Here is a 72089-nt window from a genome sequence, read left to right on the forward strand (position 1 = left end):
CTGCCTTGGTAATGGTTGATGATTCTATCCACGAGTGCTGTGACGTGGGCATTCCCACAGGCCGTCACCGTGTTCTATGGGATATCCATTGTTTAAAGGCTCCCATTATCCTCTTATGAGGCACCAGTCTGTTGTTATCATACATCTTATAGCTCTTTCAACTTCCTGTGTATTTAGATGGTAACTTAGATAACAGTTGCCGAACTGTGTACGGAATTCTCAGCTGTTAGCCTGTGGATGTGGGATGCCACCGACGGCGTCTTTAACATCTCCTTCTGTCCAGGGATGATAAAGCCTAACCATCCTTGGTTCCCCAATTCCCTCTCGGGGATTTGGCATTTCGATAAGGGGAAATGTCTCAGTATTATTTATATCGAATTGGGTTAGTATCAGAGAGGAAAAAGGATTGTATGACTTACCGCTGCAAGTTATTCTTTTCAGGGTCTCGTCAGATTGGTACTGCCCTGGAGGAGCTGTGGGCTGTAGGCTGAGATGTGGTGGTTCGGAGGAGGTTGGAGGAACTGGAGCATAGAGCATTGGATGAGGAGTGAGGACAGGAGGTTCAGGATAGGGTGGAGGTTCGGGTCGGGGACCCAGAGGAACGTACTAATCATTATCCTCTCTCCTTTGTTTGTCCCGGCCGGAATAAAGAACAGGGTGAAGGTTATTAATTACCTCTGACTTTTCTTGTTCCTGTCTTTCTTTCCCTCCTGCTGCCTTTCTCTTTCTCTCCCTTTCTCTTTCTTCCACTAGTTTTCTGTCTTTCTCTTCTTGTTCTGTCTTACGATCTCTCTCTTCCCTTTTCCTTTGTTTCTGCTGTCCCTTGCGTCTTGCCTCTGCTTTGGCTAACCACACTTTCACTTACCCCTTCCTCTCTCTTTTCTTTCTACTTCTCTTTGCTCTTTTTCCTTTTTCTTTTACCAAGCTCTTACATTCTCCTACTTCTAACTTTCCTTTGATATCATAGTTCTTCCTCCACTTTTCCAAATATTTTACGTTTTTTCCTTTTCTTTGCATTTGCTTTGCATCTCCTTCATATTTTATTTCTTCTTTCTCCCTTTTACACCAACATGAACAGTTGTTGCCCATTTTTAAAGTCCTGGACTTTGCTTTCTTTCTTATAAGTAATAATTGTTTTACCTTGAGGCGTTTTCTACTTGTCTCGTTTGCTCCGTAGTCCTGGCCCTATCACTGCTCCGCTCTCCAGTGGAGCCTGGCCTCTGTTGCTCAAAACGGTCCGCAGCTGAGGTCTTTCTCTAGTCCCAGACCCTTGCAAGGTTTCAGGTCCAACGCTCTGGAGAGCAGATGCAGATATTGGGGCCCCACATTGGGCACCAATTTAATGTTAAAACTATTCATTTATAAACTTTGTTCGTGGACTGACTAATCATTACAGAGGAGATCGGAGACCAATACTTCAGGTTAATAAAGTATTTAATCTTGTAAAAGAGGAGCAATCTTGTACAAGAGGAGCAGTTACAAAGCAACAACACAACCTGATGTTAGCAAGGAAATGCTCAGTTCTCTCTAGAGAGCTGAGCCTATTTATTCACTCTGGGCACTGGGCACTCTGTTGCGTCATCGGCCGTTGGAGCACGCGCCAAAAGCCGTTGGAGCGCTTCTCGTTGGAACATGATGATTAAACAGTTCTTTGTGAGCCATATGTTCTTTTGTGACTAGTTCCGTACACGTTGTTCTTTTTCTTCATACGTAGTCATGCTTGCTTATGCACGTTCTTATTAGGACATAATGTCAACTGAGACTTCATAAGTTCAATTGAGGACACACAGAAATACAAAATTCTTATAACAGTAGGGTATTATAAGTTTCACCAAACATAGGTAAACCTTCGTGGTAGCTACCTTGGAAACCAGACCCAAACACCCCAAACATTGTGTTAGGGCGGTACACTTTATTAATCCCATTGGGAAATTAGTTCACTGAATTTACCCATCCTAGTATCAGATATATCTGGGAGCAGTGGGCTGCGGTGGACTTTTGTACCAAAACCAAAGGGCATTTTGGGCCGTACTGACAGTATGTGCACTTGGATATGGAACACCGGGATGTTGGGTTTTTGAGACGGTCGGCTCATCTTTTCACTACTGTAACCATTTAACACTCTGAAATGTGATCCTGCAATTTGAGTTACATTTTTTATTTTCTTATTTTTTTGTTTAATAGATTCTGATACCAATCTAGCCACTGGGGGTGCACAAGCCAGTACATCATCAGTGCTGGTCCCAAGCCCAGATGAATAGAGAGGGATGCGTCAGAAAGGGCATCTGGCGTAAAAACCATGCCAAATCAAACATGCGGATAACAAATCTGATTTCCATACCAGATTGGTCGAGGCCCAGGTTAAGAACGATTACCACTGGTGACGTTAGCCAACAAGGTTCCAGTGGAAATTGTGCTACTGTTGGCCGAAGAAGAAAAAGAAGAAGAAGAAGAAGAAGAAGAAGAAGAAGAAGAAGAAGAAGAGGGGGAAGGCGTGTCTGGAGTCAGCAGGAGCGGAAGAAGGGTAGGAGAGTAGAGTTGAGAGTAGGAACTTTGAATGTTGGCACTATGAAAGGTAAAGAGAGAGAGCTGGCTGACATGATGGAGAGAAGGAAGGTAGATGTACTATGTGTACAAGAGACCAGGTGGAAGGGGAGTAAGGCCAGGAGTATCGGAGCCAGGTACAAACTGTTCTACCATGGAGTGGATGGCAGGAGAAATGGGGTAGGGATTGTCTTGAAGGAAGAATATGTCAAGAGTGTTTTGGAGGTGACGAGAGTTTCGGACAGAGTGATGAGCATGAAGCTGGAAATTGGTGGGGTGATAATGAATGTGGTAAATGCGTATGCTCCCCAAGTTGGGTGTGAGAAGGAAGAGAAAGAAGAATTCTTTAGTGAGTTGGATGTAGTGGTGGAGAGCGTGCCCAAGGGAGAGAGAGTGGTCATTGGAGCAGATCTCAATGGGCATGTTGGTGAAGGGATCAGAGACATAGGTGACGAGAAGGTGATGGGTAGGTATGGTGTCAAGGAGAGGAATGTGGAAGGCCAGATGGTGGTGGATTTCATCAAAAGGATGGAATTGGCTGTTGTGAATACCTATTTCAAGAAGAGGGAGGAACACAGGGTGACATACAAGAGTGGAGGAAGGTGCACACAGGTGGACTACATCTTATGCAGGAGGTGCAATCTGAAAGAGATTAGTGACTGCAAAGTGGTGGTAGGGGAGTGTGTTGCTAGGCAGCATCGGATGGTGGTCTGTAGGATGACTCTGGAGGCCAGGAAAAGGAAGAGAGTGAAAGAAGAGCCAAAGATAAAATGGTGGAAGTTGAAAAAGGAGGAGTATTGCATGCAATTTAGAGAAGAGGTAAGGCAGGCAATAGGTGGGAATGAACAACTGCAGAAGTGGTGAGGGAGACAGCCAAGAAGGTACTCGGTGTATCATGCGGAAAGAGAAAGGAAGACAAGGACTCTTGGTGGTGGAATGAGGAAGTACATGAGAGCATAGATCAGAAAAGGTTAGCAAAGAAGAAATGGGATCGTCAGAGAGATGAAGAAAGTAGACAGGAGTACAAGTTGATGCGGCGCAAGGCGAAGAGAGAAGTGCAAAGGAAGGCATACGACGAGTTGTATGAGAAGTTGAACATTGAGGAAGGAGAAATGGACTTGTACCAATGGCCAGACAAAGGGACCAAGCTGGGAAGGAGGTACAGCAGGTTAGGGTGATGAAGGATAATGATGGGAATGTGCTGACTAGTGAGGAGAGTGTGTTGAGAAGGTAGAAGGAGTACTTTGAGGAGTTGATGAATGAAGAAAATGAGAGGGAGAGAAGAGTGGATGATGTGCGGATAGTGGATCAAGAAGTGCAGCAAATTAGCAAGGATGAGGTGAGAACGACATTAAAGAAGATAAAGAGTGGAAAGGCAGTTGGCCCAGATGACATACCTGGGGAAGCATGGAGATGTTTCGGTGAAATGGCAGTGGTGTTCCTAACGAGACTGTTTAACACCATCCTGGAAAGGGAGAGGATGCTGGAGTGGTGGAGAAGAAGTGTACTGGTACCCATATTCAAGAATGAGGGAGACATACAGAGCTGTAGTAACTACAGGGGAATAAAGTTGATCAGCCACAGCATGAAGCTATGGGAAAGGGTAGTGGAGGCTAGGTTAAGAGGAGAGGTGGGGATCAGCAATCAGCAGTATGGTTTCATGCCAGGAAAGAGTACTGCAAATGCAATGTTTGCTTCAAGAATGCTGATGGAAAAGTACAGGGAAGGCCAGAGGGAGTTGCACTGCGTCTTTGTGGATTTAGAGAAAGCATATGATAGGGTGCCGAGAGAGGTAGTGTGGTATTGCATGAGGAAGTCGGGGGTGGCAGAGAAGTACGTAAGAGTGGTACAGGATATGTATGAGGGCAGTCAGACAGTAGCAAGGTGTCTAGAAGCGTGATGAAGGCATTCAAAGTGGAGGTGGGATTCCATCAAGGATCAGCTCTGAGCCCTTTCTTGTTTGCAATGGTGATGGACAGGTTAACAGATTAAATCAGGCAAGAGTCTCTGTGGACTATGATGTTCGAGGATGACATTATGATCTGTAGCGAGAGTAGGGAGTAGGTTGAGGAGAGTGTGGAGAAGTGGAGGCATGCATTACAGAGAAGAGGAATGAAAGTCAGCAGGAGTAAGACAGAATTCATGTGCCTGAATGAGAGGGAGAGCGGTGAAAAGCTGAGAATGCAAGGAGTGGAGGTGGAGAAGGTGGATGAGTTCAAGTACTTGGGGTCGACCATCCAAAGCAGCGGAGAGTGCGGGAGAGAGATGAAGAAGAGAGTACAGGCAGGGTGGAGTGGGTGGAGAAGAGTGTCTGGAGTGATCTGTGACAGAAGGTTTCCAGCAAGAGTGAAGGGGAAGGTCTACAGGACGGTAGTGAGACCAGCTATGTTGTACGGTATAGAGGCGGTGGCAATAACAAAAAGGCGGGTGGCGGAACTGGAGGTGGCAGAGTTGAGGAAGTTGAGATTTTCAAAGTGAGAGAGGCCATATTGAGATGGTTTGGACATGTGTGTAGGAGAAATAAGAGTTACATTGGGAGAAGGATGCTGAGGATAGAGCTGCCAGGCAAGAGGAAAAGAAGAAGGCCAAAGAGAAGGTTTATGGATGTGGTGAGGGAGGACATGCAGGCGGTTGGTGTAAGGGAGGAAGATGCGCAGAACAGAAGGTATTGGAGGCAGATGATCCACTGTGGCGACCCCTAACGGGAGCAGCAGATAAAATAGAAGAATAGATTCTGATGCCGAAATGAGTTTAGGTTAAAAAATACTGGAATATTCCTTTGACTGCATTCCAAAATGCAATTTGACATTTGAAAGCCCTTATTTCCTTCCTTCCTTGTTGTGGAGGATTCCATGCACACAGCAAGACAGTAGTTGGCTTAGTCTTAATAAATTCATTGGAAAGGGATAACAGAGTCGACATAAATATTTTTCATACAATATTACCCAGCAATTTAACTAATGAACCTGGGCTGTGAAGCTGAAGGCAAGTAAAATAAAAGCCATTTTGCCACTTTCACAAAAGCATGGTTTACTCTTATGCTTACAGTATGTGTGACTAATAGAATGAGTTTAAGATTATGAATATTATCAATTTATTTGCCGAGATGCATTGATCCTCATCGAGAATTTGGGTGTCACCCTTGTTTTGATTAGTTTTATAACACTACTGCGTATATCTTTAGTGATCAGACCATAGATTATAGGGTTCATGACTGGTGGAACAATTATAAACAGTATGCTGAATAACTTCTTGAGATTATGAGATGTTGAGGGGAACCTCTGGCTCACAATTATAATTGCACTACCAATTTCAAAGAGAACATAAACAACAAGATGTGTTGTGCAGGTCTGAAAGGCTTTGCCGGACACGCTGCTGTCCCTCCCACCATTTTTTATGCAGGCTTGCAGGATTTTGATGTAGGAGAAGGCAATGACCAGGAAGGTGGCTGTACTCAAGGACCAGGTCATGCACAAACCTAAAAAGAAAGTAATTTAGAGAGAATTAGCCCGTGCAAAAATAATGCACAGTACTGGCACAGCCATTATTTAAGCCCCCTAACTCCTATCTAATACTATTTTCAGACCAAAATTAACAAGTTGAACCGAGTTTTTTAAACCCAGGTCAACCTGCTAAAAATAGGCAATAATAGGTTGCACCTTTCTCATTGGCAGGAGAAATGCAGTTTTTTTCTGGGGTGTCACATTCAACATCACAAACACGCCGGAAAAGGGGCATGTCATGGTTTCAGTGTGATTGGGAACAATACAGTCGAGGAGACAGCAACTTAAACAGACAACATAAAACTGCAAAACTTGAAAAAACATATTTTGAGCTGTTCAAAAGAATCGGATCGTTCATAACCCAACACTACAGTAGAAACAGCATGGAGCACCCGCACACTTATACTCTATGCTGCTGGTGCATACACTGGTCCTTCAGCGACCGGGAGCAGAGCTCAGTGGGGAGCGTGGGGTTTTCCACTGTGGTACCCACAGTGCGATCCCCACAGCCACAACATTTTACGGTCCCTCATGTGGAAAAAACTCAATAACTTATGATTTGGGATTTTAAATGGGATATGAAATGATGGAATGATACACAGATATTCCTGTCTATTTATGCTCCAATATTCTGAATTTCAACACATGTCGCATCGTGCAGGTAAAGGGGCCAAAATTAGCAGGTCGACCCGGGTGTCCTGTTCACATCAGAGCCGATCGGAGGTGGAGCAGATTAAAACCATGGTCTATTGCCGGGTCATTTGACCCGAGACTGAGACCTGGGTTTTTTCTGTCCCACAGTGGGAAAAGAGTATAACATGTTTTAACCAATACAAAATATGGCAAAATTAAAACGTTTTGACAAATATATGTTACCATAATTAATTTACTCCACCATTTGGTTAGAATTTTCCAAAACCCCAAAATTGACAAACTGTTAGACGTCATTTTTTTAAAATATAATTAATTATATTTCTTATAATTCATGTGATTCGTGCAATGTTCTGAACATCCCCAGTGATAGTCATATGAAAACAGGCCTTCTCTCTACATCTGCCTATTCTCATAATTTCATCAAATCACTCTAGGAACTGACCGTAGATGTTATTCATCGGAGTGGGACCACACGCCAGGTGCATGATGGAGCGGTTGCTGCAGTAGACGTGTTTGATGGTGTTGCCACACAGTGGCGTTCCCACGTTGAGAGCAAAGAGAACACCAATACAGAGCAGAGCAACCAACCAGGTCAGGGCACAGGAGAATAGCAGCCTAGATGGAGTCATAATGGCATGATACCTCAGTGGTTCACACACAGCGAGATACCTGCAAATAAAAAGAGTGAGGAGGAGTGGTGGTAACATTTAATATACCAGTTTACCAGTTATATAAGTCTTATTTCAATAGACTAGAATCATTAAAAAGCGTATATGGCTTTCATGGTTAGAAAAGCAATATATCTGTGCCATAATATCCAAGCATAACACATGCAAACCCATATACGGTAGTATAATTGAATATTATAAAATGTATATTTAATTGTGTGTGTATATATATATATATATAATATTAATGAATAAATATATATATATATATTATATATACTTTTAATATACTACATGCATGTAAAATAGCTATAATAATGCTAACACAAGACCTACAATTGTGTTCCCAATAGAGAGCCATACTATTTCACACCTGTCATAGGCCATTGCAGAAAGAATTGTCTGTGCTGCAGCCCCGTAAGTGTGCACAGAGAAGGCCTGGGCCATGGCAGCGATGTACGGGATCTTCTTCTGCCCCGTGGAGAACTGGAGCATGAGACGCACCAGCACGGCCGTACCTCCCAGCAGGTCGCATGCGGCTAGGTTGCAAATCATCACAAACATGGGTCTGTGCAGGGTCTTGTTGGCTACGATGACGCTCACCACCAAGCCATTGCCCAACAGCACCATCATGAAGTTCAGCAGAGCCAAGAAGAACAGCAGAGAGCCCTGGCCTGGTTGCACGTGGAAGCCCTCCAGCTCAAACACTATGGGTTGCTTCACTGGAGTTAACATGGTGACGTTGTCCATCCGGATCCTGTACCCTGTAAAACTCACAGTGCGGATGATGTCCGTTAGATACTTGCGGTCACCTCTTTTCCATCTCCTTAGCTGTTGGTTCAATAACAATGACTCTGAAAATGGATTCCACTAACAGTAATATTGAATTCTTTGTTTGTTCTTTAACCACAGACAATACCAGAAGCATTAATTGTATCCATGCATCATTACAATATAGGAATATACAGTATATACTGAGTAATGGGGTTATCAGGTGTGTGAGGGTTACCTGCAGAGCTGTGAATGTCTTCCCTCAGTGGCAACTGATCGGCGTTTTATAAGCGTTGTGCCCACCCACCCCTTCCACACCTCCATTCAAATCAGACTTTTGTATGGATAGAAGTAGGTATGTCACCATGATCGTGAACAAATATTGTTTTTTTACAGATCTAAGCACGAAAAGTGTCATGTGAATTCAAATAAGTTATTAATGACTGACACCAAATGTTACCAAGGCTTACCATTCTATGAGTCATTGGTTTGTACAATATGTTAATAAGTTGAAGCATAAATAAGTTCATAAAAAAACAACGTTACTACTTATTTTAATACTGTACTAGTTATTCCATAATAATGAAATCAGTAAAAATGCTATTACTCTGATAAAACTATTCAACCATAGATTTATTTTGTTATTTTAATGTTTTTTTTTTAATTGTTCCGTCTTATTACTGTAAACTGCTTGCTCTTTGGGGAGCACTTTTGTCTTGAGATACTTCTATATCAGCTCTACTGTTTAGAGTTTGCTGAAGTTCACTCCCAAAGCATGTTACTTTCGTACAGGGGCCAAACAAAGGTGTTGAATTTACGATTGTTGTGTACATTGACTGGTGTTACCCTCCTGTCTGAGGGACTATGCCTAACGACTGACTTTTGTCTTCACTCAGATCAGCTTAAAGAGCTCTACCTTCATACCCATCCTCAAAATGCCCCGCATCTCGGGACTAAATGACTTCAGGCCTGTTGCCCTGACCTCCCTTGAAAGACTAGTGCTGGCCCACCTGAAAGACAGCACAGACCTATTGCTGAACCTCCTGGCAGTTTGCCTACCGAGCAGATCGGCAGAGGACACAGTCAAGATGGAACAGGAAGAGCCCCCCAGAGCCCCTCCCCCCAATCATACTGGAAAACTCTGGGATGGCTGTGGAGACCTTCAAATTCCTAGGAACGACAATCTACCAAGACCCAAACTGGGAAACAAACAAAGAATGGTTTAGGCATCTGCCACAGGCTTCCCTACAGCAGGTGCTTCACAGCCACCAGCACATTAATTCATCCAATGCATATTGTGGCACTTTCTCCTACCCAGGTGTCATGTTCACCTCTGAGACACAGAAGACCTGGGGGTTGTAAACACCAGTTTATTGTAGAGAGTTGGCATTAGCCCAGGAGCAGATAGACATGTCATGACAGGGTTCCTATCCTGAGTGTGTGTGGGGATGTTTTTTTTTGACCTGCTGCTTGTTAGACCAACCAACGAGTAACAGGTATGCAGCCACGTGGCTGCTCCAACCACATACCAGACACATTCAAGAGCTGAATTACATTTTACCAGACGTTTTTATCCAAAGCGACTTACAACTATTCAAACACCGTCGGACACAGCCATCAGGAGCAATTAACGGTTAGGTGTCTTGCTCAAGGACACTACAGCATGCTAGCAGGAGGAGCCTGGGATCAAAGAAGCAACCTTTAGATTACTAGACGACCAGCTCTACCTCCTGAGCTACCATCCCCATATACTGTTTATTTTACCACTACCTTTCCAAATTCTATCCCCTTGCATATGCTCCTTGCCCATTGCCCATTCCAAAAAAACACATTATTTTTATTTTTATGTATCAAGAATTCTACTATATTACACTTTGTGTAAATATGATGACAGTTTGTTTCAGGTTATTAATTAGTGAGTGAACAGCCTCGCTGCACACACACACACACACACACACACACACACACACACACAGTCCAGTTTCCGTTTTTTTACCTTAATCACTAAACTGATCCATTGAAACACAAGCATGAAATATAATATTTTGTACACTATTTCATCACAACTGCTTTGATACTGACAATTAATGCATTTCAGATTGGTTGAACCCATTGGGTTCATGAATTCAAATGAAAAAATATGTTTATTTTTATTTATTTTATTGTATTTTATTTTATATGAATGTATTTTTTATTTAACATAATCAAAGCTCTACGTGGTGTGGGGGTGTTGTGGTTTGAGCAGCCACACCTGTCTTGGGTCTGGGTAATTGGGCCCAGGATCAGTGTGGCTGTACACCTGTTGCTCATTAATTAGTTGACAGGTAAAACCCTCATCCCCCCTACACACAGGAGAGGAGCCCTTGTCAGCTGCTCCTAGGCTGATGCCACCTAGCCTACTCTCTACAATAAACTGGTGTATTTTCAACTCCATTGTCTATATCTCTCTGTTGGAGGGCCCTGAAAACGCCACTCGCAATGTCTTTGTGACATGGATATATATATAAACTATATTTACTGAATATATATAAATATATATATCTATATATACCGATCAGCTACAACATTAAAACCACCACCAATAACAACTAATATTGTGTAGGTCCTCCGTGATGCCAAAACAACTGTGACCGGTGGAGGCATGGACTCCACAAGACCTCTGAAGGTGTCCTGTGGTATCTGGCACCAAGATGTTAGCAGCAGATCCTTTAAGTCCTGGAAGTTGCGAGGTGGGGCCCCCATGGGTCGGGCTTGTTGTTCCAGCACATCCCACGGATGCTCCATCGGATCGGACCCTAACCCCGCCCATCCACATAATGTAGAAGAAAATGCCGACGTGCCCATTGTAGGCACTTTCAGCGGTTGACAGGGGTCAGCATGGGCACTCTGACCGGTCTGCAGCTATGCAGCCCCATACACAGCAAGCTGCGATACATTGTGTGTTCTGACACCTTTCCATCATAGCAGCATTAACTTTTTTCAGCATTTTGTTCTACAGTAGCTCTTCTGTGGGATCGGACCAGACAGGCTAGACTTCGCTCCCCATGCGCATCATTGAGCCTTGGGCGCCCATGACCCTGTCTCTGGTTCACTGGTTGTCCTTCCTTGGACCACTTTTAGTAGGTACTAACCACTGCATACTGGGAACACCCCACAAGACCTGTCGTTTTGGAGATGCTCTGACCCAGTCGTCTAGCCATCACAAAAAACAAAACCAAATTAAGGGTGGAAAATATGAATAATCCACAAAATGGCTGTGGTCAGGTAAGGTCAAGTCAGTCTTCTTCTCAACGTGGTTTTGTTTGCTGTTGGCTGTAGAATCAGTTTTTTACTTTTGATTTTTACTGTTTTTTTCATTGGCTATCTTTAAGTTTTTGTCCTCCGATGTTAAGGTTAAAGATAAGGTTCAACATTTGAACTGTGCTCAGTTTTATAGTTATATTAACCTAAGTGTGTGTGTGTGTGTGTGTGTGTGTGTGTGTGTGTGTGTGTGTGTGTGTGCACGTGCACTTGCATGCTTCTGTGCAAAACAGTATGTCCTCCACGGTGTGTCATCGTGTTGCATTTAACCAAATGGCCTTCCACTGACAAGTGGTGAATGAGGTACTCCTTTTAGATATTTTAGTGAGGAAAAAGTACAAATACCCTGACAAAAAAAGTATATAACTACTTGCACTTATGTTTATCCAGTGCCTGATTTGTTCTTTTGCTTGGCTTGCTTTTGATAAATGTATTTATTTTAATAAAGTAGTGGAGAAAATTTTCAATTAAGTGCTACAGTAACTTGAAAAAAGTACGTGTACTTGGCTACTTTCTGTCACTCCCAGTGACAAACAGTTAATAGAATTAGCTGCATGGTCTCTGAGGAGGGACAACCTCTTTCCTTTTTTCCATCCCTCCCAAATCCCAAAACCCCTGTTGGTCTACCTCTCCTCTCACTGGGCCCGAATAACTGATTTGGACTTTAGAAGTCTTGTCTTAGGTGTGTGTGACCTTTTTAGACATTTTGACCAGGGGTTTTGGAAACAGAACCCGGGTGTCAACTCCGCAAGAATTCAACTTCACACTTGGGCATTCAACACTTGGAGGACAGATGGCAGTAAGGGAGGGAGAGAAGGATGTAATCGTGTGTGTGTTTGTATGTGTGTGTGTGTGTGTGTGTGTGTGTGTGTGTGTGTGTGTGTGTGTGTGTACATATTCTTTCTGTTGCAAGCAATTGTTTAGCCAAGGGTTGGCTTGTGCTTAGCCTGACAGGCACCAACAGGTCATAAGAAATCCATGCAAATCATAGTCGTCATCATCATCATCATCATCATCATCATCATCATCATCATCATCATCATCATTATCATCATCCTCAGCATCATCCTCACCATGATCATCATCGTCCTCATCAAAGTCTTGCTGATGAAGTTCCCTCATCCTCACACACACTCAGGAGAGGAGCCCTGTCATGACCTGTGTCCGTCTGCTCTGGGGCTTGTTCTATCAAGCTTGTGTGTTTTCTACCCCATCGTCTGTGTCTCTGTGACGGAGGTCCCTGAATACGCCACTTGGGTGGCGTGTGGCAGGCGAAACTGCCACAGGGTATTTTTTAAAACATAGAAAGAACCTCAAGATAGAAAATGAATCGCTTGACAATGCGATACTTATATATACTTATATAATACATTCTGCAAGAAAATAGCATTCAGTATCAACTTTCTTAGTTGTTGTTATTTTTTCTAAATATAAAAGTAATGATTTGTTTATCTATATAGAGACATTGTGATGCTGAAACAAACGTGCTGTCTCGATATCCCAGGAGCTTTCATATTGTTTTCATCTAGTTTGAGTTATCATTTAACATTGAACATTAATTACCTGCCCGTTCCCGAGGGGTTAATTACCGTCACAGGCAGTTAGTAACTATTTTGTTTAACGGCGCTAGTAATGGACCTCATTAATGAGCACGTCTGTTTCCCCAGACGCTTGCCAGAGCTTTTGCATAAGCGCTCATTACTGGTCCTTGGGTTACCTGAAGACAACGTGTTGTTCAAGCGACAACTGATGAAACAGGAGCCGCTCGGGGGCACATTAGCCCACTGAGACTTCAAGAAAGTAACAAACAGGCTCATGGAGCTTCATGGCAGCTTGTTGCAATGACGTTGAAAAGTCAAACCAACCTTTAAAATCATGAAGTTGTTTTAAAGATTATCAAGGTTCTTTTTTTGCTTTTTGTTTTTACTTATGAGCAGCTGCAGTTAAATTAAGGAATGAAAATGTTGAATTGAGTAAGAAGATGATATGTCTCTCAAAGCGTTTTGCGGTATTCCTTGTTTGCAAAGCCGAATCACACTCCAAAGCTGGTCACAACATAGTACATCCAATTGAGTTAGGGTTAGAGTTCATTGAGATAAAATAAGATGACACTTGATTAATCCCTGCAGGGAAAATCCCAGGTGTTCACAGCAGCAGAAGTTGACGGTCAACATGTATTATATCACGTATCTAGCTGTCTTACAGCCCGTTTTTATTGTAAAACAAACCACATACCAATGTGCTTCAAATATGGTTACAAAAATTTTTGTGGGATTTTTCTCAGACTTGAGGAGATAAATCTGACTTTTATTTGATATGGTAAATAATTCACATTTTTAACTACCATGCTCAACAAAGCCTTCATTTGAAAAATCGGATATCCGGAAAATAGATTAGAGCTCATCTAGGTCTAAGTAAAGTTTTAAATGAAACCCGTCCAGAGGCAGGTTTATCTTTGGACTAATGGAAGTGGGGCATCCAGGTCAACCTTGACAACAGAGGAAATGTTTTATCTGAACTAAGACCAGCACCAAGACCAGACAGAAGGAGCTGACTAGTCCTTCATCACCTTAGTCTAGGTTTTTCTAGTCTAAAACCCATTTATCTTAAAGAGGCAATAGAAAACTTTGTTGCTTTAACTTATCAATATGAAGTTAATGTTGATTGCACAGTGTAATGTATATAGAATAATGACACCATCAACGTTTTGATTGGCTCCCTATAAGCCTCCATATCCCTATTCAACCTGGACCACCACCAGGTGCGAATTCCCCGGAAAATGAAGGATCATTTTAGGGCACAAAGGCAGTGAGTCAACCATTACAGGGGGGGTAAAGCCAGTAACTGAGGCCTCGTCCATACGTTTATGGGTATGTGGTGTGGGGATGGTGTGGTTTGAGCAGCCACGCTGTCCTGGATCAAGGTAATAGGGGATCCAGGATCAGAGTGGCTGCATACCTGTTGCTCGTGAGTTGGTCTAACGAGCAGCAGGTTAAAACCCCTCATTCTCACACACACTCAGGAGAGGAGCCCTGTCATGACCTGTGTCCATCTGCTCTGGGGCTTGTTCTATCAAGCTTGTGTGTTTTCTACCCCATCGTCTGTGTCTCTGTGCCGGAGGTCCCTGATTACGCCACTTGGGTGGCGTGTGGCAGGCGAAATTGCCACAGGGTATTTTTTAAAACATAGGATTTTCTCTGCGTTTTTGGCCTCCCATCCACACTAAAAACTCTTTGAAAAATTCCCTCCAGGGTTAAGATTCCTCAAAACTCAGTTTTCTGCGTATCCATGTGGGACGCGAATGTTACAGCCCTCGTAAATTTATAAATTCACACAACAAAAAAAGAAAAAAATGATTTGCAAATTCTTGCTATCATTATTTTTCGGAAGAGGATACAGGCAGAGGTATCTCTTTATTGTCCGTGTTCCTGTGCACTTTATATTGATGAAATATCCTACTGCACAAGCCATTTACATTGAGCTGAAAGCAGCCTGAGGTGAGGGCCCATACCTGTGTTTGCCTTAGGCCCCCAACTCACCAAGTCCACCCCTGGCTACAACTACAAGACGGATAAATTTAAAAAGATCAAAAGCAAGTGAAGAAAATGACAATAATCAGTGAGCGAGTAAATTATTATTGTTTTTTTGTTTTTTTTAATACGATCGTTAAGAAATGTCACTAAAATGTGTGTGATCTTGACAAGCCTTGACTGTTTCATTTGGTCATTAGTGCATTTGAAGACAAGAAAAGGAGATTACTGTATTGATGAACAATATACATAGAGACATTTTAATTATAACACTTTTGACATAGTAATGAGAATTTATTGTTTACTTTATTGCTCACAATATTTTGTGGGTCACAGCATGAACACGTTTTGGAACCCCTGTGCTCGGTTTGTGGGGTAGAACAAATCCAGCAGTGTGAAACAATGAGGTCGTGGGCTGGAATCCGATTTGAATCGGATTAATCTAGGATTGGTTCCAGGACATTGAAATATCGTATTTCCTCAAATATAAAGCATTAGTCAAATAAAAACTAGGCCTCTTATAAATGCCAGTGGCGTGGTCTACACTAACAAATAAAAGACGGCCTCAAATAAAGACTGGGGGTAAAACGGCGCTGTTTTGATGCGGAGCTCCACTCCTAAGCAAAGCAAATTTTAGTGCGGGTTTCTATTGTAGATGTATTTAATTGATCGCGGATTCCTTCTTGGGGCAAATGCTCCGCTCTGAGCGCTCTTGCTCTCAAGCGCTCCAAGTGGGAAGTGCTTGCGCATTGAAGGCGAAAAATGGAAATTGTGATTCCGGCGTCGGTTTCCACCACAAGTGCGACGTTTAAGGTAGCTCTATCTTTTTTTCACCATACATGTGTTCATATTGGATGGCATCAAGATGGAAGTTTGATTTAAAATTCAAACAAAAATATGGTCAAATATACCTATTAATCACAGGGAACTGTATATAAAAGCATGCCTGTAATTTAATATAACCTTCCAGCTCCAGCTCCGGCCTGGTACCCTCTGCAGTTGAGGTAAATAAAGGCCCCGGTCACTATTTGAGGAAATACAGTAGACCCTGTCAGCACGTATACGGATATTTTGGAAAAAATGCCTGCAGGTACGAACTCCCAGGAAAATGAAGGATTGATTTACGGCACACAGGAAGTGCGTCAACCGTCGCAGGTGGGGGGTGGGGGGCTCAGAGAGTAACTGAGGCCTCGTCCGCACATATACGGGTGGTGTATATGGGTAACAGCATTTTCTCTCCGTTTTGGCCTCCCCTACACATGAAAATGGCGTTTTTCATGCCTTGCAGGGTGGAGATTTTTCAAAACTCTGTTTCCATGCATTGGTGTAGATCAGGGGTGCCCACACTTTTTTGGCTTGCGAGCTACTTTTAAAATAACCAGGCCAAAATGATCTACCTGCATTAAAAAATGATAAATATATTTATTTATATATATACTGAGTATACTATACTATACTATACTATACTAGACTATACTACTATATATACAATATATGTTGCCGTACCTTGCATCACTGCATAAACCCTTACGACACAATACAATTAAATACATTCATGGTCACTACCTTACTCTGATGACTTACACTGAATGAAGTCGGCCAGGGTTGCATAGTCGGGACAGTAGCTGGCCAGCCTCAAGCGGGCTTCCAAATGATCATCAGTCATGGTGGAACGGTATTTGGACTCAATTATCTTCACATGGGGAAAGGCTGACTCACATAAATAAACAGAGCTGAATAATGCAGTCAAGGAGGTAGCACATTTCCTCATGTTTGGGTACTTGGCCGCTGGACTTCAGCTGAATGTCAGCCCGTGGTGTCAACATTTCATCCACTCCCACCATCCCTCCACTGCAGACGAGTTCAGGTGAAACAGTGTTGCAAATTTTTATGCAAGTGAATCAACCTCAATATCTTCCCCCAATGGGAAGCACATAAATGTAGAGATTGGCTCCAGTAAAGCAAAGTCTTGAAACCGTTTGTCAAAGTCTGACAGACCCAATCTGCTCTGTGTAGCGTGCATTGTCAAGTTGAGCACATGCCTTCCCTTGGGTGTCCAGCTCTAATGCAAGGTTTTGAAAGTTCCCCAAATCATGGCACTGCAGCTTTGAGGAAAAAGTTGCATTTTTCGTTTGAAAGCATTAACAGAACTGATCATGTTGGCCATGGTTTTGTCTTGTCCTTGCAGCTCTAAATTAAGCTCATTCAACATGTTGGTCAGATCGGTTAAAAATAAAAGAAAAATTTGAATGGCGCACAATCTACCCACAATACCGCCCGAATGAGACAAAAAGGAGCCCAAAAATGTCACGAGCCGCCGAAAGCTATTTTTCATCTATCCAATCAAATAAAAAGTAGCCCAATTCTGGCGATAAACTGCCCAATCTGATAACACTGCTTTTGATCGCGTGTACATGAACGCCTCGTAGTCTCCCAGGTGTTGGCAGTTGGGAGTCCACCAAGTGGGATTGGGGGGGGCAATCGTAAGATTAACTCGAGCCTGTCTTTGAAGTGTTATTGTACCGTACGGTATTGGTGGTGGTAAATAGGAATGGAGGGCTGATCGTTTCATACTGAATTTTGTCCCTTTCATTATCATGTTTGAAATTTGTATCAAACAATCTGACTCGAAGAATTTGCTAGAAACGTGGAACGATGATGAAACGCTTCCTGCTTCATAATAAAAAATAAAATAGTACTAAGCACCCTAATGACTACAGTAAGTATTGTACTACAGTGCAGTTTTTGTCCTTTGTTGCTTGAATGATTAGTGTTATATTGGTAGGTTGGTGGGGTCCCAAACGTTTTATCTCTAGCTTCTCCTCCAAATGCAAATTGCCAAACTTTGCTTTTATCAAATTGTCAACGTAATTCATGTTTTCAAAGTGATAAACTGACTGTTATACAGGTATGCTGTTAGGTTGCACAGCACATAAAAAAAAAAGATTGTGTATACTGTATGTAATTGCTGTATAGTCAGTACAGTTAGGTGGGCGGTACCAGTCGTAGGGCCAACACGATTGGGGCCCCAGGCCATCCGACATGTCCAGAGGGGCTTCTCTAATAGCCTCACTATGAGCACAACGGCCACCATAGCTGTAGTTGTGGATCAGATGCAAAACAACATCAAATTGCACTCAGCAGCATATCATTAGCGCAATATCTTCTGTAAATTGGACGCTAAATTGCGGCCGCAATAGTAGGTGCATTGGATGCGCAATTCATGGTGCTACTAACATGGCCTCAATTAATTTCTTTGTTAATTCGTTTTAATCGTTTTTTAGTATGTCTCTAGTAAAAATCTACAAAAGTGAGTTATCATCAGGAAAATATTCAGACGTAACGTAGAATGTGTGTGCCGACTAGTAAACGGGCTAAAATTAAATTGGACACCGGTAGAGTCCTTTAGCGCACATATTGAATTTCTATGTTAAGGCTTGTCGGGCCCATGCACTCATAGTTGCTTGAGTACTGGTAGGGTTCACTGGTGAAGTGTGGAATGACCATAATCAACATGGACACGCTGGTCAGCAGAGCACCTCCATCAATAAAGCGAGGCATGTGGACTCTGTTCCCAAAGAAACTCACAAACACGATTAGAGCAGTGTTTCCTACCTTGAGGAAAAGACAAGAGACCAAAAAAAAGTTCAAGCAACTGCCCCGACAAGAAGAAAGAAGAAACAGTCTTTATTCATCACGCAACACACCACACTACAACACATGCTTGCACACACACACACATGCACATGCTTTGATGGTGGCCGGTGAAATGGATTCTCTGCTTTTGACCCATCCTGGGTTGTCCTTCCTCCGGGGGCACAGCCAGGAGCAGTGGGCAGCATACGTGGACCCGCCCGGGGACCAGGTGATAAATGTCCATTGCTGGTCAGACAATGATGGGTGCATGTTTTTGGTGGGGGTCCTTACTGACGTGAGGTGGAGGAAACCCCATGTGAGCACGGGGAGAACATGCAAACTCCACACAGAAAGGCTCCTATTTGGGAGATAACCCGCCGGAGCACGGTGCCAACAGCGTCCCAGGTGGGAATCGACCCCAGGACCTTCTTGCTGTGAGGCAGCAGTGCAATGCACTGCGCCACCGTGCCACAGATGAATGGACCATTACAGAAAAAAGGATCTGAGGGACTTTGACAAGAGCTAAATTGTGATGGCTAGACGACTGGGTCAGAGCATCTACAAAACGAAAGGTCTTGTGGCGTGTTCCCGGTATGCAGTGGTTAGTAATTACCAAAAGTGGTCCAAGGAAGGACAACCGGTGAACCAGTGACAGGGTCATGGGCGCACATGGGCTCATTGATGCGTGTGGGGAGTGAAGTCTCTGGTTTGATCCCACAGAAGAGCTACTGTAGCACAAATTGCTGAAAAAAATAATGCTGCTATGATAGAAAGGTTTCAGAACACACTATGCATCGAAGCTTGCTGCGTATGAGGCTGTGTAGCTGCAGACCGGTCAGAGTGCCCATGCTGACCCCTGTCCACCCCGAAAGCGCCTACGATGGGCACGTCAGTGTTAGAACTGGACCATGGAGCAATGGAAGAAGGTGGCCTGTTCTGATGAATCACTTTTAGTTCTACATCATGTGGCAGGCCGGGGTTAGTGTCCGATCCGATGCAGCATCTGTAGGATGTGCTGGAACAACAAGCCTGATCCATGGAGGCTCCACCTCACAACTTCCAGGGCTTAAAGGATCTGCTGCTAACGTCTTGGTGCCAGATACCACAGGACACCTTCAGAGGTCTTGTGGAGTCCATGCCTCCATGAGTCAGAGCTCTTTGTTGGCACAAGGGGGGGACAATATTAGGCAGGTGGTTTTAAGGTTGTGGCTGATCTGTGTTTATTATACTAATTAATTAGAGATAATCAAAGATTTTGAAGTCAGGGCTTGTTGTGTTTGGACCCACCTCGTTGAAAGATGAAAAGAGGCCGACTTTTTTGCTGGAGAAGCCATAGCGTCGCTCGATGGTGGTGATGCTGCTCTTCAGGCATCCTGACACCAGGATCAGGCCCAGCTAAAGCAGCATATTTTTATTATGGTGCTTTTTTAAATTGGAGATGTAAAGTTTTAGATGAATTGAATGAAACAATTAAAGCTCTGTGCCTAACAGGGAGACTTCCTCACTCACTCTCTATCCCCCCAGCCCCCTTCTCAAAATGAAACTCTGCCCTGTTTACATACTCTATTTAGGAAAAGCAATATCTTTGCCGTCACCCACCCGAATAATCCAAATGCCCACCCAAAGATGACATCCTAGTAACACCATTGAAATGGAGTGACAGAAACTGTGTTTTTGCCTCCTCTTCCACAAGCCCACGCCATAGCTCAGAACCACCAGCAGAGAGAGCCAAAGTACTTGCAAGTACAATACATAGCTAGAAACCCCCCCCCCCTAAAAAAACCACAAACACTGCAGAAACACATCGAATCATATTTAAATGGCACACACCCACACACACACACACACACACACATACACACACAAAATATACTGATATATATATATATATATATATATATAAATATAATAAATACAAAAAACAAATACTAGATACTATACAAAAGACAGTTGGAACAGTACCATCTGAAGTAACATCATATAATATATACAGTATGTCATGTGGACTACTAGAAATAAACTTGCGTACTGCAGTGTTCCGAGCTATACTGAGTTTAAGTAATGGTAAGGTAAAAGTAAAATGAGGGTTTTTTGCATTTGAGATGTAACCCCTTTAAGCTGCGATGGGAAGTGTAAAAAGTTCTAAAAAACAGCTCTTAATTCCCTTGACACACAGTTTTACTTTATTCAAAACTTTTCCCTGCCATTTTACATGTAATAGTTTGGTGTGCAAGTGACGAATGAAGGTTGAACTTGATCAACTTCTTCAGTAAATACAATCTATACTGTGGTTAATACTGAGTTAATTTCAACCTATCATGAAAGACATTGAGAAAACTCACAATGATACAGACAAAAAATAAATTATATATATATATATATAATTATATAATTATATATATATATATATATATATATATATATATATATATATATATATATATATATATATATATATATATATATATATATATATATATAATATAATACATTAATAGAAATGTTTCTATATAAATATTATTTTATAGTACATTAATATTATATGAAAAATGTTTAAATTGTGGTAATGAATATTTTAACTTTGGTCATTAATGTTCAATCTATATTATATATTATACATCTTAGATGCACAACTAAATGACACATTGTTGGAAAAATATGAGGTTGTGTATGAACTGTACTAGGCAATTAATATTAATTACTAGATAATATTTGGCTCATGATATACGTTCAATATCTATGCAGATGATACTATTTTAAAACATATGGGGGCGGTTTTCACGGAACAAAATGATTCCTACATAAATCAATCCAGAATTTGAAAATGCCTTTCTGGGACATTGCTTAATTTAAGATGAATGAGTTGTAGACTAGAAAGTCCTGGACTAAGGTGATGAAGGACTAGTCAGCTCCTTCTGTCTGCTCTTGGTGCTGGTCTTAGTCCAGATGATCCATTCCCTCTGTTGTCACGGTCGACCTGGAGGCCCCACGTCCATTAATCCAAAGATAAACCTGCCTCCTGTCAGGTTTCATTTAAACCTTCATTTAGACCTAGATTCTTCGTTCTGGAAATCAGATCTGAGAGTCTGAGACTATTTTATACCATGACCGAGAAAAGCCCTTTAAATTAGTCTGGATTAAAGGAAAACTTTTTACATTCCAGCCCTGCCATTCTGTCTCGTCAGCCATGATTAGGTGATTTTATCATAGTGTGTGTGTGTAACCAGCGGGAGGGTAACAAGTGCTTCTTGTGAAGAACGACAGGACGTGATGAGCTTGACTAACAGGGTGGCCATCCAATAATGACAGTGTGCGCTCCCATACCGGATGGCACACAGGTGACACTTGTAATGTGAACATTTCAATATTTTACATTTAATATTAGGGCTCCGCGATATGATGATTTACATCGTAAGACGATAGAAAAATTGTATCGTAGAGCCCGACCGATGCCAGATTTTTGGCTCCGATGCCAATCCCGATTTTGGAGAGTCCTAGCCCACCAATTACCGAAGTTTTGACGAATATTTTGTCAAAAAGTGCAAAACAATTGAATTTCAAAAAAGTTTCTATATTTGAGAACATTTTAACTTATAACCAAACAAATAAATAAAAAAAACATCACTTCCAAAATGAGTTTTCAGAGTTTCACATGAACGCAGCATGGCATTTCAGTGATTTGTTTTAGTTAGTTTGACATGTGTTTCAGAAAACTGTTTGTTACCTGTTAGACTCTCAGGGGAAATATTTGCCCCTAATGGTCTCTTTGATGAATCTACCCCCCAGTCATACCATTAGAATAACACCGGCACTTAATGCAACTGAGGGACCAGTGGATGCTGATGAGCGTTGATGTGGTGAGCTTTCCCTAACAGTCACAAGGAAAAGGAAGTCATTAATGAGGTCCATTGTGGGCTTGTTTGAACAAAACAGTTATTAACTGTATCTGACGATAATTAACCCTGAGAGGAATGGTCACGTAACAAATGTTTAGAGTTACTGAACTAAATTATTAAACTTGAATAGAGAAGACAACAATGGAAGATATGCATTATTTTTAAATGCAGACCTAAAATTGATGATTTTGATCGCAAAAATATTCACATATCATAAATTAATTACTGTAAAGTTTTGATTGCTGTTTATTGTTGTAAAGTGTCTCCTTGACATTTTATAGTAATTGGTAATACTTTTATTTTAACTTATGCATTGTAATAAACGGAATCACTTGCCACTTAACACACACATATCAGACCATCTGTGGTGGTTTGGTTCTTGGACTTAGGGTCAACAGCTCAATAGACACACGCATATATACATACTTTATACACACAAACATACATATACAGTATATGTTACATACACATACTGAATACTGTATATGTGTGCACTGTGTTCAAACACGACTGGGGCCTTTCTGCGTTAAGTCTTCATGTTCTCCCCATGTTCATGTGGGTTTCCTCCGGGTGCTCCAGTTTCCCCACCCTAATGACATGCATGTCAGGGCACTTTCACATATTATATTATTAACATACATATATTTCACATATATGTTTAGTCCGTTGAACCCGGCTGCATTTCCCTCCCTTGGTGTGATTCCTTTGGGCAGGTGAGAACGAAGAAATCAAATTCGGTTTGGACTAAATCAACCGGTTCAAGACCACTTTGATTTGACCCAATTGCAGGAACTGAACCAAACCCGCTGTGTTTTATTGGGTGCAGGTGAGAATTTGTCCCAGGCACTGCTGGCTTGCAGAGGGAGCTTCCAATAAGTCATGATTTCTACATGGACTTTGTTTGAGGACAGGTAGTAGACAGGCACGTTCGAACTTTTACAGTAAAATTTTGTCGGCTCTGGTAGCAATCTTTCCATAACACGCCTTCTCCTCTCCACATCCTCTTTCCATGCGCAAACAGAGCTCCTACATTACCCATGATGCAATCTAATATATGCTGTTAATGGGCGATTGCAACTTTGGTTCAGCCCCTGATTCTGAACAAAACAAACAAACCACAAGTATGAGAGGGCTATGAGACACTCCTACTGAGAGCCCTGAGCAAGGCATCAGTCAAGATATGAAGTTGGTCCGTTACTTGGCAGCCCACAGCTCCTAGATATGTAAGATACTGGGATGGGTCAATTGCAGAGAACTAATCTCCCCACTAGGAGAAAAGCCCAGCTGCAGCCTGCCATCCCTCCATAGAGACCAACGTGCTCTCTGTCCGTCAGCCCCTGGAGCCAAACTGCTGCTCTAATTCTATTAGCTGTTGGTCACTGGGAAGCCATTTGGACTGATCATTACCTGCATAATGACACACATACTACAACAGACATGTTCTTTTTGTTGTCAGTATCTCTTTTGGGACCCTGACACAGATCATTTGGAATAGTGTCAGGGACACACTTTTTGCAGAGATGTTATGTACGCACACTACTTGCTACTTGATACTGGGTTGCATAATTCACAAGGACTAATAAAATACAATAGAATGTAGTATGCAGAAGAACAGGAGAGTGGATGTCGCATCAGGGTGCACCAGTTCGCCATCAATCTTCATGACTTGGTCAAAAGCTTAGTGTAGGATGTCGTTGCAAGACTGCTTGAGTGGGAAATCTCCCATGGGGCTGACTGTGGGGATCAACAAGTGAATCAACTTGTTGCCCCGGTTGTTTGTCCATCTCAGCCCCTGTTTAGGCACCACTATAATTAAGTCTCTGGTGATATGTATGTAAATGATGAGCAAAAGCTGATTTCAGCAGAAAACAGTTCCTTTTGTTGTGGTTCTTCCAATAACAGTGCGGCATAAATTCCAGCAAGTTGGCAAACCAAACTTTACCGCAGGACAAACTTTACTGCCTTTAAAATTCTGAATTTCATAGATACCTTTGAAATCCAGCATTTTAAAAGCACTAAAGTTTGTACTTCAAAAGCTTCAAAACTGATGCATCCTTCCAAGCCAAACTCTTTGCTTTTCATTTATCAGCTTAACATTCTCTTCTTCTTCTTCTTCTTCTTCTTCTCCTTCCTCATCCTTTTTTCTGGGGAATTTTCACGAGTCATTGTTTATTAGTTCATTCATCATATTCTTTCATCGTCCATTTCTTGAAATGAAAGGGGTGTTTAATGAATGATCCAAACATTGCAAGATTTAACATTTTCCAACAGCTGACTACACAACAACTCCCCAAAACATGCCAAAGGTGGTGGAAAAGATTGGTATTTGAAGCATTTGTTGTATTGGAATGTGAGGCAAAATGTCTGTTGATAGGTTGCACTGAACATTGGCTTGATCTCATGTCAATGATAAATCACGTGTTTTCTTGTCCCAAGACAATACAATTATTTATAAACATCACAATGCAGGTGGATTTCTTTATTGTCACCGGAGGCAGGCAGACAGTGCAGCCACAGCAAAGACAAGATCAAGGGTGGGAATTGGTAATTAGGTGATCACAGACAGAAAATAACCCAAAAAAAAAAAAAAAGGAATTGGAAGTCATAGGAAGCTTGCTTTCAATACTTGATTGCTGTGGATTACTTGGCGTTGTATTTCACCAAACTGTTCACTCTGGTGTGTGACTTTTTTCTGAGCCAAATGGAAAATTACACATACAACAGCCTCACACTTCAGATTGAAGGGTTACAGGTCAGAGAACAGTCTGTGTACCCTGTCTTTTTCTTTTTTTCCTTTACCTACATATTTATTATTTTTACCAATGTCGGCATTGTAGTCTTAGTGTGGATTGAAAGGAGCCTCCACCATCCTATGTATCTCCTTTTTTGCAACCTGCCCGTCAACGACATCATTGGAAACTCCATCATGGTTCCCCGGCTGCTCAGAGACATCTTGGTACCTCCTTCTGAGCGCTTAATCAGTTACTACGAGTGTGTGGTCCAGGCTTTCATCTCACACATGTTCGGCACAAGCTCTCACACGGTTCTCATGATTATGGCTTTTGACAGATATGTGGCGATCTGTAAACCCTTGCAGTACACGACCGTTATGAGTAACAAAATGGTGATCAAGCTGACTGCCTCTGCCTGGGGAGTGTCCTTTGTTCTGGTGGGTATTTTACTAGGACTTACCATACGGCTAAACAGATGTAGGACTCTGATCACACATCCTTTCTGTGACAATGCTTCATTGTTTAAGCTCTCATGTGAAAGTGTTTTCATCAACAATGTCTACGGTCTCACATTCACTGTGGTGCTTCTCACAGCCTCCATAGGCAGCGTGTTCCTCACCTACACCAAGATCGCAGCTTCCTGTCTGACCAGCAAGTCTTTGAACACTAAAGCCCTGAAAACTTGCAGCACACATTTGTTTTTATACCTTATTATGTTCATATGTGGAATGCTAAACATTGGGCTTAGTCGCTTCCCACAGTACTCAAAGTACAGGAAACTGTCTGTCATTATGTTTCATATAATACCTGGCAGCCTCAACCCCCTCATTTATGCGGTTCAGTCCGAAGAAATACGTAAACTTTTGAAAAAACGATTCCGGCCCAAAAAGGTTATGTCATTGCATTGATCTGTATATAGAGCAACCGAAAGCAACATCAGTGAAACTGCTTTTGTTAAGAGGCGTCCACAGTTTCACCGCAAATATTAAGTTCCCAAATCTAAAGCAAATGTGGTCTGAAAACTTTATGGCACCCCATTTATGCACCTGAAAAGACCCATACTCATGTAGGCTAGAGTTAAAGGAAAAGTCTGTTATTTCTTTTTACCTATGCTTGGCAGTCACCCTAAGCTATTCATTCAATGCTGGACCTAATCCTTTTGCTTTAAAGTTACAGGTGGTACTGTATATTATATATCATTGTATTAATCTCATGGTTATGGATTTTTGTGTGGGATACATTTGTTATTTTGTCTGATGAAATTCAAATTGTTGATATCATGTTGAGAAAATTTTGCATATTCATTTCATGTTTTGGGATCATACTAGGAGTAAATCATTTAGTATGTTTATGTGATTGCTGATGATGAAAGAGGAATACAATTTCAAATTTCATTCCTTTTAATTACATGTACTTAACTGATAAAGTCAATACTTTCATGAAAGGATTTTCCATTACTTTTATCAAGTCAAAATTGTGAATATAATCTATCATAACCTTGTTTATGGCTGGTTCAGAAAATAATGAGATCATAATTATTAAATGCAATCTATGGAAAATCCATTGAATAATTCTTCCTTGCAACCATTTTCTTCAGTCTTTCTGTCTGATGCTAACAACCATGGGTGCCTCCAAAGTGTTGTCCACTTGGCGTCCAATCAAACAAAGAAGGCTCTCTTAATGACAATGGAGGACAAACAGAAGAGTTTGAGTGAAGCCGAGGTCTGGAAGACCAAGAACAATTTCAGATAAACTGCACTGAAACCTGGTGAGAAATGCTCAGTGTCTGAAGTGCACAAAAAGAGCTTAGTACTCAGACTACAGGAAACTGCCTGCAATTATGTTTCACATAATTCCTGGCAGCCTCAACCCCATCATCTATGGGGTGCACTCTAAAGCGGTGCGTAAACTCTTGTTACAGCTATTGCAGGCCAGGAAGGTTTTTCCATCTTTACATAGTGGACAGTATTTGAATGAAGTAGCATTACAATTTAGAGATTATTATTTAGGAAAGTGTTGCTATCCAAGTTACTTTTAACTACATTTAAAATTTCCCTTAGCTTTTTAGTTGCTCAATATAAACTGATGGGCATGGCATGCTGGGGTTCAGCCATAGCCTAGACTGACTGTCTCTCTTTTTTATTTTTGTTGAAGGACATAAATGAATATTGTACAAAACAATGATGCACTTCAAAACACAGTCTATTAAGCCATGATGTATCCATCAAAGATTTATTTTTATTTTTTTTATTCCATGTACAGTAATACAAATTCTGTTCATTGTTAGGATATGATATTATAGTTTATGCTCACTCAGAGTGCTCCATGTAAATGATCAACACCATTTTGGAAATAAGAGACAAGACAGAAGCATGTTCACTGAAGAGGTCAATTGAAATTGTCACAATTTTAGTTTAATTAAATTTATTTTGGTTGCGCAATCATAGACATATGAACCACATTAACTGCTTTGGCCCGTTGCTGCAATCTGTCATCGCGCCGAAATATTGGAGCAGGCAATTTAGCAGCATTTCCTTATTTAATTAAAAAAAAAAGCCTTGTGTGTATCGCGTCCACAGAGCATTGATACCCTGTCCTGGCTGTGATCTTGGTGCGAAGTCACTATTTATACTTTGCCACCTGGATAATTGGGGTCAGATGCAAAACAAGGACAAATTTCACTCAGCAGAAAAAACTTTATGGACGTATTTGTGCGGTGCAGAAAGCGGGCGCAATTAATGTGTCCATTCTTTGTGAATTTGCCCCTGAATGTCCTCCACATAGGACCTGAAACAAACAAAATGTCTCCCCCAAAGGGTTTTGTGGCACGGAGCCCAAGGCGGTTTAAAGGTTCAAAAATAATACATACTCTCTTCTTTCCCTCTCTGGTTCTCTATGCACCCAGAAAACCCCCTGCCTTCTGGTGGTGGTGTTAATCACCCTATTTGCTTTAATATATTCTATCAACCCTCATGCCACCACGAGAACCTTCCTTTCCACATTAAGAAGGCAGATCGGTCCTAAATTGTCTGATGCTTGCGTTACAAAGAGTTTGATGAATGATGCCATGTTGGATATGACTCAATGACTCAATGTTACGTCAGTGAAAGCCCCCAAGACGGTGGAATCATCGTCATAAGAACTGTGACAGAGGGAGAGGTTGCGACTGTCACTGGTAGTCTGTAGATAATTGTTAGGCAACCACACGATAAGCACGACCGCATTTGTGTTCCTTTCAGGGTATTTCTTTTCCTGTAATTGAAATAGAAATTCAAACAGCAGAACACAGGGGGGAAACAAATATTGAGTGTTTTAAAACTAGGCATTTTTGGCTTGTTTTTAGTTGTAAAAATGATCTCTGATTCATCGTAAAATGTGTATGTATATAACTGCACTCTGTCAAAGAACCTTTTCTCTTTTGCTTCTGCCAGATGGAAAACTACACTGACAACAGCTTCACGCTTCAGCTTGAAGGGTTAAAGATCACAGAAGAATCCATTTATCCCGTGTTTTTTTTTTTTCTTATCTCCTTCATATTTATTATGATTGCCAATGTGGGCATTGTAGTCTTAGTGTGGATTGAAAGGAGCCTCCACCATCCTATGTATCTCCTTTTTTGCAACCTGCCTGTCAGCGACATCATTGGAAACTCCATCATAGTTCCCCGGCTGCTCAGAGACATCTTGGTACCTCCTTCTGAACGCTTCATCAGCTACTACGAGTGTGTGGTCCAGGCTTTCACTGTGCACATGTTCGGCACCACCGCTCACACAGTTCTCATGATTATGGCTTTTGACAGATATGTGGCGATCTGTAAACCCTTGCATTATGCGACCGTTCTGAGCAACGAAATGGTGATCAAGCTGACTGCCTCTGCCTGGGGAGTGTCCTTTGTTCTGGTGGGTATTTTACTAGGACTTACCATACGGCTAAACAGATGTAGGACTCTGATTACCAATCCTTTCTGTGACAATGCTTCATTGTTTAAGCTCTCCTGTGAGAGTGTTTTCATCAACAATGTCTACGGTCTCACATTCACTGTGGTGCTGTTTACAGCCTCCATAGGCAGCATGTTCCTCACCTACGCCAAGATAGCAGCTGTCTGTCTGACCAGCAAGAACAAGTCCTTGAAGAGTAAAGCCCTAAAGACTTGCAGCACACATTTATTTGTATACCTTGTGATGGCCATATGTGGATTATTGATAATTGCTCTGCATCGTTTCCCTGAGTACTCAGACCACAGGAAACTGTCTACAATTATGTTTCACATAGTCCCTGGCAGCCTTAACCCCATAATCTATGGAGTGCAGTCGAAAGAGATACGCAAATTCTTGTCAATTCTATTCCAGGACAAAAAGATTTTGCCATCATTTTAAGATGGGAAGCCATTTTTTATGTAAAGTAAATTTATCAAATATATAATCACTGTAGTACATTAATGCGAGCATAATCATTTAACTACAGTTAAGAGAATTACAGTAACAGGTATAGCTTTAGAGTTATGTTTTAATTTCTTTAAAACGGACCAACTATTCTAATTATTTTTTAAATGTTTTTATGGAATGTTATTTCAATGGACCTGGTTCATATTTATTTCACATTTTTTGCACTTAATTTCTGACAGGAGGTTTGTGAGGGTGAACCATTAACTATAGCCCACCAAAATAAAGAACTCTCAATTTGACCCAGATATTATTTAAAAGCTGTAATGTACAATTCTTGATTGAGGTTCATTTCTATTTCTGTGAAATTGGGGCGAAAACAGCAACCTTTGATTTTAAAGACAAGGGACAACAGAAAATGTACATTTAAATCGATTAAACTGGAATGTACAATTCTTGCGGTTCCTTTCTATTTCCCTGAATTTGAGGCGGAAACAGCAACCTTTGATTGTAAAGACCGAGGACAACAGAAACCATAATTAACTAATTATTAATATTAACTATTACTTTCTAAAATGGTTAAAGAAGTGTCTTCACTCCCACCATTCCATTCAAACCAACTCTGGTGCATTTATTCCTTTAGTTTGATTAATTTGGATAGGTGAGACTGATATCATGCATGCAGTGACCCTTTGAAAATGTTGATTCCAGCCTATATTTTCCATGTTTCCAGTTTCCATGTTTCAACGTGGACTGAGAAAGAAATGCATGCCGAGCCATATCTACATATATAATTAAAACACTAGAGCAGTGCTGTACATTTTTAAATAAAGCCTGTGGGATACAAGTCCTTTCAGGCACATGACATTTAAACTACAAATGAATGATCAAAACTGTTTGTGTTATTGTACTTCATAAAATTCCTGCGAGGCTTTTGCAAGGTTCCAGTAAAGGCTTGTGATTTTTTTACGAGTTGTTGTTTTTTTCAATTGAGAGAGCATTCAATTTATCTTCTTCTTGTCTTTCTCCACTACAGAGGGCATTGGAGTAAGACAGGAAATGGGGGTTAAAGCAACATGGAGAGACATGCAGTAAATAACCTCAGGCTGGATTCGAAGATAGGTCACTGCAAGGCGCTTGCCTATACGATACATTAAAGTGGTTGGTTGTTGGTTCAGCAGGAAGCTTCGTGATTTGTTTTCTTAAGTGTGATGGAATGTACAATATATTGTGGCAGCCCAGGAGAATATGGCAAGATTCGGAATAAAATAGCCGACTCAGAGAGAGTTAACAGGATAAATAATATTTTTTTTTAATCAAAAAATTGTGGGTATGGGAGTGGGTATGGCAGTGCATTCTCTTCACAGGGGGATGCTACTGTCCTCCTGTAGATTCAAGATTCAAGATTTTTATTTGTCACATACATATACATACTTCCATACATATATGCAGTGAAATGTAATAGGGCAGAGCAGAGATACAGTAGGACTCAGGTTGTCTCCAGTTGACATGTGGGGTGGTTGATTTCCTTAAGTTGGGGATGAGAAAGAGAGACCAGGTGAGCCAGAATGTTCCAGGACATGCAACACATTTCCAAGGATCTCCGGAGATATAAATAGGAAGCAGACGCACGTGAAACAATCTCTTGCCAGCCTCTCCATAGAAATCAGGGTGGTTTTGATCTCTGTTCCCACTGACTCACGTCCAGCTGAGTGGAGGCTGGGTGAGTAAATGTGAATAAAACTTTAGGGGGCCAGTGGCTTGATAGTTAGAGCGGGTCATCTCGTAATCAGAAGATTGCCACTTCAATCCTCCTGGTAGCATTCTGATGTGTGCTTGAGTAAGACACTTAACCCCCTAACTGCTCCCCGGGAGCCGCTATATGGCAGTACACTGCTCCTAGATACGTCCGTACTAGGATGGGTGAAATGCATTTCATTGCCGCAGTACTTGTGCAATGATATTTAATCTAATTTATGGGGGGCTGGTTGTCAAGTTGCATTGTACAAAAATATGTTGCACTTTTTCCAGATTTAGCCCAAACATTGCTAAATTTTCTGTGGATTCAACAAAATAACACCCCACAAAAACTATAATTTTCACGTCACTTTTTCCACATATATAGATTGAAGAATTAAATGTTCAATATAAATTTTATATCTAAATATAAATCTTTAATCTAAATCTTAAATCTAAATCCTACCTCTTAATCTTTAATCTAAATCTAAATCCTGAATCCCAAATTCCAGCTAAACACCTCAGATATGGAAATTGTCATTCACATGCTAATAAGGAGGGAAAATGACGACTTACTGTACACCCCTGTTGGAAGTGCTCCAAAGCTGAGCAAGTAACAGTGACAATTCCCCCATTGACTGTTTCAAGAAAAAATGCTACAAATTTATAGCAAGGCAAACACTGGTGAACATGGTGACCCATTTCAGATTGATAAAACCATAAGCTATGAGCTACTGACACTAGATAAACCGTTTTAAATTGTACACACAAATGCTGATTTGACAGGTTGACAGGCCGACCCTGACAGGTTTGGAAAGCAACCACCAGGCTTTCACATCGGATGTGCAGTACAGCTCGCAACAGCTGGGGGTTGTCATTACTTCTGTAACCGGAATAGTGTTTAAGGTATTATTATTTTAAGTTTGGTTGGTCTGTATGAAAAATTATATGCATTTATATTATATTATAATATTGCTACAGCAAAACCATCCAATCAAATCCTCACATGAAAAGTTTTCACAACGACATTATCATTGTTTCAGAATCAGAATCAATTTTATTTACCAAACATGCATTTACACATGGAACACAGGAATGTGACTCCGGTTTCGCAGTAACTCACACTGAACTAACATTTTACAATCAAAAACAACACTATACTTATATTCAACAATTAACAACAAAGAGTAGTTTTTTTCAGAAGTATGTAAAGCCTACAGTAGCCTACAGTAAACCGTGGTGCTATTATGCACATCATTAAAGTTCATACAGTGCAAATGCTAAATATAAGTACATTTAAATATCCTTAATATGCTACATATACTAAATATATGAAATGTATTAATAATTGTGGAGGTGTGTTCTGGCCCAGGGCCAGGGAATGAGGAAGAGGCAGGCGGAGGCAAAACAGCACTGGTTGACGTGTAAGTATTCACTTGTTTTAATAAAAAGGTGGCTCGTGGGCCAAAAAGGACTACTTTAATTCTTGCAGGCAAAAACTTGATATTGAAAGCAGGAAAAATGGGCAAGTGGAAGGATCTGAGCAACTTTGACAGGGGCCAAATTTTAATGGCTAGACGACTGGGTCAGAGCATCTCCAAAACTGCAGGTCTTGTGGGGTGTTCCCAGTATGCAGTGGTTAGTACCTACCAAATGTGGTCCAAGGAAGGACGGCTGGTGAACCAACTACAGGGTCATGGGCGCCCAAGGCTCATTGATGCGTGTGAGGAGCAAAGTCCAGCCCATCTGGCCGATCCCACAGAAGAGCTCCTGTAGGACAACTTGGTGAAAAAGTAAATTCTGACTATAACAGAAAGGTGTCAGAACACACAGTGCATCGCAGCTTGCTGCATATGGGCCTGCGTAACCTCACGCCTGATGACCCCTGTCCACCACTGAAAGCGCCTACAATGGGCATGTGAGCATCAGAACTGGACCATGGAGCAATGGAAGAAAGTGGCCTGGTCTCATCAACTCCTTTCCCTGTTACATTACGTGGATGACCAGATGAGTGTGCGTTGTTTACCTGGGGAGGAGATTGCACCAGCATGCACTACGGGAAGAAGGCAAGCTGGTCAGTGTGATGCTCTGGGAAATTTTTTGCTGGGAAACCTTGGGTCCTGGCATTCTTGTGAATTTTATTTTGACACGTACCACCTACCTAAACATTGTTGCAGACCAAGTACACCCCTTTATGGCAACAGTATGCTCTGATGGCAGTGGCTTCTTTCAGCAGGATAATGCGCCACGCTACACTGCAAAAATTGTCCAGGAATGGTCTGAGGAACATGACAAAGAGTTCAAGGTGTTGACTTGGCCTCCAAATCAGATCTCAATCCAATCAAGCATCTGTGGGATGTGCTGGAACAGCAAACCTGATCCATGGGAGCCCCATCTTGCAACTTCCAGGACTTAAAGGATCTGCTACTTATGTCTTGGTGCCAGACACCACAGGACATCTTCAGAGGTCTTGTGGAATCCATGCCTCGTTGGATCAGAGATGTTTTGGCAGCACGAGGGAGAGCTACACAATATTTGGCAGGTGGTTTAACTGTTGTGGCTGAACGGTGTATGTTTGACAGGCATTCCCCTGAGGACATGCAGTGACAGGTCTCATGGCTGGATTAATTGTTCATTAAACTGTTGGCGTGAGGGAAGAAGCTTCCTGTGTCCTGTCCTGTGTCTTTAATGGCATAGTGACAAGCAATACACAATGATGTTTAGAGCGCAGCACACCAAATCCTACGTGAAAAACACATTTGTCACTTCCCCTCTCTATCAAACCCAACATTTTTTTTTTTGGTTTTGATTAAAGATTTATATTTAAGTTTAATATATAGCATTTATATTTATATTTAATATATATTTTCATGATTTATATTTATATTTATCATTGTTCATTGATCTTTGACCTAAGGTGGTCTGGTACCACGTACACTTATGAGCCACCCTATGCTCGAACATGGTGTTCGTTATGGCAAATCCATGACTAGCATTGAAGTCCAATGACCAAGCACCACTCGGATTCAGATCAGGCAGGCCGTTCCTCCCAATCACCCCCTTCCAGGTTTCTCCATCATTGCCCATGTGAGCGTTGAAGTCTCCCAGTAGAACTATAGAGTCCCAAGGTGGAGCCCCTTCCAGGATGCCACCCATGGACTCCAAGAAGGCCGAATACTCTGAAATGGTGTTCGGTGCGTAATCACAAACAACAGTCAGAGCTTTCCCCCTTGCAACTTGTAGTAGCATAGAGGCGACCCTCTCGTTCACTGGGGAGAACTCCAACACAGCGGCACTCAGCTGGGGGCTCATGAGTATCCCCACAGCCGCCCCCGGCACAATTTCAAACCCCAAATGAAAATTTGAAACACCAAATTAACTTCTCTTGTTGTTGACTCATTCATTTGAGACACACCTTCAGGCCCTTTCCCAAGATGATAAAATCACAGATATAAATGACAGACAAAGGAAGAAAGTATTGATCTAAAGTGAATCAAAGTAGGTTGGACCCTGTGAAGATTGGAAGAAAGAAAGGTGTCTAAATCAAAATACTAACAATATAATTTGACCAAAATATTTTTTACTGTCACTTAAATTGTTAGAATATATCCTAAACAGTTTGTTAACATCTGCCATAATGAAAACAGACATTGTTTTGAATATTTTTATTTTTTATTAATTTATAATTTGAATGAATGTGTTAATCCTTTTAGTTGAAGTGAATATCACCAAGCTGCTGATATTAACACAAGTCAATTTCTTCTCTATTCTTGCAGTTAGAAAACAACGTCGACTGTCAATTTTGGGAATTCATGGAAATTTTAAATGCAAATATAGATCTGACAGCATCAGGTGCAATTGGAACAAATGTGGGAAGTTTACATAGATAACAATATCATATTTATAGCAAAAAACCACAAAGGAAAATAGTCATCTTTAAGTTTTCATTAATTTTGAGACTTGAAGAAGCTATGTCTTCCTATTTGAAACTACTGACGTAACTGTTAGGATTGTTGAAACTTATTTACTGCGGATTTTTCTTTTGTCATTGTTTCTCCCTCTATCAGATGGAAAACTACTCACGCAACAGCCTCGTAATCCAGTTGGAAGGGATAAAAGTCGCAGAAACGTCAAAGTACCCCGTCTTCCTCATCTTGCTCATTGCCTACATTTTTATCATGATTACCAATTTGGGAATTGTAGTTGTGATATGCATGGAGAGAACTCTGCACCAGCCGATGTATTTACTCTTCTGCAACCTGCCGATCAACGATCTTCTGGGAAACACTCTCTTGGTGCCTCGGGTGCTGGCGGGTATCTTAGTGCCTCCGGCTGAACGCCTTATTCACTTCTATGAATGTGTGGTGCAAGCTTTTACCTTATCCATGTTTGGTACCAATGCACACACCATTCTCATGATCATGGCTTTTGACAGGTACATTGCTATCTGTAACCCTCTCCACTACACAACCATCTTGAGTAACAAAATGGTGATCAAGCTGACAGCTTCTTCCTGGGCAGTAGCTTTTGTTTTGGTGGGTATTTTAATAGGACTTACCGTACGGCTAAATAGATGTAGGACTCTGGTCTCAAATCCTTATTGTGAAAATGCTTCATTGTTTAAGCTCTCCTGTGAGAGTGTTTTCATTAATAATGTCTACGGTCTCACGTTTACTGTGGTCCTGTTAACATCATCGATAAGTTGTATTGTCCTCACCTATGTTAAAATCACTATCGTGTGTTTGACTAGTAAGAACAAGTCCTTAAACAGTAAAGCCCTGAAGACCTGCAGCACACATCTCTGTCTGTATCTGATTGTTACTGTCAGTGGATTGGCTCTCATTGCCCTCCATCGTTTCCCTGAAGTCTCAGAATATCGTAAAATAGCTGCATTTGTTTTTTACATTATTCCCAGCAGCCTTAATCCAATCATTTATGGAATGCAGTGCAAGGAGATTCGCAAGTACCTTACCCGCTCACCTTAATTAGAAAATAAATGAAAATCCATTCATTTTAATGGACTTCCTTAATCTGATTTAAGAAATGGCCTATTATTGTTCTAGCAAGACATCCTTCTCACAATACAAGTTATGTCCTTAACTTAGGGGAGACGCCAAGATCTTTGTAATGGGTGTGCTTAGGGGATGCTTTCAGGTCACACCACAGCTCTATACTTGCTTGTTTTAAGAATTAACAGTCTTCAATACATTTAAAACTTGAAACAATTGTCAGACAGTATATTTTTTGTTTCAAAGTAATAAATGAAAATATAAAAATTGTAAGGAAATCATTGGGGATGCTGGGACTGGGCTATACTGGAGCACTGATAAAATTTTAGTCAGTGTCGCCACTGCCTTTACTTGATATACTTGCTTGTTAACACACATATTTCCCCCCAGTTTGGTTAATACAGTAAAGTGCTATCTTATTAACAGGGGATCCACTTTGAAAAATCTCTATAATATTTTCATAAAATGGATGTGCATGATGTGTAACATATCCGGAACATCATGTGAAAGACTGTGTGTTTATGTGAACCACAAAAAAGACATACATTTTATGGCAATGGCATTGTTTATCAATGTAAAAGTCATTGGCTTTAGATTTGTTCAGAGTTTACATGTATTAGCACATTTCACACACTACATGTTATTCAAAGTGCTTTATATTAAAATAAGGCCATCAGGTAGTGATAACAAAAAGCGAAGCAAGAAAGCAAAATGCATTTACAAAGTAGGAAAATATAAATATTAAAGAATGAAATACATTTAAAAGCATCATCACAAATACGACTGCTTAAAGAAAAACTTGCACAAAGCATTTCCCCGGATCATACACAATGACCTTCAACTATGGTTACCAGTCATCACACATAATGACACAAATGACTTCCATAGGAGGAAATAAACTTTCACCATATGTTTCTTACGTTGTTTGCCAAAAATCACATGCTCTCTTTTGCTCACCATCCCTTACCTCTACACTTAAACTATTCTTATCTTCAAGACTTTGTAAAATATAAAAATTATAAAAGTCTATTAAGAAAAAATCCACCTCAGGAAAATCAACCTGAAGAGGTTGTAGAAGGCGTCTTTGGACTTTCTGAAATGCTGAAAGAAATCAACAAATTTGGCAGAGATTTTGCATCAAACTTTGGAGCTTGAAGGAAAGAAATAAGGAAATAAACAAATCAAGAGAATGCAAAGGAGAACTGAAATAAGGATTTTTTTTATTGCAATGAAGCAATAAACAAGTTCAGGGATGACCTCTTCAAAGAAGATTGGAAAGAGATAGAAGAAGTAAATGCTGCATATGAGACATTTCTAAACGGCTACTTATCATTGTGTGATAAACACTGTCCAACAATACCATGTGAACATAAAACTAGCTGTAATAAAAAGCTTTGGATAATAACAAAGGCTTTATAAAATTGAGAACAAAGACTGCTGAAAAGCAATACAAGGTTTTATAAAAACAAGTTGACAATTATAATGAGAGCAGTCAAGATAGAATATTATAATAACATATTAAAATATAATAAAAAATTATATAAAAGGTACTTGGAAAATTCTAAACAATGTAATAAGGAGTAAACCTGTGTCCACAGTTGTGTAAGTAATGAAAATATAAAGGTTATAAAAAACGTGAATGAAGTGGTAAATTAACTTGATTCCTTTTTTGTAAATGTTGGGTCTAATCTTGCATATTCTACTAAAAAATCATATTAATGGGAAAGTAGAGCGTGGCTGGAAAGTAAAGTGTGAAGTCTGTTTCTTGGAGAGGAGAGTGAAACTCAAATAAGATCCACTGTAGCAAAATTCAGAAATAAGACATCAATTGATCGTGATGAGATCGTCTATTGCGAAAATGGCTGTCTGTAGATTCTACACTACTACTCTAAGCTATATTTTCAATCGTTCTTTTCATACAGCTATTTCTTCCAGACAGAATGAACAGAGCAAAGGTTTTTCCACTTTTTAAAATGGGAGATTACAGACCACTACTACAGACTCGCTTAACACATCATTGTATGACACTCTTTGACTGTTGTCAATAATGGATGCCACCCTTTGACTGGCACTATTAATGTATGACACTCTTTGACTGCTGTTATTACTGCAATACTTTATGCTACTGCTGCATGCTACTTATATTAGTGATGCCACAATACTGTAACTTGTACTTACCAGTACAACTTGTACAAACTGCCACTTGCCCATATTCGACTCACTAGTAAGCAAAATGCCACTTCACGTTAACTTGTGTAGCTATATGTGCACGCATGTGTTATTACTTACAGTATCTAATTTAAATGTGTATCTTTTTCTTGACTTCACTGCTTGTTGCTGCTGTAACACCTGCTTTTCCCTCCAAGGATTAATAAACTGTTATCTTTTCATTTAAGTCTCAAAAGTTGAGCTTGTTGTCTAAAATAGGAAATGAGCACAATGAATTATGTGTCAAACATGTGTTTAACTGCTATTTGTGTGCTTGAGCTGTCTAAATCCACCTGTCCTTGCTTCACTTGCTTTTTGCACTACCCGATTGGTTACGCTTACACGTATCCTGAGATAATATGTTGTGGAAATTCTTAAGGTTGAAACAATAAACTTTAAGGAATTGTTAGAACCCACAAACATTGGAACATCAAACAGATTCTTCTTTATTGAGCTCGGAGAAACTGACTGACACACCTGGGACCATGCCAGAGGAGTTGTAGCTTTCCTTTGTCCACAGTGACATTTTATAGAATTCAGGACTCATGCCTGTGAATGGAGTCCTGCAGTTTCATTTATTCAGCAAAGCATCATATGATGTGCATACTGTTTGGAGAGCGGGTTGTTACCCGAGACAGAACACGTGACTTTTGGGATTAAAATAACATTTTGGGACAGTGCCTCTCATCCGGTCGACCTCTGCCCCAGAAATCACATTGCTGGACCACTCAAGAAAGGCACAATGTAAATCAATGCAAGAAGTCAATAGGTCACATTCTTGGCACATTTATACAAGCAGACAAGGTATCTTTATAAGATTCAGTTATACAGTGGTAATGAATAATTTTCACACTTTGTTCAACTTGCTTTTTGTGCTGTCCCTCTTACACACAATTCAAATTGTCTGTTGTTGTATTTCTTTCTGAGAAATTAACTCCATATTTACAATAGATGGCATATTGGACCAGACCAGGCTGCTCTACAAAGTTTGTTACATTTTTGTTCATGGGAGGCCAGTATTTTTCAGAAGACGAAGAAAAGAAAAAGGGCAAAAATAATAGGCTACAACGCATATAGGCCCGGCTGCCTAATGAGTAAAAACAAGAGGCCTGTCAACCTCCCTCAAAGATCAAGTGAACTTTAATTTAGAAGTTGTACAGTAATACAGTAATATTTTTATTTTTATTTATTTTTTTTTAGCCGAGGCACAATTTCAAACCCCAAATGAAAATTTGAAACACCAAATGAACCTCTCTTGTTGTTGACTCATACGTTTGAGACACACCTTCAGGCCCTTTCCCAAGATGATAAAATCACAGATATAAAAGTGAGACAAAGGAGGAAAGTATTGATCTAAAGTGAATCAAAGTAGGTTGGACCCTGTGAAGACTGGAAGAAAACAAGGTGTCTAAATTAAAATACTAATAATATAATTTTAAACAAAATACTTTTTACTGTCAGTAAAATTGTTAGAATACCCTCAATAAGTTGGTGAACATTTGACATAATGAAAACAGATATTGATTCGAATACTTTTATATTTTTTTAATTTAAAATTGTAATGAATGTGTTAATCCTTTTAGTTGAAGTGAATATCACCAAGTTGCTGATTTTAAGTCAATTTCTTCTCTATTCTTGCAGTTAGAAAACAACATCGACTGTCAATTTTGGGATTTCATGGCATTTTAATATGCAAATATAGATCTGAAAGCATCAGGTGCATTTGTAACAAATGTGGGAAGTTTACATAGATAACAATATCATATTTATAGCAAAATACCACAAAGGAAAATAGTCATCTTTAAGTTTTCATTTTTTTCGAGACTTGAAGGAGCTATGTCTTGCTATTTGAAACTAGTGATGTAATTGTTAGGATTGTTGAGACTTATTTACTGCTGATTTTACTCTTGTCATTGTTTCCCCCTCTATCAGATGGAAAACTACTCACGCAACAGCCTCACACTCCAATTGGAAGGGTTTAAAGTCACAGAAACTTCAAAGTACCCCATCTTCTTCCTCTTGCTCATTGCCTACATTTTTATCATGATTACCAATTTGGGAATTGTAGTTGTGATATGCATGGAGAGAACTCTGCACCAGCCGATGTATTTACTCTTCTGCAACCTGCCGATCAACGATCTTCTTGGAAACACTCTCTTGGTGCCTCGGGTGCTGGCGGGTATCTTAGTGCCTCCTTCTGAACGCCTTATTCACTACTATGAATGTGTGGTGCAAGCTTTTACCTTATCCATGTTTGGTACCAATGGACACACCATTCTCATGATCATGGCTTTTGACAGGTACATTGCTATCTGTAACCCTCTCCACTACACAACCATTATGAGTAACAAAATGGTGATCAAGCTGACAGCTTATTCCTGGGCAGTAGCTTTTGTTTTGGTGGGTATTTTAATAGGACTTACCGTACGGCTAAATAGATGTAGGACTCTGATCACAAATCCTTATTGTTCCAATGCTTCGTTGTTTAAGCTCTCCTGTGAGAGTGTTTTCATTAATAATGTCTACGGCCTTACGTTTACTGTGGTCCTGTTAACAACATCGATAATTTGTATTGTCCTCACCTATGTTAAAATAGCATTTGTGTGTTTGACTAGTAAGAACAAGTCCTTAAACAGTAAAGCCCTGAAGACCTGCAGCACACATCTCTGTCTGTATCTGATTGTTACTGTCAGTGGATTGGCTCTCATTGCCATGTATCGTTTCCCTGAGTTCTCAGAATATCGTAAAATAGCTGCATTTGTTTTTTACATCATTCCCAGCAGCCTTAATCCAATCATTTATGGAATGCAGTGCAAGGAGATTCGCAAGTACCTTACCCGCTCACCTTAATTAGAAAATAAATGAAAATCCATTCATTTTAATGGACTTCCTTAATCTGATTTAAGAAATTGCCTATTATTGTTCTAGCAAGACATCCTTCTCACAATACAAGTTATGTCCTTTACTTAGGGCAGACGCCAACATCTTTGTAATGGGTGCGCTTAGGGGATGCTTTCAGGTCACACCACTGCTCTATACTTGCTTGTTTTAAGAATTAACAGTCTTCAATACATTTAAAACTTGAAACATTTGTCAGACAGTATATTTTTTGTTTCAAAGTAATAAATGAAAATATAAAAATTGTAAGGAAATCATTGGGGATGCTGGGACAGGGCTATACTGGAGCACTGATAAAATTTTAGTCAGTGTCGCCACTGCCTTTACTTGATATACTTTCTTGTTAACACACATATTTCCCCCCAGTTTGTTTAATACAGTAAAGTGCTATCTTATTAACAGGGGATCCACTTTGAAAAATCTCTATAATATTTTCATAAAATGGATGTGCATGATGTGTAACATATCCGGAACATCATGTGAAAGACTGTGTTTATGTGAACCACAAAAAAGACATACATTTTCTGGCAATGGCATTGTTTATAAATGTAAAGGTCATTGGCTTTAGATTTGTTCAGAGTTTACATGTATTAGCACCTTTCACACACTACATGTTATTCAAAGTGCTTTATATTAAAATAAGGCCATCAGGTAGTGATAACAAAAAGCGAAGCAAGAAAGCAAAATGCATTTACAAAGTAGAAAAATATAAATATTAAAGAATGAAATACATTTAAAAGCATCATCACAAATACGACTGCTTAAAGAAAAACTTGCACAAAGCATTTCCCCGGATCATACACAATGCCCTTCAACTATGGTTACCAGTCATCACACATAATGACACAAATGACTTCCATAGGAGGAAATAAAACTTTCACCATATGTTTCTTACCCTGTTTGCCAAAAATCACATGCTCTCTTTTGCTCACCATCCCTTACCTCTACACTTAAACTATTCTTATCTTCAAGACTTTGTAAAATATAAAAATTATAAAAGTCTATTAAGAAAAAATCCACCTCAGGAAAATCAACCTGAAGAGGTTGTAGAAGGCGTCTTTGGACTTTCTGAAATGCTGAAAGAAATCAACAAATTTGGCAGAGATTTTGCATCAAACTTTGGAGCTTGAAGGAAAGAAATAAGGAAATAAACAAATCAAGAGAATGCAAAGGAGAACTGAAATAAGGATTTTTTTTATTGCAATGAAGCAATAAACAAGTTCAGGGATGACCTCTTCAAAGAAGATTGGAAAGAGATAGAAGAAGTAAATGCTGCATATGAGACATTTCTAAACGGCTACTTATCATTGTGTGATAAACACTGTCCAACAATACCATGTGAACATAAAACTAGCTGTAATAAAAAGCTTTGGATAATAACAAAGGGCTTACAAAATGCACGCAAAAAGAAAATCTAACCTGACCAAGACTGTAAAACAATTGAGAACAAAGACAGCTGAAAAGCAATACAAGGTTTTATAAAAACAAGTTGACAATTATAATGAGAGCAGTCAAGATAGAATATTATAATAACATATTAAAATATAATAAAAAATTATATAAAAGGTACTTGGAAAATTCTAAACAATGTAATAAGGAGTAAACCTGTGTCCACAGTTGTGTAAGTAATGAAAATATAAAGGTTATAAAAAACGTGAATGAAGTGGTAAATTAACTTAATTCCTATTTTGTAAATGTTGGGTCTAATCTTGCATATTCTACTAAAAAATCATATTAATGGGAAAGTAGAGCGTGGCTGGAAAGTAAAGTGTGAAGTCTGTTTCTTGGAGAGGAGAGTGAAACTCAAATAAGATCCACTGTAGCAAAATTCAGAAATAAGACATCAATTGATCGTGATGAGATCGTCAATTGCGAAAATGGCTGTCTGTAGATTCTACACTACTACTCGAAGCTATATTTTCAATCGTTCTTTTCATACAGGTATTTCTTCCAGACAGAATGAACAGAGCAAAGGTTTTTCCACTTTTTAAAATGGGAGATTACAGACCACTACTACAGACTCGCTTAACACATCATTGTATGACACTCTTTGACTGTTGTCAATAATGGATGCCACCCTTTGACTGGCACTATTAATGTATGACACTCTTTGACTGCTGTTATTACTGCAATACTTTATGCTACTGCTGCATGCTACTTATATTAGTGATGCCACAATACTGTAACTTGTACTTACCAGTACAACTTGTACAAACTGCCACTTGCCCATATTCAACTCACTAGTAAGCAAAATGCTACTTCACGTTAACTTGTGTAGCTATATGTGCACGCATGTGTTATTACTTACAGTATCTAATTTAAATGTGTATCTTTTTCTAGACTTCACTGCTTTTTGCTGCTGTAACACCTGCTTTTCCCTCCAAGGATTAATAAACTGTTATCTTTTCATTTAAGTCTCAAAAGTTGAGCTTGTTGTCTAAAATAGGAAATGAGCACAATGAATTATGTGTCAAACATGTGTTTAACTGCTAATTGTGTGCTTGAGCTGTCTAAATCCACCTGTCCTTGCTTCACTTGCTTTTTGCACTACCCGATTGGTTACGCTTACACGTATCCTGAGATAATATGTTGTGGAAATTCTTAAGGTTGAAACAATAAACTTTAAGGAATTGTTAGAACCCACAAACATTGGAACATCAAACAGATTCTTCTTTATTGAGCTCGGAGAAACTGACTGACACACCTGGGACCATGCCAGAGGAGTTGTAGCTTTCCTTTGTCCACAGTGACTTTTTATAGAATTCAGGACTCATGCCTGTGAATGGAGTCCTGCAGTTTCATTTATTCAGCAAAGCATCATATGATGTGCATACTGTTTGGAGAGCGGGTTGTTACCCGAGACAGAACACGTGACTTTTGGGATTAAAATAACATTTTGGGACAGTGCCTCTCATCCGGTCGACCTCTGCCCCAGAAATCACATTGCTGGACCACTCAAGAAAGGCACAATGTAAATCAATGCAAGAAGTCAATAGGTAACATTCTTGGCACATTTATACAAGCAGACAAGGTATCATTATAAGATTCAGTTATACAGTGGTAATGAATAATTTTCACACTTTGTTCAACTTGCTTTTTGTGCTGTCCCTCTTACACACAATTCAAATTGTCTGTTGTTGTCTTTCTTTCTGAGAAATTAACTCCATATTTACAATAGATGGCATATTGGCCCAGACCAGGCTGCTCTACAAAGTTTGGTACATTTTTGTTCATGGGAGGCCAGTATTTTTCAGAAGACGAAGAAAAGAAAAAGGGCAAAAATAATAGGCTACAACGCATATAGGCCCGGCTGCCTAATGAGTAAAAACAAGAGGCCTGTCAACCTCCCTCAAAGATCAAGTGAACTTTAATTTAGAAGTTGTACAGTAGTACAGTAATATTTTTATTTTTATTTATTTTTTTTTAGCCGAGGCACAATTTCAAACCCCAAATGAAAATTTGAAACACCAAATGAACCTCTCTTGTTGTTGACTCATACGTTTAAGACACACCTTCAGGCCCTTTCCCAAGATGATAAAATCACAGATATAAAAGTGAGACAAAGGAGGAAAGTATTGATCTAAAGTGAATCAAAGTAGGTTGGACCCTGTGAAGACTGGAAGAAAACAAGGTGTCTAAATTAAAATACTACTAATATAATTTTAAACAAAATACTTTTTACTGTCAGTAAAATTGTTAGAATACTCTCAATAAGTTGGTGAACATTTGACATAATGAAAACAGATATTGATTCGAATACTTTTATATTTTTTTAATTTAAAATTGTAATGAATGTGTTAATCCTTTTAGTTGAAGTGAATATCACCAAGTTGCTGATTTTAAGTCAATTTCTTCTCTATTCTTGCAGTTAGAAAACAACATCGACTGTCAATTTTGGGAATTCATGGCATTTTAATATGCAAATATAGATCTGAAAGCATCAGGTGCATTTGTAACAAATGTGGGAAGTTTACATAGATAACAATATCATATTTTTAGCAAAATACCACAAAGGAAAATAGTCATCTTTAAGTTTTCATTTTTTTCGAGACTTGAAGGAGCTATGTCTTGCTATTTGAAACTACTGATGTAATTGTTAGGATTGTTGAGACTTATTTACTGCTGATTTTACTCTTGTCATTGTTTCCCCCTCTATCAGATGGAAAACTACTCACGCAACAGCCTCACACTCCAATTGGAAGGGTTTAAAGTCACAAAAACTTCAAAGTACCCCATCTTCTTCCTCTTGCTCATAGCTTACATTTTTATCATGATTACCAATTTGGGAATTGTAGTTGTGATATGCATGGAGAGAACTCTGCACCAGCCGATGTATTTACTCTTCTGCAACCTGCCGATCAACGATCTTCTTGGAAACACTCTCTTGGTGCCTCGGGTGCTGGCGGGTATCTTAGTGCCTCCGTCTGAACGCCTTATTCACTACTATGAATGTGTGGTGCAAGCTTTTACCTTATCCATGTTTGGTACCAATGGACACACCATTCTCATGATCATGGCTTTTGACAGGTACATTGCTATCTGTAACCCTCTCCACTACACAACCATCATGAGTAACAAAATGGTGATCAAGCTGACAGCTTATTCCTGGGCAGTAGCTTTTGTTTTGGTGGGTATTTTAATAGGACTTACCGTACGGCTAAATAGATGTAGGACTCTGATCACAAATCCTTATTGTGACAATGCTTCGTTGTTTAAGCTCTCCTGTGAGAGTGTTTTCATTAATAATGTCTACGGCCTTACGTTTACTGTGGTCCTGTTAACAACATCGATAATTTGTATTGTCCTCACCTATGTTAAAATAGCATTTGTGTGTTTGACTAGTAAGAACAAGTCCTTAAACAGTAAAGCCCTGAAGACCTGCAGCACACATCTCTGTCTGTATCTGATTGTTACTGTCAGTGGATTGGCTCTCATTGCCCTCCATCGTTTCCCTGAGTTCTCAGAATATCGTAAAATAGCTGCATTTGTTTTTTACATCATTCCCAGCAGCCTTAATCCAATCATTTATGGAATGCAGTGCAAGGAGATTCGCAAGTACCTTACCCGCTCACGTTAATTAGAAAATAAATGAAAATCCATTCATTTTAATGGACTTCCTTAATCTGATTTAAGAAATTGCCTATTATTGTTCTAGCAAGACATCCTTCTCACAATACAAGTTATGTCCTTTACTTAGGGCAGACGCCAACATCTTTGTAATGGGTGCGCTTAGGGGATGCTTTCAGGTCACACCACTGCTCTATACTTGCTTGTTTTAAGAATGAACAGTCTTCAATACATTTAAAACTTGAAACATTTGTCAGACAGTATATTTTTTGTTTCAAAGTAATAAATGAAAATATAAAAATTGTAAGGAAATCATTGGGGATGCTGGGACAGGGCTATACTGGAGCACTGATAAAATTTTAGTCAGTGTCGCCACTGCCTTTACTTGATATACTTTCTTGTTAACACACATATTTCCCCCCAGTTTGTTTAATACAGTAAAGTGCTATCTTATTAACAGGGGATCCACTTTGAAAAATCTCTATAATATTTTCATAAAATGGATGTGCATGATGTGTAACATATCCGGAACATCATGTGAAAGACTGTGTTTATGTGAACCACAAAAAAGACATACATTTTCTGGCAATGGCATTGTTTATAAATGTAAAGGTCATTGGCTTTAGATTTGTTCAGAGTTTACATGTATTAGCACCTTTCACACACTACATGTTATTCAAAGTGCTTTATATTAAAATAAGGCCATCAGGTAGTGATAACAAAAAGCGAAGCAAGAAAGCAAAATGCATTTACAAAGTAGAAAAATATAAATATTAAAGAATGAAATACATTTAAAAGCATCATCACAAATACGACTGCTTAAAGAAAAACTTGCACAAAGCATTTCCCCGGATCATACACAATGCCCTTCAACTATGGTTACCAGTCATCACACATAATGACACAAATGAATTCCATAGGAGGAAATAAAACTTTCACCATATGTTTCTTACCCTGTTTGCCAAAAATCACATGCTCTCTTTTGCTCACCATCCCTTACCTCTACACTTAAACTATTCTTATCTTCAAGACTTTGTAAAATATAAAAATTATAAAAGTCTATTAAGAAAAAATCCACCTCAGGAAAATCAACCTGAAGAGGTTGTAGAAGGCGTCTTTGGACTTTCTGAAATGCTGAAAGAAATCAACAAATTTGGCAGAGATTTTGCATCAAACTTTGGAGCTTGAAGGAAAGAAATAAGGAAATAAACAAATCAAGAGAATGCAAAGGAGAACTGAAATAAGGATTTTTTTTATTGCAATGAAGCAATAAACAAGTTCAGGGATGACCTCTTCAAAGAAGATTGGAAAGAGATAGAAGAAGTAAATGCTGCATATGAGACATTTCTAAACGGCTACTTATCATTGTGTGATAAACACTGTCCAACAATACCATGTGAACATAAAACTAGCTGTAATAAAAAGCTTTGGATAATAACAAAGGCTTTATAAAATTGAGAACAAAGACTGCTGAAAAGCAATACAAGGTTTTATAAAAACAAGTTGACAATTATAATGAGAGCAGTCAAGATAGAATATTATAATAACATATTAAAATATAATAAAAAATTATATAAAAGGTACTTGGAAAATTCTAAACAATGTAATAAGGAGTAAACCTGTGTCCACAGTTGTGTAAGTAATGAAAATATAAAGGTTATAAAAAACGTGAATGAAGTGGTAAATTTAACTTGATTCCTTTTTTGTAAATGTTGGGTCTAATCTTGCATATTCTACTAAAAAATCATATTAATGGGAAAGTAGAGCGTGGCTGGAAAGTAAAGTGTGAAGTCTGTTTCTTGGAGAGGAGAGTGAAACTCACATAAGATCCACTGTAGCAAAATTCAAAAATAAGACATCAATTGATTGTGATGAGATCGTCTATTGCGAAAATGGCTGTCTGTAGATTCTACACTACTACTCTAAGCTATATTTTCAATCGTTCTTTTCATACAGGTATTTCTTCCAGACAGAATGAACAGAGCAAAGGTTATTCCACTTTTTAAAATGGGAGATTACAGACCACTACTACAGACTCGCTTAACACATCATTGTATGACACTCTTTGACTGTTGTCAATAATGGATGCCACCCTTTGACTGGCACTATTAATGTATGACACTCTTTGACTGCTGTTATTACTGCAATACTTTATGCTACTGCTGCATGCTACTTATATTAGTGATGCCACAATACTGTAACTTGTACTTACCAGTACAACTTGTACAAACTGCCACTTGCCCATATTCGACTCACTAGTAAGCAAAATGCTACTTCACGTTAACTTGTGTAGCTATATGTGCACGCATGTGTTATTACTTACAGTATCTAATTTAAATGTGTATCTTTTTCTTGACTTCACTGCTTTTTGCTGCTGTAACACCTGCTTTTCCCTCCAAGGATTAATAAACTGTTATCTTTTCATTTAAGTCTCAAAAGTTGAGCTTGTTGTCTAAAATAGGAAATGAGCACAATGAATTATGTGTCAAACATGTGTTTAACTGCTAATTGTGTGCTTGAGCTGTCTAAATCCACCTGTCCTTGCTTCACTTGCTTTTTGCACTACCCGATTGGTTACGCTTACACGTATCCTGAGATAATATGTTGTGGAAATTCTTAAGGTTGAAACAATAAACTTTAAGGAATTGTTAGAACCCACAAACATAGGAACATCAAACAGATTCTTCTTTATTATCTCAGAGAAACTGACTGACACATCTGGGACCATGGCATAGGAGTTGTAGCTTTCCTTTGTCCACAGTGACTTTTTATAGAATTCAGGACTCATGCCTGTGAATGGAGTCCTGCAGTTTCATTTATTCAGCAAAGCATCATATGATGTGCATACTGTTTGGAGAGCGGGTTGTTACCCGAGACAGAACACGTGACTTTTGGGATTAAAATAACATTTTGGGACAGTGCCTCTCATCCGGTCGACCTCTGCCCCAGAAATCACATTGCTGGACCACTCAAGAAAGGCACAATGTAAATCAATGCAAGAAGTCAATAGGTCACATTCTTGGCACATTTATACAAGCAGACAAGGTATCATTATAAGATTCAGTTATACAGTGGGAATGAATAATTTACACACTTTGTTCAACTTGCTTTTTGTGCTGTCCCTCTTACACACAATTCAAATTGTCTGTTGTTGTATTTCTTTCTGAGAAATTAACTCCATATTTACAATAGATGGCATATTGGACCAGACCAGGCTGCTCTACAAAGTTTGTTACATTTTTGTTCATGGGAGGCCAGTATTTTCAGAAGACAAAGAAAAGAAAAAGGGCAAAAATAATAGGCTACAACGCATATAGGCCCGGCTGCCTAATGAGTAAAAACAAGAGGCCTGTCAACCTCCCTCAAAGATCAAGTGAACTTTAATTTAGAAGTTGTACAGTAGCACAGTAATACTTTTTTTTTTTTTTTTTTTTTAGCCGAGGCACAATTTCAAACCCCAAATGAAAATTTGAAACACCAAATGAACCTCTCTTGTTGTTGACTCATACGTTTAAGACACACCTTCAGGCCCTTTCCCAAGATGATAAAATCACAGATATAAAAGTGAGACAAAGGAGGAAAGTATTGATCTAAAGTGAATCAAAGTAGGTTGGACCCTGTGAAGACTGGAAGAAAACAAGGTGTCTAAATTAAAATACTAATAATATAATTTTAAACAAAATACTTTTTACCGTCAGTAAAATTGTTAGAATACCCTCAATAAGTTGGTGAACATTTGACATAATGAAAACAGATATTGATTCGAATACTTTTATATTTTTTTAATTTAAAATTGTAATGAATGTGTTAATCCTTTTAGTTGAAGTGAATATCACCAAGTTGCTGATTTTAAGTCAATTTCTTCTCTATTCTTGCAGTTAGAAAACAACATCGACTGTCAATTTTGGGAATTCATGGCATTTTAATATGCAAATATAGATCTGAAAGCATCAGGTGCATTTGTAACAAATGTGGGAAGTTTACATAGATAACAATATCATATTTTTAGCAAAATACCACAAAGGAAAATAGTCATCTTTAAGTTTTCATTTTTTTCGAGACTTGAAGGAGCTATGTCTTGCTATTTGAAACTACTGATGTAATTGTTAGGATTGTTGAGACTTATTTACTGCTGATTTTACTCTTGTCATTGTTTCCCCCTCTATCAGATGGAAAACTACTCACGCAACAGCCTCACACTCCAATTGGAAGGGTTTAAAGTCACAGAAACTTCAAAGTACCCCATCTTCTTCCTCTTGCTCATTGCTTACATTTTTATCATGATTACCAATTTGGGAATTGTAGTTGTGATATGCATGGAGAGAACTCTGCACCAGCCGATGTATTTACTCTTCTGCAACCTGCCGATCAACGATCTTCTTGGAAACACTCTCTTGGTGCCTCGGGTGCTGGCGGGTATCTTAGTGCCTCCGTCTGAACGCCTTATTCACTACTATGAATGTGTGGTGCAAGCTTTTACCTTATCCATGTTTGGTACCAATGCACACACCATTCTCATGATCATGGCTTTTGACAGGTACATTGCTATCTGTAACCCTCTCCACTACACAACCATCATGAGTAACAAAATGGTGATCAAGCTGACAGCTTCTTCCTGGGCAGTAGCTTTTGTTTTGGTGGGTATTTTAATAGGACTTACCGTACGGCTAAATAGATGTAGGACTCTGATCACAAATCCTTATTGTTCCAATGCTTCGTTGTTTAAGCTCTCCTGTGAGAGTGTTTTCATTAATAATGTCTACGGCCTTACGTTTACTGTGGTCCTGTTAACAACATCCATAATTTGTATTGTCCTCACCTATGTTAAAATAGCATTTGTGTGTTTGACTAGTAAGAACAAGTCCTTAAACAGTAAAGCCCTGAAGACCTGCAGCACACATCTCTGTCTGTATCTGATTGTTACTGTCAGTGGATTGGCTCTCATTGCCCTCCATCGTTTCCCTGAGTTCTCAGAATATCGTAAAATAGCTGCATTTGTTTTTTACATCATTCCCAGCAGCCTTAATCCAATCATTTATGGAATGCAGTGCAAGGAGATTCGCAAGTACCTTACCCTCTCACGTTAATTAGAAAATAAATCCATTCATTTTAATGGACTTCCTCAATCTGATTTAAAACATTGCCTATTATTGTTCTAGCAAGACATCCTTCTCACAATACAGGTAATGTACTTAACTTGGGGGAGACGCCAACATCTTTGTATTGGGGGTGCTTAGGGGATGCTTTCAGGTCACACCACTGCTCTATACTTGCTTGTTTTAAGAATTAACAGTCTTCAATACATTGAAAACCTGAAATAATTGTCAGACAGTATATATTTGCTTTAAGGTAAAAAATTAAAATGTAAAATTGTAAGGAAATCCTTGGAGGTGCTGGGACAGGGCTATACTGGAGCACTGATAAGGCCCCCCCCAGTTTCGCCACTTCCTTCCACTTGATATACTTTCTTGTAAACACAAATATTTCCCCCCAGATTGGTTAATAAAGAACTATCTTACTAGGACTGGATCCACTTTGAAGAATCTCATATTGAAAGCCAAAGTATATAATATTATTTTCATAAAATGGATGTGCATGATGTGTTACATATCGGGAACATCATATGAAGATTGTGTGTACATGTGAACCACAAAAAAAGACATTGCCATTTTATGGCAATGGCATTGTTTATAAATGTAAAAGTCATTGGCTTTAGATTTGTTCAGAGTTAGATTTGATCAATCACAAATGACAACATTCCAGCACCTAACAACAGCTGCATCTTTACACAGATTGTAGTCATGAAACAACAAATGTATTGTGGAGAAGATTGCAAGGGTGACCCTGAATAAGTAATAATAATAATAATCCTAATGATAATGATAATAACAATAATAATGATAATAACCTATATTTGTACAGCACCTTTCAGACAATACATGTTATTCAAAGTGCTTTATATCAAAAGAAGGTCATCAGATAGTGATAATAAAAGCAAAGCTGGAAAGCAAAATGCATTTACAAAGTAGAAAAATAGAATAATTAAAGAATGAAATAAATCCAAAAACATTATCACAAATACGACTGTTTAAAGAAAACACTTCCACGGATCATACACAATGATCTTCAACTATGGTGACCAGTCATCACACATAATGACACAAATGACTTCCAAAGGACGAAATAAACTTTCACCATATGTTTCTTACACTGTTTGCCAAAAATCACATGCTCTCTTTTGCTCACCATCCCTTACCTCTACACTTAAACTATTCTTATCTTTAAGACTTTGTAAAAATATAAAAAATACAAAAGTCTATTGAAAAATATCCGCCTGAGGAAAATCAACGTGATTGTGGAGGTGTAGATGGCGTCTTGGGACTTTCTGAAATGCTGAAAGAAATCAACAAATTTCACATCGATTTTGCATCAAACTTTGGAGCTTGAAGGAAAGAAATAAGGAAATAAACAAATCAAGAGAATGGATAGGAAAAATGAAAAGAAGAATGGATGCAGCAGAAATTAGAATTGCGGAAAATTAAGACGCTGAAATCTGTAGGACCAAAGTACCAGGGGAAATCCACATTGAAAGAGCACACCAGATAACAGCGAAACACACTGGGCTCAACAAACATCCCTGGTCAGGAATAGTTTGCTTCCAAAAGTACAATGTGAGGCAACATATGATTGTCACATAAAGAGAAAAAGAAAATTGCAATGAAGCAATAAACAAGTTCACGGATGACCGCTTCAAAGAAGATTGGAAAGAGATAGCAGAGGTAAATGCTGCATATGAGACATTTCTAAATGGCTACTTATCATTGTATGATAAACACTGTCCAACAATACCATGCCAACATAAAACTAGTTGTAATAAAAATCATTGGATAACAAAGGGCTTACAAAATGCACGCAAAAAGAAAATCAAACCTTACCAAGACTTAAAATTGAGAAAAAAGACTGCTGAAAAGCAATACAAGGTTTAAAAAAATAAGTTGACAATTATAATGAGAGCAGTCAAGAAAGAATATTATAATAACATATTTAAAAATAATAAAAAATGATATCAAAGGTACTTGGAAAATTCTAAACAAGGAATTAAGGAGTAAACCTGTGTCCACACACATTTAAGTAATGAAAATATTAAGGTTATAAAAAACATGAATGAAGCGCTAAATTAGTAGGACAGAATTACTTTATTTTAGTTTTAGTTTACCATCGAACTCGACACAGCTTCTTTTTTTTCTTTTTTTTTTAGCCGAAGCACAATTTCAAATCCAGCCATCCATCCATCCATTTTTCACCGCTTTTCCCGGGCTGGGTCGCGGTGGCGGAAGGCTGAGCAAGGAGCTCCAGGCCCCCTTCTCCCCGGCAAACTTTTTCCAGTTCCTCCTCGGGGACCCCGAGGCATTCCCGGGCCAGCTGGGATATTTAATCCCTCCACTGCGTTCCGGGTCTACCTTATTGTCTTCTACCAGTTGGACGTGCCTGGAAAACCTCAGAGGGAAGGCGCCCAGGAGGCATCCTGAGCAGATGCCGAACCACCTCAACTAGTTCCTTTTGACTGGAAGGAGCAGCGGCTCTACTCCAACCTCCCTCTGGATGTCCGAGCTCCTCACCCTATCTCTAAGGCTGAGCCCAGCCACCCTATGGAGGAAACTCATTTCGTATTGGCGATCTCGTTCTTTTAGTCACTACCCAAAGCTCATGACCATAGGTGAGGGTTGGGATGTAGATGGACTGGTAAATTGAGAGCTTTGCCTTCCGGCTCAGCTTCCTCTTCACCACAACGGTCCGGTGCAACGCCCGCATCACTGCTGACGCCGCATCGATCTGCCTGTCCATCTGACGCTCAATTTTCCCCTCACTCGTGAACTAGATCCAGAGATACTTGAACTTCTTCACACTCGGCTGAAAACTGCCCCAGTGCGTACTGGAGGTGAAGGTCTGATGAAGCCAACAAAACCACATAATCTGCAAAAAGCGGAGATGCAATTCTGAGGTTCCCAAACCAGACACTCTACTCACCTCGGCTGCGCCTTGAAATCCTGTCCGTGAATATCACAAACAGAATCGGGGCCAAGGGGCAACCTTGGCGGAGTCCAACACCCACTGAGAACATGTTTGACTTTTACTCCAGCACCCTGGAGTAAACTTTCCTGGGGAGAAGAAGAAACAGTCTTTATTTGTCACGCAACACACCACACTACAACACATGCTTGCACACACACACACACTGATGGTGGCCAGTGAAATGGTTCCTCTGAATTTGACCCTTCCTGGCTTGTCCTTCCTCTGGGGGCACAGCCAGGAGCAGTGGGCAGCATACGTGGACGTGCCCAGGGACCAGTGTCCATCGCTGGTCAGATGATGAGTGCATGTTTTTGGTGGGGGTCCTTACTGATGTGAGGTGGAGGAAAGCCCATGTGAGCACAGGGAGAACATGCAAACTCCACACAGAAAGGCTCCTATTTGGGAGATAACCCGCTGGAGCACTGTGCCAACAGCGCCCCCAGGCGGGAATTGAACCCAGGACCTTCTTGCTGTGAGGCAGCAGTGCAATGCACTGCACCACCGTGCCACAGGCTGAGCAGCTTTTTAAAAATGGGAACCACCACCCTGGTACTGAAGTTTGCCAGAACTTCCTTGAGGCCAAACGTAAGTCCTTCTCCATAGCCTCCCCGAACTCCTCCCAGACCCAGATTTTTGCTTCAGTAACCGCCGAAGCCGCAGCCCTTCTAGCCTGCCGGTACCTGTCCGCTGCCTCGAGAGACCCCTGGGCCAGCTAAGTCCGAAAGGCTTCCTTCTTCAGCTTGACGGCTTCCTTCACCGCTGGTGTCCACCAACAGGTTCTTGGGTTACCGCCACGACAGGCACCAACTACTTTCCGACTACAGCTCCTAGCAGCCGCCTCTGCAATGGAGGTTTTCAACATGACCCACTCGGATTCCATGTTCCCAATCTCCCCCGGGACGCGCGAAAATTCTTCCGGAGGTGGGAGTTGAAGACCCCGCGGACAGTGGCATCCACCAGGCATTCCGAGTTCACCCTCATTACATGTTTGGGTTTACCAGGTCTGTCTGGCAGCGTCCCCTGCCATCTGATACAACTCACAATGAGGTGGCAGCTCTGCTCCTCTCTTCACCCGAGTGTCCAAGACACACGGGTGCAGATCTGATGACACAACCTGTGGAAGAAATTCACAGGTTGAATTTCGCAATGACTGGTGAGGTTAATATTCCCGCTACAAGAAACAAAACTGAGAATATTCAAGATTATTTATTCTGCAGAATAAAGAGAAAGGTTCAGTACTGCTCCAGAGCAGTATTCAGACCAGTCTGATCTTATTTCTGATCAAGAGGGCTTTATACAACAACAGAGGGTGTGGCTTGGGTCAGAGGTCTGAGAGAGAGACAATGCACCTCTAGGCTCCTCTGTTGAGTTTCTTCATCTCTATAGAAGGTAAACAGGGCAAAATGTGCTCTGATTATTTCATGTTAGAATTGACATTGTAGGGAGCAAAAACATTTCCCTTTATATACACTCTGGGGGGTTCCTGGGGAAACAGAGACAAATGCTTTAAAACCCCTCTCTTGAGGTAGAGGCCTTTGTCCTAATTTAAAATAGTTGATCGAATGCATTTTTCTGTCACATTTCCTCCTCTTGTTCCTACTGGAACAACACCATAAGGAAAAATGCAATAATGCTAAAAATTCCATATAATGCCAATTGAATACAATACAATTATACTTCAGAGACATCATTCAATTCTATCTTATTGGAATCTACTAGTAAAATCCACATCTAATACTAAATTTAACTATATGAACTCATAACAACATTCCAGATATAATTCAAGGATATCTCCACCTCAAATTGGCCAAACCTCTCTTCTCACATTGGGCTGGAGAAAAGTAAAAGACCAGTAAGGGTTATCTACTATACTATGACAACAGGACAGGACACAGCACAGGACCAAAACCCCTGGTCATACAGAGGAAAAATCCTGTGAGGCCATTTTACAATTCTTACTAGAAAACACACACAAAAAAGAAAATGTATCATTAATCACATAAATAATAATAAACAAAACAAACATAGAGATTCCACTAATACATAATGCTATGCAGATTAATCAATGGTTATCACTTAATAATGACAACAGCAAAATGCATTGTGCACGTAATGACTAAAACATGCTACAAGTAACGATAAACATGATTGACAAACATCTCCATATTTCAGCATCTCAGCGTTTTAACCTGTTCGTTATTAAAAGGTGGTTTCCACTCATCTAGTGGTATGGAGACAAACTGTCCCGTCACCATATTAGTAATCATCTTACGAAAGATAGGTACTATACAAGCTAGACAGCAACATAGCATTAAACACATTAACACTACAGGTATCAATATCTTTATGAGCATAGAAATTTATGGCCCCCGTGCAATTCTTAGCCAAGCAAATGGTCCCTAGTGGTAGCTTGATCTTTCATTAAATCATCACGTAACTCTATCAAAGCTTGTATGGCTAAAAACAAATTTCCTGATTCTACATCATTGGCACACCTATCATAGCACATACACCTCCCTGAGCAGCACTTGTTATGTCTAGTACCATGCGATTCTGGAGAACCATTGCTTCGTAGCAAGAGAAAGGCTACAGCATGTAATCAACCCAATGAACCTGGCACCAAGTTTCCGATCATGCAACATGCAACAAGACGTAATTAATTTCCATAAGATTGCAACAACACAGCTTACATTAAACCATCTTATTCATCCACAGTTAAAGTAATCCAGCCAACCCAACATGGAGCTGGTGCAAAAAAAACCTTGTTCGAACAAGCAACAAAAGGTTCTACCGTGTAATGGCTTGGCAAGCATTGCCTCGTTCCATGATCCAAAAACAACAATAACCACAACAGCCAAGAAAGGCAATGCCAGGGTACGACCCTGAGGAGACAAAATTAAAATAAAATAAATGTCATGACTCAAATAATGAACGTTTTTTTCAGCTGGCTGGAGTTATAAAGGGAAAAAAAAAAAGAAACTGTAAACATCTTGTTCCAAGTATTTTAGAATTCCTGTGTATCTACGACACAAGTAGATCAATAAACTACAATATTCTAATAAGTGTGCTGCCATTGATAAATTAAAAATCAGTCAAAATAAATTTCCGTAGTGGCTCCACATAACTTCAACAATGAGTTAAGCAACTAGAGAGGGTAAGGAAAAATGTGATTCACATACCAAAACATTTTAATATTTAGCGCTCAATACTATATTCCCATTTTAATTTATTATTTATTTATTTGTATAATTCTTACTTATACCCTTAAAGGTACAATTTATAACCGCAAACAATAAGCCTGAGATGTCAGCAGTCACCAATCTAATAGAACCCTAAGGTCATCAATACAATAGGAACTGACTGGTGTTGATAAATAACATTTTATCAATTATCGATTTCTCATGGTTAATTTACGTGACTCAACTCCTAAAAACTACATATATTATGTGCTAAGCTTTGAACTGCTAGTCTTACCTTTTGGACAGGGAGTATTCAACTATAAGTCCCATCATTCTGCAGTCTGATTAGAGAAAAATGGAGAGGTTATTTGGCATTCCAATCAAGTTAACACCTTTTTAAAACAAATATATATGTATAATGACAATAACATAGCCAGCATTCAAATTGAGATCACTTTAAACCTAGAAGGGCTATTAATAACATATTTGTCAATTAATGAAACAATCCCTTTCATCTATAATCTGTGCCTAATTATGTCTCTACTTAATTATTGAATTTACAAACTATTGAAAACCTTTTCATAAAATTTTTGAAAATTATTTAATCTAAATTTGGCAATATTCTTACGAGAATGTAGTATTTCTTAGAGAACAAATAATCTGTGTACTATCAGGATAGACAGATTGAACAATGGCTGAGAAAACACAGAAGCAGTCCTTATGGTAATCACACAGATATAATTTCTGGCAGGACTTCAGGTGTTCAGTCATTCCACAGCTCTCAGTTGGAGAAAAAATTCCAATTGCAGTCAATCAGTTTCATCTTGTCTGATGCAGTGACATCATTGAATCCAGTTCCAAAGGAGCACAGTTGATCAGGCTCCTCAAATGTGCACAACATGGCACGGTGGCATAGTGCATGGGGTTTCCTCCACCTAACGTCAGTAAGGACCCCCCCCAAAAACATGCACACATCATCGTCTGACCAGCGATGGACACTCATCACCTGGTCCCCGGGCGCGTCCACGTATGCTGCCCACTGCTCCTGGCTGTGCCCCCGGAGGAAGGACAAGCCAGGATGGGTTAAACGCAGAGGCCTCATTTCACCGGCCACCATCCAAAAGCGTGTGCGTGCATGTGGTGTGCTGTGTGACAAATAAAGATTCTTCTTCTTAACATATTTTCCAATTGTGCGTCTGCTGTACTTGGAGGCCAAACACTTAATGTTCGTTGGTGGAGGGAAGGATCAGCAGGAGTCAACGCTTGCATTTGATTTTCCATAACAGAAGCTTTTTGGTTGTTCAGAAAATGTCCCAAGTCTTTTCTTTTTCTATTCAGCCTGACGTTGGCCAAACTGGATCTCTGTATACAAGGTTTTCACAGACCTTCTCGGAAATGCAGGAGTAGGCAAGTCTCTCAGCAGGATAAGGCTTTTGGGCTTGTGTGAAAAAACCCTAAGGTGCTTAATGTATTGTTCTCATACATTATCATAAGATGAAAGGAAAGATCTACCACTGTAAGAAGTAGTGTCATAGAGATAATCACTCCAGGGTGCTCTGACAACAGTGTCCCTGAGTGTTAACACAGTAATCCTTAACTCAGCTTCTGAAGATTGTTTCAACAACTAGACTAGACAACTAGAATGTCATATTAAAAAATAACTAATCAAGATTTATTCTGGTTTTATAATGCACTCGATAATATCTGATGTTTTTATACATTTTAACGATTAAGCTCAATATAGGATATAGAGCTAAATCCAATCAAGGTCTCTCCATTTATATACTTGCATGCATATAATCTCAAAATAATTCCAATTGAGCCTATTAAATAATAAAATTTGCGAATCAGTTCAATACAAATAGTAATAACATCAATAATGTACGAGGACCTTTGAATGCTGGACATGTCATGGCCTTACTCAATTGTAGAGCAATTCTCTTTGATCTGATCTCTTTGTCAGTCCGACTTTGTTTTCCCATTGTAGGGAGCAAAAACATTTCTCTTTACATAAACTCTGGGGGGTTCCTGGGGAAACAGAGATAAATGTTTTAAAACCCCCCTCTGAGGTAGAGGCCTTTGTCCTCATTTAAAATAGTTGATCGAATGCATTTTTCTCTCACAAACCACAAAGACGATCATCGATCTTTGACCTAAGGTGGTCTGGTACCACGTACACTATTGAGCCACCCTATGCTCGAAAATGGTGTTCGTTATGGCCAATCAATGACTAGCATAGAAGTCCAATAACAAAGCACCACTCGGATTCAGATCAGGCAGGCCGTTCCTCCCAATCACCCCCTTCCAGGTTTCTCCATCGTTGCCCACGTGAGCGTTGAAGTCTCCCGGTAGAACTATAGTCCCAAGGTGGAGCCCCTTCCAGGACTCCAAGAAGGCCGAATACTCTGAACTGGTGTTCAGTGCATAAGCACAAATAACAGTCAGAGCTTTCCCCCTTGCAACTTGTAGTAGCATAGAGGCGACCCTCTCGTTCACTGGGGAGAACCCCAACACAGCAGCACTCAGCGGGGGGCTTGTGAGTATCCCCACACCAGCCCAACGCCTCTCACCCTGGGAAACTCCGGAAAAGGAGAGAGTCCAGCCCCTCTCCAGGAGTTTGGTTCCAGAGCCAGTGCTCTGCGTAGAGGTGAACCCAACTATATCTAGTTGGTAACGCTCCACCTCCTGCGCCAGCTCCGGCTCCTTCCCTACCAGAGAGGTGACATTCCACGTCCCTAGAACTAGTCCACGATGCAGAGGATCAGCAGGCCAAGGCCCAGCCACCAGACGCTCGCCGGTGAGCTCCCCCCCAGGTTTGGCTCCAGGATTGCTTTAGGGTCCTTTGAATCCCCTGGGACCACACTACCTTGGGAGACCCTACCAGGGTCGACCAAGGCGACAACACAGCTCCCAGGGTCACAAGGACACACAAACCCCCTCCACCGTGGTAAGGTGGCGATTCCTCGGGGGCCAGAGTTTCTTTTTTTTTTTTTTTTTCAAACCCCAAATGAAAATTTGAAACACCAAATTAACTTCTCTTGTTGTTGACTCAATTATTTGAGACACACCTTCAGGACCTTTCCCAAGATGATAAAATCACAGATATAAATGACAGATAAAGGAAGACAGTATTGATCTAGAGTGAATCAGAGAAGGTTGGACCCTGAGAAGATCGGAAGAAAACAAGGTGTCTAAATCAAACTACTAACAACATAATTTTAACCGAAATATTTTTTACTGTCACTTAAATTGTTATAATATATCCCAAACAGTTTGTGAACATCTGACATAAAGAAAATAGACATTGTTTTGAATATTTTTATTTTTTATTAATTTAAAATTTGAATAAATGTGTTAATCCTTTTAGTTGAAGTGAATATCACCAAGCTGCTAATATTAAGTCAAGTCAATTTCTTCTCTATTCTTGCAGTTAGAAAACAACATCGACTGTCAGTTTTGGGAATTACCATAGGGAAATACCACAAAGGAAAATAGTCATCTTTAAGTTTTCATTTATTTTGAGACTTGAAAAAGCCATGTCTTCCTATTTGAAACTACTGACGTAACTGTTAGGATTGTCAGGGCTTATTTACTGCTGATTTTCCTCTTGTCATTGTTTCTCCCTCTATCAGATGGAAAACTACTCACGCAACAGCCTCATAATCCAATTGGAAGGCTTAAAAACCGCAGAAACGTCAAAGTACCCCATCTTTCTCATCTTGCTCATTGCCTACATTTTTATCGTTGTTACCAATTTGGGAATTGTAGTTGTGATATGCATGGAGAGAACTCTGCACCAGCCGATGTATTTACTCTTCTGCAACCTGCCGATCAACGATCTTCTTGGAAACACTCTCTTGGTGCCTCGGGTGCTGGCGGGTATCTTAGTGCCTCCTTCTGAACGCCTTATTCACTACTATGAATGTGTGGCGCAAGCTTTTACCTTATCCATGTTTGGTACCAATGCACACACCATTCTCATGATCATGGCTTTTGACAGGTACATTGCTATCTGTAACCCTCTCCACTACACAACCATCTTGAGTAACAAAATGGTGATCAAGCTGATAGCTTATTCCTGGGCAGTAGCTTTTGTTTTGGTGGGTATTTTAATAGGACTTACCGTACGGCTAAATAGATGTAGGACTCTGATCACAAATCCTTATTGTGACAATGCTTCGTTGTTTAAGCTCTCCTGTGAGAGTGTTTTCATTAATAATGTCTACGGCCTTACGTTTACTGTGGTTCTGTTAACATCATCGATAAGTTGTATAGTCCTCACCTATGTTAAAATAGCAATCGTGTGTTTGACTAGTAAGAACAAGTCCTTAAACAGTAAAGCCCTGAAGACCTGCAGCACACATCTCTGTCTGTATCTGATTGTTACTGTCAGTGGATTGGCTCTCATTGCCATGTATCGTTTCCCTGAGTTCTCAGAATATCGTAAAATAGCTGCATTTGTTTGTTACATCATTCCCAGCAGCCTTAACCCAATCATTTATGGAATGCAGTGCAAGGAGATTCGCAAGTACCTTATCCGCTCACCTTGATTAGAAAATTTAAAAAAATCCATTCATTTTAATGGACTTCCATTATCTCATTTAAGAAATTGCCTATTATTGTTCGAGCAAGACATCCTTCTCACAATACAAGTTATGTCCTTAACTTAGGGGAGACGCCAACATCTTTTTATTGGGGGTGCTTAGGGGATGCTTTCAGGTCACACCACAGCTCTATACTTGCTTGTTTTAATAATTAACAGTCTTCAATACATTTAAAACTTGAAATAATTTTCAGACAGTATTTTTTTGTTTTAAAGTAATAAATGAAAATGTAAAATTGTAAGGAAATCATTGGGGATGCTGGGACAGGGCTATACTGGAGCACTGATAAGTTTAAGTCAGTGTCGCCACTGCCTTTATTTGATATACTTTCTTGTTAACACACATATTTCCCCCCAGTTTGGTTAATACAGTAAAGTGCTATCTTGTTAACAGGGAATCCAATTTGAAAAATCTCATATTGAAAGCCAGATTTTATAATACTATTTTCATAAAATGGATGTAATGATGTGTAACATATCCGGAAAATCATGTGAAAGACTGTGTGTTTATGTGAACCACAAAAAAGACATACATTTTATGGCAATGGCATTGTTTATAAATGTAAAAGTGATTGGCTTTAGATTTGTTCAAAGTTAGATTTGATCAATCACAAATGAAAACATTCTAGCACCTAACAACTGCTGCACCTTTACACAGATTGTAGTCATGAAACAACAAATTTATTGTGGAGAAGATTGCCAGGGTTGCCCTGAATAAGTAATAATAATAATAATCCTAATAGTAATTATAATAACAATAATAACGATAATAACCATTATTTGTATTAGCACCTTTCACACACTACATATTATTCAAAGTGCTTTACATTAAAAGAAGGCCATCAGGTAGTGATAACAAAAAGCAACGCTAGAAAGCAAAATGCATTTACAAAGTAGAAAAATATAATTATTAAAGAATGAAATAAATTTCAAAGCATCATCACGAGTACGACTGCTTAAAGAAAAACTTGCACAAAGCATTTCCCCAGATCATACACAATGATCTTCAACTATGGGTACCAGTCATGACAATAATTACTTCCAAAGGAGGAAATAAACTTTCACCAAATGTTTCTTACACTGTTGGCCAAAAATCACATGCTTTCTTTTGCTCACCTCTAAACTTAAAACCTTCTTTTATTTTAGGCTTTGTAAAATATAAAAATTACAAAAGTCTATTAAGAAAAAATCCACCTCAGGAAAATCAACCTGATGAAGGGGTAGAAGGCGTCTTGGGACCTTCTGAAATGCTGAAAGAAATCAACAAGTTTGACACAGATTTTGCATCAAACTTTGGAGCTTGAAGGAAAGAAATAAGGAAATAAACAAATCAATATAATGCATAGAAGAACTGACGTCTGTTTCTTGGAGGGGTGAGTGAAATTCAAATGAGATCAATTGTAGCAAAACCCAAAAATAAGACATCAATTGATCATGATGATATCGTCTACAGCAAAAAAGGCTATCAACTTGATTCTACACTTCTACTCTAAGCTATATTTTCAATCGTTCTTTTCATACAGGAATTTCTTCCAGACAGAATGAACCAAGCAAAGGTTATTCCACTTTTTTAAAATGGGAGATGACAGACTACTTCTACAGACCCGCTTAACACATCATTGTATGACACTCTTTGACTGTTGTCAATACTGGATGCCACTCTTTGACTGCCACTATTAATGTATGACACTCTTTGACTGCTGTTATTACTGCAATACTTTATGCCACATTTAACTGCTGTCATTACTGTATGCCAATTTTTTAACTACTAGTACTGCTGCATGCTACTTATATTAGTGATGCCACAATACTGTAACTTGTACTTACAAGTACAACTTCTACAAACTACCCCTTACCCATATTGTACTCACAAGTAAGCATTATGCTACTTCACGTTAACTTGTGTAGCTATATTTGCACGTATGTGTTATTACTTACAGTATTTCAATTAAATGTGTATCTCTTTCTTGACTTCACTGCTTTGTGCTGCTGTAACACCTGTTTTTTCCTCCAAGAATTAATAAAATGTTATCTTTTCATTTTAGTTTCAAAAGTTGAGCTTGATGTCTAAAGTAGGAAATGAGCACAATAAATTTTGTGTTAAATATGTGTTTAACTGCTAATCGTGTGTTGAGCTGTCTAAATCCACCAGTGCTTGCTACACTTGCTTTCTGCCCCATTGGCCCCATTTCACTGCCCCATTGGACCCACTTATACATATCCTGAGATAATATGTTGTGGAAATTCTAAAAGGTTGAAACTATAACCTGTAAGAATTTTTTAGAACCCACCATGACAGGACCATGAAACGGATTCTTCTTTATTGAGCTCAGAGAATTTGACTGACAAACCTGGGACCATGCCAGAGGAGTTCCAGCATTCCTTTGTCCACAGTTACTTTTTATAGAATTCAGGACTCATGCCTGTGAATGGAGTCCTGCAGTTTCATTTATTCAGCAAAGCATCATATGATGTGCATACTGTTTGGAGAGCGGGTTGTTACCCAGACAGAACAGTTGACTTCTGGGATCAAAATTACATTTTGGGACAGTGCCTCTCATCCGGATGACCTCTGTCCCAGAAATCACGCTACTGGACCACTCAAGAAAGTCACAATGTACATCAATGCAATGAGTTATTAGATCACATTCTTGGCACATTCATACAAGCAAACAAGGTATCTTCATAAGATTCAGTTATACAGTGGTAATGAATCATTTTCACACTTTGTTCAACTTGCTTTTTGCACTGCCCCATTGGTCCCTCTAACACATAATACACATTGCCTGTTGTTGTACACTGCTCAAAAAAATGAGGGGAACACTTAAACAACACATCCTAGATCTCGAAGAATGAAATATTCCAGTTGAAAATCTTTATTCATTACATAGCGGAATGCGTTGAGAACAAAATAACATATGAATGATCAATGGAAATCAAAATCATTAACCCATGGAGGTCTGGATTCAGAATCATACTCAACATAAAAGTGGAAAAATCAGATCACAGGCTGATCCTCCTGCTGTGGAAATTCCTCAAGACAATTCAAAATGAGGCTCAGTAGTGTGTGTGGCCTCCACGTGCCTGTATGCACTCCCTACAATGTCTGGGCATGACAAGACAACCGATATTTCTCCTGAGAGATCTCCTCCCAGACCTGGATCAGGGCATCACTCAACTTCTAGACAGTCTGTGGTGCGACGTGGCGTCGCTGGATGGAACGAGACATGATGTCCCAGAGCTGCTCGATTGGATTCAGGTCTGGGGAACGGGCAGGCCAGTCCATAGCATCAATGCCTTCGTCATGCAGGTACTGCTGACACACTCCAGCCACATGAGGCAAAGCATTGTCATACATCAGAAGGAACTCAGGGCCCAGTGCACCAGCATATGGTCTGACAATGGGTCTGAGGATCTCATCCCGGTACCTAATGGCAGTCAGAGTACCTCTGGCTAGCACATGGAGGTCTGTCGGCCCTCCAAGGATATGCCTCCCCAGACCATCACTGAGCCACCGGCAAACCGGTCATACTGGAGGATGTTGCAGGCAGCAGAACTTTCTCCACGGCGTCCCCAGACTCTGTCACGTCTGTCACATGTGCTCAGTGTGAACCTGCTTTCATCCGTGAAGAGCACAGGGCGCCAATGGCGAATCTGCCAATCCTGGTGTTCTCTGGCAAATGAAAATCGGGTTGCACGGTGTTGGGCTGCGAGCACAGGCCCCACTTGTGGACGTCGGGCCCTCATATCACCCTCATGGAGTCTGTTTCTGACAGTTTGAGCAGAAACATGCACATTAGTGGCCTGCTGAAGGTCATTTTGTAGGTCTCCTCCTGTTCCTCATTGCACAAAGAAGCAGATAGCGGTCCTGCTGCTGGGTTGTTGTCCTCCAACGGCCCCCTCAATGTCTCCTGGTGTACTGGCCTGTCTCCTGGTATCTCCTCCATGCTCCTGACACTGCTGGGAGACACAGCAAACCTTCTTGCCACAGCGTGCATTGATGTGCCATCCTGGATAAGCTGCACTACCTGAGCAACTTCTGTGGGTTGCAGACACTGCCTCATGCTACTGAGGTGTCTTGGAATGTGTGGCGTCCCAAGACAGTACCCATTGTATGAGATAATTGGTAACAGATGGTGCCAGGGGTCTCAAGAGAGAGAGAGAGAGCCCATTGTTAGCGGTCCCGGTGATAAGGGAGGTGAAATGTGAACGGTGACCTATGGTCAACGTTGTCTCTGGTTAAGCATAAAAGCACCTGCCCTTCGACAGAGAATCCATCCGGCTCGGTTCTCTCCTGGACGTCCTAGGCAAGTCTGGTCTGATGCTGTTCTTTTGAAATAAACCTATTATTTTACTCAAGTCAGCATCAGCGGACTATCCTTCTTCATCAACACATCAAATTCATCAAGAAACTAACATTACCTCTAGTGGTGAGGGCACTGGCAAAATGCAAAAGTCACCAAAAATCTGCCAGAAAAGATGAGGACAGGTAAATGGTCTATGGCCACCACCTGCAGAACCATTCCTTTATAAGGTTGTCTTGCTCATTGCCTCTCATTTCCACTTGTTGTCTGTTCCGTTTGCACAACAGCAAGTTAAAGGAATTCACAACCAGTGTTGCTTCCTAACTGGACAGGTTGATATCCCAGAAGTGTGATTGACTTGGAGTTACATTGAAATGATTGTGTTTGTTCCCTTTATTTTTTTGAGCAGTGTATTTCTTTCTGAGAAATTAACTCCATATTCACAATAGAATGCAAAGATCAAAGATCAATTGACCTTTAATTTAGAAGTAATACAGTAGTACAGTAATACTTTATTTTAGTTTTAGTTTACCATAGAAATAGGCAGTTTATTTTTTTTGTTTTCAGCCCAGGCACAATTTCAAACACCAAATGAAAGTTTGAAACCCCAAATTACTTTTTGTTGACTCATACATTTGAGTCAAACCTTCATGCCCTTTCCCAAGATGATCAAATCACAGATATAAAAGGGAGACGAAGGAAGAAAGTGAATCAAAGTAGATTGGACCCTGTGACGATTGAACGCAAACAAGGTGACTAAATCAAAATACAAACCATATAATTTGAACCAAAATACTTTTTACTGTCAGTATAAGATAAGATAAGAAAAGATAATCCTTTATTAGTCCCACACCGGGGAAATTTACATTGTTCCAGCAGCAAAAAAGGGACAGCAGAAAATAGAGCATATCAGGGTCACCATATCACTATTAACCATATAAAATATATAGAACAAAAACCAACATAAATAGGAACCAGAGTACTAAGTTTATTGTACATATCTTGACACATTGCCCATCAGGGATCATGGTGAGGTGTGAGGAGGTAACATCGAGGTGCCCCGCGCTGGGCACTTGCTGCTACGTGTATGGTCTGGTCGGCTGTGGTGGGGCGGGCCTCCCCCCTTGTGCAGGGCGTGGGTGGGTGTGGGGGTCCTGCCGGCCCGCCCATGGGGCGGGCTACTTGGGCGGGATGTTGGTCACCGTGGGGTGTCACCGTGGGGCCGTGATCCGGTCCGTGCCTTGCGCCCGTGGCCCGGGTTCTGTGCCGGCGGCTGCGTCTTGTGCCTGCGCCCGGGGGTTGGTTGTATGTGTGGGCCCCTGGGGTACGGGGTCTCCTCATGCTCCCTGGGACTTGGTCATGCTCCTTGGGCTCGGCGTGGGAGTTGCTCCACGGCCCTCTGGCTTCTCTGGTGGCCTGGAGGTCTTCTGTGGCCGCAGGGCAGGGTACCCGGGAATCTCCTGCAGCCGAGGGTTGTCTGTGCGGCTGCGGAGTTCGGGGGGGCTTCGGGGCCCCTTGCCCTGCTTGGAGGCGCCGCAACATAATACCGACCTTCTACACCAGTACCAATGGGGTACTGGTGTAGGTCAATAGGTAAAGGCACTCCAAGCACACCTGCTTGGAGTGCACCCCTGCCACCTGGGGTGCTTTCCTCTCCTTTCCTCCCTCATTAACTGCCATAACTATCACAGGAAGAGGCCACGTGACCAGTTGTAGTTCCACTTTTCCTGGACCTAATTCATTTTTTCAATACATGCTGTCGTCCAATGTTCATGCTTTTGTGTAAATGTTGTTTGTTTCTATGTTTATTTGCATCACCCGTGGTGATTCTCCCCCTCTTGGAGTAGTGATCAGTTGTTTATCGACCCAAACATGATAAATAGTTCTCCAAAGAGGGGGGTTGGTGGTGGCTCTCCATAACCAAAACTGTGCTCTTGTCATTCTACAAGTCATCCACAGGGCAGTGTTATTGCAGCAGTTCTTGATGATTTAAGAATGAATAAAGAGTTGCATTGCAGGTTGAGAACTTGAACTCCACTTGCAGACAAACTCTGTCCAGAAATCAATGGCATACAAATACTCTGTGTTATATGCCCAGCAAGCTGACAGCACAGGTTAAAAAGTAAAATAAAAATAAAAATAAAATAAAATAAAATAAAAAAATTTGAATGAATGTGTTAATCATTTTAGTTGACATGAATATCACCAAGCTGCTGATATTAACGCAAGTCAATTTCTTCTCTTCTCTGAATATGCAAATATAGATCTGACATCATCAGGTGCATTTGTTACAGATGTGGGAAGTTTACATAGATAACAATATCATATTTATATAGCAAAATTCCACAAAGGAACCAGTCATCCTTTCAGTTTTCATTTATTTTGAGACTTGAAGAAGCTATGTCTTCCTATTTGAAACTACTGATGTAACTGTTAGGAATGGGGAGAGTTATTTACTGCAGATTTTCCTCTTATCAGATGGAAAACTACTCACGCAACAGCCTCACACTCCAATTGGAAGGGTTTAAAGTCACAGAAACTTCAAAGTGCCCTGTCTTCTTCCTCTTGCTCATTGCCTACATTTTTGTCATCATTACCAATTTGGGAATTGTAGTTGTGATATGCATGGAGAGAACTCTGCACCAGCCGATGTATTTACTCTTCCGCAACCTGCCGATCAACGATCTTCTGGGAAACACTCTCTTGGTGCCTCGGGTGCTGGCGGGTATCTTAGTGCCTCCGTCTGAACGCCTTATTCACTTCAATGAATGTGCTGACAGCTTATTCCTGGGCAGTAGCTTTTGTTTTGGTGGGTATTTTAATAGGACTTACCATCCGGCTAAATAGATGTGGGACTCTGATCACAAATCCTTATTGTGACAATGCTTCATTGTTTAATCTCTCCTGTGAGAGTGTTTTCATTAATAATGTCTACGGCCTCAGTTTACTGTGGTCCTGTTAACATCAAATAGCAATCGTGTGTTTGACTAGTAAGAACAAGTCCTTAAACAGTAAAGCCCTGAAGACCTGCAGCACACATCTCTGTCTGTATCTGATTGTTACTGTCAGTGGATTGGCTCTCATTGTCATGCACCGTTTCCCTGAGTTCTCAGAATATCGTAAAATAGCTGCATTTGTTTTTTACATCAAATTGCCTTAATTCAATCATTTATGGAATGCAGTGCAAGGAGATTTCCCAAGTACCTTACCCGCTCACCTTAAATAGAAAAAAAGAAAACTCCATTCATTTTAACAGACTTCCATAATCTCATTAAAACAAAGATGGCCCGTTATTGCTCTAGCAAGTGGCCCCTGCCGATCCTTCTCACAATACAAGTTATGCCCTTTACTCACGGGCGGGGCCAGCATGTTTTTGTTGGGGGTGCTCAGATGATGCTTTCGGTTACCTGCTCACTCTCCATTATGCATTTACACCACTGCTCTATACTTCACCTTATTTACAAATAAAGCGTCTTAAATAAATTGAAAACTTGAAATAATTGTATGACTGTATTTTTTTTTGTTTTAAAGTGTTTAATAAAAAAGTAAAATTGTCAGGAATTCCTTGGGGGTGCTGGTACAGGGCTATACTGGAGCACTGATAAGGCCCTCCCAGTGTCACCACTGCCTTTTCTTGATTTACTTTCTTGTAAAAACATATTTCCCCCCAGTTGGGTAAATAAAGTACTATCTTATTAGGATGGGATCCACTTTCAAAAATCTCTTATTGAAAGCCAGTGTACTGTATATAATGTAATTTTTATAAAAATGGATGTGCATGATTTGAAACATATCTGGAATATCATATGAGTGTTTAAGTGAACCACAAAAAAGACATACATTTTATGGCAATGGTATTATTAAAAAATGTAGAAGGCATTGGCTTTCGATTTTTTCAGAGTTAGATTTGATCAATGACAAATGACACCATTCCAGCACCTCACAACAGCTTAATCTTAACACGCATTGTAGTCCTGAAACAACTAATTTCTTTTGGAGAAGATTGCCAGCGTGACCCTGAATATGTAGAAATACTACTACTACTACTACTACTACTACTACTACTTCTACTACTACTACTTATACTACTACTACTACTACTACTACTAATAATAATAATTATTATTATTATTGTAATAATATAAATAATAAAATAATAATAATAATGATAATAATAATAATAATAATAATAATAAGAAGAAGAATCGTAATAATAATGATAATAACAATAATAAGAATAATAACCTATATTAGCACCTTTCAGACACTACATGTTATTCAAAGCGCTTTGCATTAAAAGAAGGTCATCAGGTAGTGACAATCAAAGCAAAGCTTGAAAGCAAAATGCATTTACAAAGTAGAAAAATAGAATTATTAAAAGAACAAAATAAATAAAGAACTATCGTCACAGAGACGACTGTGTAAAAAAAAAACACTTGCTCAAGCATTTCCCTGGACACATAATGACACAAACGACTTCTAAAGGAGGAAATAAACTTTCACCATATGTTTCTTAAACTGTTGGCCAAAAAATGACATGCTCTCTTGTGCTCACCATCCTTTACCTCTACACTTAAACTCTTCTTCTCTTTAGACTTGGTCAAATATAAAATGTATGACAATCTATAAAAAAAAAATCCACCTCAGGAAAATCAACCTAATGAAGATTTAGAAGGTGTGTTGGGAATTTCTGAAATACTGAAAGAAATTAGAGAATTTCACATGGATTTTGTATGGAACTTCGGAGCTTGAAGGGAAGAAATAAGGAAATAAACATATCAAGAGAAAGGAGCGGAGAACTGAAAATAAAAATGGATGCAGCAGAAATAAGAATTTTGGAAAATGAAGACGCTGAAATCTGTATGACCAAAGTACTTATCCACCGTCTGAGCCTACAGAAACAACTGGAAGAAAAATGTGAGGATGTCAAAGGGCGTGCCCAAGGGACGAATCTAAGGATTAAACACAACATCAAGTGAAATCCACATTGAAAGAGCACACCAGACAACAGGGATACACACACGAGGCACAACAAACGTCCCTGGTCAGGAATAGTTTGCTTCCAAAACGTCAGGCAAACAGTGCTTCAAGCCGCCTGGGCAAAGAAGGACATTGGGGTGAACCACAGGATATTTTTGATGAAGACTTCACTAAACAAGTGTTTAAGGAGTGCGGAAAATACAGACAAGTCAGAAAACAACTTCTTGAAATAAATGTAATGTCATGCATTATCATACCTGCAAGACTGTGTTGTGGTTAAAGAATCAACCCCACAAAGAAAAACCTATTACATGTTATACTAAATCCAATGCGATAAAACAAAATGAAGTGTATCAAAAAACCATTTAAAATTTCCATCTATCATGAAGCCAGTCGTGGGAACCAAAGTCTGGTA

The 72089-nt window shown here is 39.9% G+C and overlaps 7 protein-coding genes and 1 pseudogene across 8 annotated transcripts in view; 7 read left to right on the plus strand and 1 right to left on the minus strand.

Moving 5' to 3' along the window:
- LOC307239880 (olfactory receptor 2C3-like) overlaps positions 1-8119 on the minus strand; it is a gene marked incomplete at both ends in the record, with an annotated part of 13408 nt that extends 5289 nt beyond the window's left edge. The window contains 5 exons of the mRNA XM_080013458.1: positions 461-521; positions 1158-1294; positions 5685-6022; positions 7144-7370; positions 7743-8119. Of these exons, the coding sequence (XP_079869584.1) occupies positions 461-521; positions 1158-1294; positions 5685-6022; positions 7144-7370; positions 7743-8119 (1140 nt within the window). The remainder of the gene's footprint in view (positions 1-460; positions 522-1157; positions 1295-5684; positions 6023-7143; positions 7371-7742) is intronic.
- Positions 8120-25374: 17255 nt separating this feature from the next.
- LOC307239881 (olfactory receptor 52K1-like) lies at positions 25375-29610 on the plus strand (the record flags this gene model as incomplete). The annotated part of the gene is made up of 2 exons (XM_080013459.1): positions 25375-25598; positions 29034-29610. 2 exons carry the CDS (start codon positions 25375-25377, stop codon positions 29608-29610), a joined length of 801 nt encoding a protein of 266 aa, XP_079869585.1.
- A 5810-nt stretch (positions 29611-35420) lies between these two features.
- On the plus strand, positions 35421-36338 carry LOC307239882 (olfactory receptor 52K1-like; the record flags this gene model as incomplete). The annotated part of the gene is made up of 1 exon (XM_080013460.1): positions 35421-36338. The coding sequence occupies one exon, from the start codon at positions 35421-35423 to the stop codon at positions 36336-36338; it is 918 nt and encodes a 305-aa protein (XP_079869586.1).
- A 4164-nt stretch (positions 36339-40502) lies between these two features.
- Positions 40503-41420, plus strand: LOC307239883 (olfactory receptor 52D1-like; the record flags this gene model as incomplete). The annotated part of the gene is made up of 1 exon (XM_080013461.1): positions 40503-41420. One exon carries the CDS (start codon positions 40503-40505, stop codon positions 41418-41420), a length of 918 nt encoding a protein of 305 aa, XP_079869587.1.
- Positions 41421-45627: 4207 nt separating this feature from the next.
- LOC307239884 (olfactory receptor 7C1-like) lies at positions 45628-46545 on the plus strand (the record flags this gene model as incomplete). The annotated part of the gene is made up of 1 exon (XM_080013462.1): positions 45628-46545. The coding sequence occupies one exon, from the start codon at positions 45628-45630 to the stop codon at positions 46543-46545; it is 918 nt and encodes a 305-aa protein (XP_079869588.1).
- A 4159-nt stretch (positions 46546-50704) lies between these two features.
- On the plus strand, positions 50705-51622 carry LOC307239885 (olfactory receptor 52D1-like; the record flags this gene model as incomplete). Its single annotated transcript, XM_080013463.1, has 1 exon — positions 50705-51622. One exon carries the CDS (start codon positions 50705-50707, stop codon positions 51620-51622), a length of 918 nt encoding a protein of 305 aa, XP_079869589.1.
- Positions 51623-61419: 9797 nt separating this feature from the next.
- Positions 61420-62337, plus strand: LOC307239886 (olfactory receptor 52N5-like; the record flags this gene model as incomplete). Its single annotated transcript, XM_080013464.1, has 1 exon — positions 61420-62337. The coding sequence occupies one exon, from the start codon at positions 61420-61422 to the stop codon at positions 62335-62337; it is 918 nt and encodes a 305-aa protein (XP_079869590.1).
- A 6835-nt stretch (positions 62338-69172) lies between these two features.
- Positions 69173-69854, plus strand: LOC307239888 (olfactory receptor 51I1-like; annotated as a pseudogene). The gene has a single exon. The product of its transcript is annotated as an olfactory receptor 51I1-like (transcript).
- The last annotated feature ends 2235 nt before the right edge of the window (positions 69855-72089 follow it).

This window comes from Zeus faber, assembly GCF_960531495.2.
Source record: "Zeus faber genome assembly, chromosome: 14".
In the NCBI taxonomy this organism is placed as follows: Eukaryota; Metazoa; Chordata; class Actinopteri; order Zeiformes; family Zeidae; genus Zeus; species Zeus faber.